The sequence below is a fragment of the Tenrec ecaudatus genome, chromosome 1 (genome assembly GCF_050624435.1).
Source record: "Tenrec ecaudatus isolate mTenEca1 chromosome 1, mTenEca1.hap1, whole genome shotgun sequence".
NCBI lineage: Eukaryota > Metazoa > Chordata > Mammalia > Afrosoricida > Tenrecidae > Tenrec > Tenrec ecaudatus.
The window spans coordinates 20,740,517-20,801,464 of NC_134530.1; the positions used below are offsets into that span (position 1 = coordinate 20,740,517).

The 60,948-nt window shown below is 41.9% G+C and overlaps 2 protein-coding genes across 2 annotated transcripts; both read right to left on the reverse strand.

Annotated features, from left to right (window-relative positions):
* Positions 1–11,685: 11,685 nt before the first annotated feature.
* On the reverse strand, positions 11,686–40,007 carry LOC142446526 (uncharacterized). The gene is given in 7 exon segments (XM_075548278.1): positions 11,686–13,902; positions 13,905–15,225; positions 15,576–15,726; positions 16,440–16,566; positions 19,555–19,708; positions 30,776–31,020; positions 39,747–40,007. Coding segments are annotated over 5 exon segments (1,761 nt in total). The 5' UTR covers positions 19,654–19,708; positions 30,776–31,020; positions 39,747–40,007; the 3' UTR covers positions 11,686–13,839.
* A 12,763-nt stretch (positions 40,008–52,770) lies between these two features.
* On the reverse strand, positions 52,771–53,730 carry LOC142432405 (olfactory receptor 7A10-like). The gene has a single exon (XM_075537588.1). The coding sequence runs from the start codon at positions 53,707–53,709 to the stop codon at positions 52,771–52,773; it is 939 nt and encodes a 312-aa protein (XP_075393703.1). The 5' UTR covers positions 53,710–53,730.
* Positions 53,731–60,948: the final 7,218 nt, after the last annotated feature.

The following is a 60,948-nucleotide window of genomic DNA, read 5'->3' on the forward strand; positions in this document are numbered from 1 at the left end:
CCTGAATTATTTATGTGTGCAGAGTCAGTCTTTTCATGGACAGATGCTATTTACACAAAATAAGGGGTTAACTGTCAAGGAAAACTTAAAATAATAATCACTTAGAATGTCAGTCACAGGTTTGCCGGAATAACACATATCTTAATACAGCATATAGGGCATTCATGTAGCAAGACCATGTTTGTCTGCTTACCAACAGTTCAACAATGTTGGCACAACTGTCTTCCACTTCCTCAGACACCGTGTATTTTCCGTCTTATGTCCTCAGGTTACAGGTGTGTCTGAGGTTAGAGTCCAGTTCACCCAGTGGATTTTCCACATCGGATCTCACGGATGCAGCCTCTGGAGCACGCCTTGCACCTTGAAGATTCAGTGCCCCAGCATTCCCCTGCACCTGGCCTGGGCCCTCAGGATGCTCCCAGAAGCCCAGGCCACTGTGGCCCACTCAGTGTATACCACCAGGGGCAATCCCTCTAGTGTCCCCCAAAGCATTCCAGCTATTGTTCCCCCAACTAGAGATTGGTCCTTTCACATTTGCTACCAACAGTCATGTATTTGTGTTCCCCCAGACGTGTCTGCTCCCTTCCCTTTCTCGTGATTTGACTTTCCCATCAGTATCCTTCATCCCTCTGATAGTCAGGCAGTCTACCTGTCGGGGGGTGAGTCGGGGGTGAGGGTGGGGAGGGCTCATCATTGTATGCTCATTCTTATACTTGAAGTTATTCATACACTTAACAAAAAAGTTAACGTTATTTAACAAAAAAAATGTTATTTTTTAATTTAGAAACAGTAGTATATTTCTGTAATGGTTTTGCAAAGCTAACCAGCTGCTCAGTGGGAGAGAGAAGGAGCTTTCTACTCCCCTAAGCAGTTGTCTTGGAAACCCACAGGGGCTCACTATGAGTCAGCATCCACCCAATGGCAGTGAGTTTGGGTTTGGTTTTGGATTGTCTTATGCTCAGTAGTAAAATGGAAATCCTGCTCTTCCCTCCCAAATGTAGTCACACCTTCTCCGGCCCCTGAAGCCATGGCAACTCTCTCTGGACATATCTTTTTTATTATTCTGATTCCTTTTACTAACTATAATGCACTTGAAATTCACCTATGTTCATGAATGTACCAATAAAGCTACTCTTCACTTATTGACTAGCTCACTATCCAGATATTCACATTTAGGACAATAGTTTAACATTCACCTTAAAGCCAAGGTAGGATGCAGGTGTGTTGAGTGAAAGAGTGCCTCCTTCCTAAGCCTCAAGTCCATCCCATCCCATCCCATCCTTTCCCAATATTGGATGCAAATAAAAGTAAAAGTGTATGTGGGGGCAGGGGGGACGGGTTGCTGGGCCTCAGACCATTAACCTGCACAAGAACTCCTAAGGCTCTCTGAATAGCCAATATCAGTAGGGCCTACAGGTGGGTGGCTGCCCTATTACCCAAGTGGAATTGGGGCTTCAAGCCAAGTCTTCTAGAAGGTGGTAAAGAGGTGCAGACAGGACACATGGTGAGATCCACTATTTTCAAGGAGCAGTGCTGGGTGAGTGGGTGGGCATCTCAGTGGAGAGTAAGAATTCCACATGGCTGCAGGTAAGCGGGGTGCCATTCTGGCTGCAAATCCTGACCCAATCAGCCCTGTGGTTTCACATGGCACATGCTAATCCTCCTCTCAGCAGTACACAAGTTTGCGGGTGAAGAGCAAGCACTGAGTGCAAGGTCGGGAGCAGCCCACCAGCTGCCTTCCAAGTGACTCCTGGATGTGGGGGAGCACTTAATCAGTGAAGACTCAGAATGGCAATTTTTGCAATATTGATGAGGCCTCTAGAAACGTGTGAATAAGTGGAGAGTGGGGATAATGTGCTTCTTTTCATGTTGCTGCTGTATACAGACATTCCACCATCTTGATAATCATCATGTGGAGGACGTGGGGCTTTACGTTATGAATAAAGCTGATAAAAACCCTCACACACCAGTTTTGAAGTGTCCATAGACGTGGATACATTATGGCTCTGGAAATACAGGTCCTTCCATCCAGTAGAAATGCTGCACGAACCCTGGAAGGCAGAACCAGTAGAGGCTAGGGAAGAATTGGGGGCACAGTGGGGAGGAGAGCTGAGTGGGCTATGAATTTGCTTCAGGTCTTGTTTCAGTCCTGAGTGTGTTCTTGCTTGGGGTCTGCTGGGCCCTCCTGTAACTGGGAGTCGCTTCCCCTCTGCTCGGGCTTCACATCTCTCCACCACCATTGAAAGGTGACGATGCCAGGCCCTGATGTACCAAGGAAGAAACTGAAGCCCACCCAATAGGCAGGGACCTGCTGGACTCCAATCAAACCCTGTACCCTCCTCTGGACATTCTCCAAAGGAAAACGTGCCCCTTATTCCTGGCTCCAAACACTGCTTGCCCACATCCCAGTCCTTCTTGAGTCTCAGCTCAGAGGCCAGTCTGGTGTGGACTGAAGACACCCTTCCTCTGAGTCTTGTCTGGGCATGTCCTTAGGAGCACCATGCTTCAGGGGTCACAGGAAGGCTGTGAAGGAGCTGTCTGGAGCATGGTCTCAGCCTCCAGGCTGCTCTGTTCTGATTTGTCTCCCTGCAACTACCAGCCGGGGCCTAAGGTCAATGCCCCCTAGGTTCATTGGCAGTGTCCACATGAAGTTTTCCATAGGAATTATGTGAAAACAGAGTCAGTCCATGCACATGATGGGCCTGCATTAGGTCAGATTCAACAGAGATCAGTCAGGAAGCCTGGTGTCCTATGACTCTGGCCACTGAGTATTGTATCCTGGGAGACTGGGACTTGATGTCACTAAGGCCAAACAGGCCCAGGAAGCCAGCAGGGCAGAACCACTGTCCTGGTAGTGGTGCCTGGTGCACCCTACCCAAGTGACTGGCTCTGTTACCAGGTCCCCATGCTTGAGTGCGGGTGATTCTGGCCCTGAACTTCTTTTCTGAGTTCTACTCCGTCTACATTTTCAGCCTGGTATCTTAGGACCTTCTGTACCCACACTTCCTCCCTAGGTTCCTCTTCTCTCCGAATGCCACCGGTTTTCACTGCCATGCCCTCGCCCATGTCGTTTCCACCACTAGAATGCTCCTTTCTTTCTCTGAGCCTTACTTAGCATGTTACTCTCCTCTGAAGGGCAGAGGGATTAGGTAGGCTCCCCAGAACATGTAACAGTGAACAGCACCAAGTTCCTGAAGGACGGATGCTATTTCTGATATATTTTTGTGTCCCTGTGCCTGGTTCCCAATGCTGCAGGAAGGAGTCAATGGAAAGAACAAATGCAGTTCAGTGGCCTGGGTACCTACCCTCCCCCCCCCACACACACACACACCCGACACCCACATACACATGCTGGTTGAACATGTCTCTAAGTGAGAGGAATGAAACATTCTCAGCCCCCCCCCCCCCCCCGCCTACTTCACTCACTGCTGTACTAAACAGCTTAGAGGAGAAAACCAGAGCTGCAGAGTAGTAAAAGAAGACCTCTTTTCCCAAAGGCAGAGCCATGAGGACAGAGTCACAAGGGGTATGTAGGTGTGTTAGACCGGGTTGGTGGGCTGGAACGGGGGAACCGATTATAAGGATCTACATATAACCTCCTCTCCGGAGGTCAGACAACAGAAAAGGCGGTGAAGGGAGATGTTGGACAGTGTAAGATATGACAAAATAATAATGACTTGTAAATGATCAAGGTTCCTAAGGGAGAGGGGAATGGGGAGGGAAGGGAAAAATGAGGAGCTGATGCCAGGGGCTCAATTGGAAAGCAGATGTTTTGAGAATGATGATGGCAACAAATGTGCAAATGTGCTTGACACACTGGGTAGATGTACGGATTGTGATAAGCATTATACGATCCTCCAATAAAATGATTTTTAAAAGAGCTTTATATAAAAAATTATATATATCAAGAAAGCATCCCGGCCCAGTTCAACTCAAATCCAGTAACTATTCTGTAAGTCCCTCATCAGACTCACTCAGCCACAGGCAACCTTGTAGAATGCAGGAAGATCACAGGCTGGTGGGTGTACAGTCGTGTGGATCCAAAGTCGGTAGAAACATGGCAGGGCAGGGTACCAGAAACTCAGAGTGGGACCAGAGCCCCAGCAAGCAGGAAGGTGGATTATCAGAGAGGAAGGGTTTTCCAGGGTCTTCCTTGTAGAAGGCCACACCCTCAAGGAGACAGCATTCGGGTGACCTGATTGACAGGCTGGATTCTGCCTCTACCCTTTCACAATCTTCAGGTGGACATACAATTATTTAACTACCACAGCAGACAGGCCACAATCCTTCTAGACAAATGACCATGATCTCTGAAAGGCAGTTCCAGAGCTGGGTAATGTCACTACTAATATTCGGGTACACTGAGAGCCCCATGCTCAGTAAATGACAGGCAGTTTGGGAAGCCAAGGTCACAGGGAGGAACCTCAGGGTGACTGCGAAAGAACCCAGGACTAACCGTCCACCCTTTCTTCTTCGCATTCCCTGCATCCTGGCTGTCTCTGCAGTAAGACCGAGCACTCGGGAATTCACTATTTCCTTCCCGGGTGTTGCACAAGCTTGAGGCTACAGAACCTTGGATAAGTCGTGTGACCCCTCTGTTCTCTGTTGCTTTGTGTGAACGGGGGAAGAACAACTCCAAACAGAACACCATCAGCTGCAGGGTTCCAGGATTATTTCGGTGAAATCACAACACCAGAAATCTTACCAATGCTCACTCATTGCTCTACTGGTCCAACAGACTGAGTCTATTGCACCCTTTGACACACTGGAACAAATGGGATCCATTTGGTAGAAATCAATGTGTTAACATAAATTAGAATGAAATGCCCTGAAATGAGTGGATTCTCTGCTCACTGTGGCCACAAGGAAGCCTGCTGTCTTCTCAAGCTGGGTTGGATGCTCCAACCTGCGCTTTTCCTCTCCACCTGCAGGTCCGGAGGCCAGGAGGTGAGGCCAAGTTTGTTCTGTCCCCTCCCTAGTCCTAAACAGAGCGTGCTGAGCTTTTTCTGTCTGGGAAGGAACGAGGCAGGCGTCGAGTGAGAGCACAGGGAGGACCACCGCAATGTGTTCGACCCTGGCAGTGGGCTTAGCACCACGATGCCACCTCCTTCTTGGCTCAGAGGGTTTCTAGGGGGTGTCTGGGTTACCCAACTACACTGGGACTCTTTAGACCTAATGTCTCAAAAGAGGGTGCCTTATTTCTGCTATAGCCTATTTTTTTTTCCTCTCCAAGTAAAAGCAGTGGTTAAAGTGCTTGGCTGCTCAGCACAAGGTCAGCAGTTAAAACTAACCAGTCACTCCATGGGAAAAAGATGTGGCAGTCAGCTTCCATAAACATTACACCCTTGGAAACAATGGGACAGCCCTTCTGCCCTGAAGGATCACTATGAGTTGGGTTGGGCTCTATGGCTTTATTTTTTCCTTTCCTGGAGCCCATGAAGCCCTAGTGCCACAGGGGTTCCAGGGCATGTGCTCAGAGTGCTCAGGGGCAGGATTTTAGCACTCATGGAGGGTCCTACACGTGGACTGAACTCACCTCTGAAAGAAGACTCTCTGTCCCCAGCGGTGGGCTGCAGCTTGGGTAATGTAGTCCATGCCTGCTGCCCCATTGGGTCACACTGCGTCCCTGTCCTGTTGAATGTATGGCCAGCTGTGGCCAGAACTCTGGGAACTACCTCCTCTGTGCATGGCACCTGCCAGAGAGGCCCCTCCATGCTCTCTCCTGACTCTCAAGCACGCAGAGTCTCCAAGATCCCCTGACATGTCTCTTGTCTAGTCCCCTGGAAACACATTATCTCTCTCCAATCCAGGTGTTTCTTCTGATTACAACAGAGCAAGGTTTTCCTCCTCCCAATGCCTTCACTGAAGCAGGAATGTGGGGCCAGTCTCCTTTGAGAACATTCCTAGAAAGAGGGTTACCCAGTCACATGTGTAATTTGAAAATGCAATTGAAGGCAAACTTAATACTTTATTTCATATACCTGTGGTAGTCACGTAATCTAGTGTCAATTTGGAACTTGAGAGGATTGAGTGAAGGGGTGAAATCTAGTCTCTCAATCGGTTCATAGCCAATGAGGCCTGCCTCTCTCTCCCCCTGCCCCACCCCCCACTCCCTGGAGGACATTGCAGCCGACATGACATATGGAATTACGCTAGTGCCCTGAGCTGGAGAAGCCATGGACCTCCCCTGATGCAACCAGACCTTTGAAGCCGGAGAAACCACGTAGAGACGCTTACCACACCACTGGATCCAACGACTTTCTACCCACTGGCCTGTGATCATCTTAGATTCGGCGTCATTGCATGTGTTTTGGGGAGTCTGCAGAGGCCTTTATAAATTAGTATCAGACAGCTGGGCTTATATCAGACTTACGGGCTAAGACTGGACTGGGATGCTTTCTTAATATACAATTACCCTTTATATAAAACTCAAATACACGAGTTTTTATGGATTTCTCTAGTCTACCCAGATTAACACAATACCCAACTGACTGAATTTTTTCAACATGTAATTTTGCTTTTGAATTGTTATGTATTGTTTTTACCTTACAAAGTCTGAAAGCAGCTGAATGAGCTCAGTGTGCAAACCACGAGTGGCAGAGGGAAGGAGACTCAAGTCAGAGTCCAGGCCCTATGACCAGGAGTAGAAAGGCTCTTTAGACACCCTGAGAGTAGCACCCTAGAAGGTCCTTCACCTGCCAGAGAATCCTTCCTCACTTCAGGCTGGGCAGTAGGGAAGTCGCTCCTTAGCTCGACCTGAGTCTGTCTCTACAGTAGGAGAGTGGGGCGAGATGGGCTCTGTGAAGTTGGCCTGACATTCAGATTTGCTGACTCAGAACACCTGTCTTTCTTCGTAGACACTATCTCAAGAAGAACCTGGGCCCTGAGGAGGGAGCGTCACTGGGGCAGAACCAGATGCAACTGTGACTGGGGAACCCAGGACAGGGCTGGAAGGGGGCCCAGGCTCCACACTAGTCTGCTCAGTCCAGCTGGGCATGTAATAAGGACCCCATGCTCTGTGTGGGAGGCTGTGCTGTAGCTGAGGGAGGACTACAGTGCTCAACGAAGCAAGCAGATTCAGACAAGGACACACCAGGAAAGTCCTTAGGGACAGTAACAGGGTATGAAATGAGGTGGCTGGGATGTGGGCAAAAGGGAGAAAGGGGCTACCAAAGCCAGCAACCAGCATGAGTAGAGGAATGAGGGCCAGGGGAGACAGAACTTCAAGGTCATTGTGACCAGTGCACCAAGCCATGGGGGGCTTTTGCATAAGCATGAGTAAGGAGAGAACGGGCTGCCTGGGCACTGGTGATAGGGAGAAGGCAGGCATTCCCATCTGTTTGGGGATGGTCATCCTGATTGTCAAGTGAGTAAAGGAAGTGACTGATGACAAGTAGCATGTGTCCAGCTGGTACACTGGCCCAAACAATGTCCAGTGGGGATCAGAGCAGGTTGTCAATAATTGAGCTGGAGCTGAAAGACTTCGGGGAACTAGTTTTGCTCCAGGGACAAGGGAGGTAGGGCATGGATGAGTCCAGGTGCTGACAAAAGATGAAAGATGAAGTAACATTAAAGGAAGGAGGGGCACTCCATATGGGCTATCAAAAGTTGCCAGGATATATGGAACACAGACATCTGGGGAAGTGGAAGTCGGGAAACTGCTGGCACAATGATAAAGGCCAGGAGCTGCATTTGTTAGACATTCCTTCAATGCCTGTCAAACTGTAGAGAGAGGGTGTGGCCTTGGTTCTAAGCATCAGATGGCCTTCCCAAGGTGATTGTTCACAGTTCTCAGACCCAGGGCCTTTGCCTCACCAGATACTGCTGGGGGGAAAACTCAATTCCCAGAATGGATATAATAGGACTTAGCCACAGCTTGACGTGATGGGTCACCCATTAGCCCCAGGCAGCCAGCATCATTCCTCTTCTATATAGTATTTGTTCTGTATTTGGCTACAGTGGCTTTTATCCTCCCCCGGCACATGGGATTCAAAATCTAAATCTTCTCTTTAACATTTAATTTTTTTCAAAGTACATGTGGTGCTTATCTTTAACATTATTTTCAGTGTCTGTGGTAGCTAGATTTTATGTTAACTTGAATTTGTATGACAGAGGTGGAACCCAACCTGTCAATCATGCCACCTAGTGGGGGTGGGAGTGGCCCTCTTATAAGAAATTGGGGACCTCCCTCTCTGTCACTTTGCTTTCCAACTTGCTCGGACTCTGCCTCCAGGGATGGCCCAATGTGGGCTGTCTAACCCTGAAAGCTGTCAGCATTCTGCCATACTTCTACTGACCTTGGATCAAAAATAACCCTGCACCCACCACCCTGGGATCTTCGTGCATTTTGCGTCACTGTTTTGCATCATGTCGACAGCTACATGAGTCTGAGGCTGGCTTGCATTGGAGTTGTGGGCTTGAGTTGGACTGGCAGGGATTTTTTTATATAAAAGATTACTTGGTGATATAAAGCTTTCATATATAGTCATTGGATTTAAGACAACCTTGCCTAATGGCCTAGAGAATAGAATGTTGAGTGTCGTCTGAAGCTAGCAGTACTGTGAACACACCATGATCACTTAACACAAAGTGGCACTGGAATCAATGAGATCATGTGACCTGGTCATCTGGAGCGAGACAAAGGGCTAGGGCCCTTTTAGAAATAAACACTAAATTCAAAATCTCATGTGATTTTGCACTATCCTATAAAACGATTATCTTCATTCCCATTTTACAGATGAAGAAACTTTGGCTCAGGGACACTGCAGCCTATTCAGTCATGGGATGCTGGGGTGAAAGCCTTAGCTCAAATTTTGTGGGCCTGTCTAGTATGTGCATCATACTCACTTTTAACTTTCCTCAAACAAGGACCCTAGGACACCAGTGTGCACGGAGCATGCTGCCATTTTAAGATGGAGAACACAGAGGCCCTTTGAAAGGCTACCAAGGTCTTGCACTAACTCTGTGCCACCGTGTCGCTTTTCACCAGGAAACCCCTCAGACTGGCTGAACATGTGTTCACAATGGGTGCAGGATCTGCTTGAATGAAGAGATTAAGCACTTTGTTACCCATCATTATATCAACTAATTTACTGTCAAAAAGTCAATTCAGCCTCATTGCAACCCTATCTGACAGGGTTTCAGAGGCTGTAGATATGTATGGGAGTAGGGGAGTTTCATCTCTCTCCTAGTAACTGGTAGACTTTAACTCCCATCCCGGTGGTTAAAATTGCAACACGTACCCAATAGCAATGGCAGGGACTATTAAAAACTAACTATTGCTGTGATAGTTACATTATCTGCTGTCAATTTGAGACTTAAGAGTGAAGGGGTAGAGTTTAGCTTGTCAAAAAGGTTGCAGCTTGATGACCTCATTTGGAGGCATTAAGGAGATAGTTCACTGAAAGGACATACGCTCGCTCCCTGCAAGACATTCCTTCTAAAAAGACACATGGGGCTACCCTAGAGATATGGAGCTGAAGGAACCACGTGAAAGCCCTGCCAACACTGAGATGCCTCTGCCGCCACTGAATCCACAAGATTTTCCACCCACTGGCTTGTAATCTTCCTGTATTCGGCATCCTTGCATATGTTGTGCAAGTATGAAGAGTTTATAGATTGCTATCGGACATGGTGGCTAATATATGACTTATGGACTTGATCTACACTCGGCTGGGATGTTTTCTCAATATTTAATTGCTTTTGTATTAAAGCTCTTTCTTATACAGATGAGTGTCTACAAATTTCTCTAGTTAACCCAGATTAACACATATAAACTGTATTAACTATAAACTATACTTACATAGTTAATTTGTTCAGAATATCCTTTCATCAGTTCAGGCCCATCTTTATTCACAGTTGTCTGAGAACCATGGGGTCATAGAATGATCTTTTGCACTTATACTTTCTATCAGAGTTCTCGGGAAAAAAACAAGGTCAACGTGGAGTATTCGTCTTTCACATCTTCCAGAAGCCCTACTTAAATAAAGGCGACTTGTCCTTACAGCAGTTTGGAAGTTATGAGTGACATTTCCAATAGATGAGTCAGATGGGGCAGGGTGTTCTCGAGGTCTAGTTGGGCACCTGCAGTGATATCAAGTGTCCCCAGTTCCTTCTGGGTGAGGCAAGTCAGAACTGAAGGTGGAGACTGGTCAGCCTAGAGCTGTGTCTGAGAGATCTGGGGTTAGCACAGGGCAGCTAAGAGCCCAACAGGAAAAAATCTAGTATGTGCAGGGGATCTGAGATAGAGGAGTTTGATTTCCTGATCCAATTCCTAAGCAGTCTGTGAGTCCTGGGACTTGGCAGTTCACCTTCTCTGTTCGCATCACACCCTAAGCTTCCCATCTCTGCTGAGCTGTGGAGCACGATGGGTGCAATACTGCAATGTGCATCCTTGATATCCCATTGATTTTGCAGCCCAAGCCACTCATGTCATCCAGCAGTGTGTCTAGGTGAGCCAGGGAGAGGTGGGCTCCTGGGAGGGCAGATCCCAGAGGAGAGTAAGGTGGGTAATGAATTAAATGGTCCAAAGCTCTTGGATCCCTAAAGTATAGACGGGTGGAGGTCATCACAGACTAAGTGAAAACATTTAGTACTGCAGTGACTCTGGTAGGCAGGGCAGAGGCCTGTAGGAAGCAGATGAGGGGGGACTGAAGAGGAGATGGCCTCACCAAGACGCAAAGACAAGTTCTGCAGGTTTAACCTTCTTAGGTGTGAGGCCTTGTAGTGTATTCACTCCCAACCCACGCAACACTGAGTTACCACTGGGTCACACAACAGGTAGTGCTGAACGAATAGTCACAATGCACGTCCAGAGGCATTTAGAATAGGCAGGCTCTCTTGTCCTGTCCTGGATGGGCTTGAGTTCCAAGTGCACACACCAGTGCTTGGGAATACCATGCATTGATGCAGTCAAGTCTGACCCTTGTACAGTTAAGACCATCTTCTACCATGGGAACAATGCAGTTTAAGAATGATCCATAACAAAGTGGGTGAACTTAAACTTGAATATCCATAGTCCAAGCCTCATTGCTTCCCAAACCAGTTTCCTAGACTTCCATTTGTCCCCATCATGCTATGTGTGGTTCTGAACCAAGAGGGCAAGTTAATCAGTTCATTGCCCCTTCCCCTCGGCCATCACTACCACTACTGAGTGCATGTTTTGTATGTAGAATTGATGCCAAGGTCTACTCATAAAGCTCTGACACCTCACACACGCAGCCAGTTGCAATCATTCATCCTTTAGACCCAAGGAAGCTGTGGGTGGTCATAGTGGCACTAAGCCCTGGTGAGAGTTCAGATAGGGAAGCACACTGATGCCTAGCCACCTTCTGCCCCCACTGCTGGCCCCATTCATGGGGTCTCATTACTATATGTCCTCCTTCAGGAGCAAGCCACAATCATCTTCTGGCCAGGAATGCAGGAATCTCCAATGACTGTTTACTGACAATGCATCTGTGAAATCAGAATAACACTTCACAGGCACTTTAGAGGTCTGGAGGCAACCTGAACGCAGTGGGCTTAGGAGAAGCTCTGTATCTCTGGTGCTCTGGAACAAAGGACTACTACCATTCTTGTGAGTGCAGAAGCTTTTCCTTTGAATCTGATCACTGGGAATGTTCCTCTGACCTGATGTTTTTAGCTTTTGTGTTATAGGCTAATTTTATTAAAACATAATTCACATAAGACTAACCCCATTAAAGTGAATTCAGTAACATTTAATACATTAAGAATATTGTGCAGTCATCATCGCTATCTAGTTCCAAAATACTTTCAACATCCCGAAAGGTAACCCTGTATCCAGGAAGCGGGCACTTTCCATTCCTCCTTCCCTCCAGCCCTCCCTCCAGCCCCTGGCAACCACTAATATGCTTCATGTCTCCATGGATTTGCCAACTTTGGGTATTCCATACAAATGGAATCGTATAGCACAAGGCCTTTTGTGCCTGAATTCATTCACTTAGCATAAAAATATTGAGGTTCATACACATTGTGGTCCTTTACCCATTTTTAAATTGGGTAGCTTGTTTTTTAATTGAGTTGTAATATTTCTTTGCATGTTTTAGAAGTTAGAGCCTTATCAGGATCTCTATGATATGCAAATATATTCACCCATTCTGGCAGTTGTTTTTTACTCTCTTGATTATGTTCTTTGAGGCACTTTATCCATTTTTATCTTTGCTGTTTGTCCTTTGGGTGTCCTTTCATTGCCTGGGCCCCAGAATGAACTGTCCTTCCATGCAAGTCTTGCTATTCACATTGCCATTTGAGAGCAGAACCCGTCTGTGATATGATGGAAATTAGTTTCTGTGCAGTGTTCTCATCAGTAACCCAGGATTCATAACAGCAGTTGGAGAATGATATACAAAATGCAAAACATGTCCACAATTCTTTGAAACATACAGTAATTATGTCAATAACATTGCTTTGTCAATAAGAAAGGCTGGGGAAAATAACAACACCCAAAACAACAAGAAGGATAACATTCTATTATTTTTGAAATTTCACAGGCTTTCCAAGTAAATTTTCTACAATAAGAAATACTGTATTATGTACTGATAAAATATTGAAGCTTAACAAATTAAGGTGCCTTCTGCCATTGCTTCTGACTCATAGTGACAGTGCTTCTGAGGCTTTATAAATCTCTACTGAAGCAGCTATTTCTCACTCATGAAATGGTTGGTGGGTTTGAACCTTCAACCTTGCAATTAGCAATCAAACACTTACCCAAGAGCACCAAAAGAGTCCTTGAAAAATTATGACAAAAAACAAAAATACAAACTATACTTATTAAAACTCATCCCACGGAAAGGGACCTACCCCTAACAAAAATATTAATTGGGCAGAGTACATCTTTTGGACCCATGGCCCTCATGCTGCAAAAAAATTACAGTCAGGGCCAAGGTAATGAAAGGACGTTTCCCAGAGGTGACAGAGAGAAATCTCTCCCCTGTACCTGGGGTCCTGAATACAGACTTTTGGCCTCCTACATGGAAAGACAGTGAATTTCTACTTTTTAGACCATGCCAAAAATTTTAAAGCAGATTCCGAGAAATACTTTTCTTCATTTTGGTGTTAACATCAGAAAATACAAAGTGAACATTAATGCTTCTGTGGTTAAGAGAGTAGTAAAATCCACATATGTAACTTTGGTAATATTCCTCCCTATGAATTCCCTTGTGTGAAAAATATGAAATAATGTGATTGATGGCTTCCCCACATGCTTACATGCACACCTGATCTTTCCAGTGTCTGATGTGCATAGGGAAGAGGCACACTGAAGGCTTCCCTTAACTTTATCATTCAGAGGATTGATCTACAACTTAATATTTCACATGTTGTTTAGGATTGGAAAAAGTAGATAGGTGATCCCAAGTATCATACATTACATGATGTCTCTTCACTGCGACACCTTCACATTCACCTGAGTTAGTTAGAAAGGCTTTTCTAATATGTGAATTCTTGATTTTGAAAATATGGGGAGAAGGATGTTACCACATTCCTTAGATTTAGAAGGCTTCTCTGCCAGGTTTGAACAAAGATGGTGGATCAATACTATGCAGTATTAGACATATATTATTCCTCTCCAGTATACTTACTCAAGTGTTACAAAGGATGGTGACCATCTAAAGGCTTTCCCACATTCCTTACATCCAGACTCTTCTCTATTTTGAGCTGGTATGTTTACAGAAAAAGTAATGACAAAATTTTCCTGCATTACTTACATTCATACTGCTTCCTCCACGGTACCTTCGTGTTTTATGAGAGGAGGTAGGAGTAGCAGGTTTCCCACATTCTTTACAACAAAAACTCTCTCCACAGTGAGGTTAATGAGGCTCATTAAGGACAGAGGAGTGAATAAAGGTGTTTCCGTAAGCCCTCTCTCCACTGTGAATTCTTAGATGTCTGGTGAGGGATGAGGAATCGGTGAAGGTTTTCCCACATTCCTTACACTCATAAGGCCTCTCTCCACTGTGTGTTCTTATATGTCTAATGAGGTGTGAAGAACGACTAAATACTTTTCCACATTCCATACACCCATAAGGCCTCTCTCCACTGTGAGTTCTAATATGTTTAGTCAGGTTTGAAAAATGACTAAAGGCCCTTCCACATTCCTCACATTCATAGGGCTTCTCTCCAGTGTGAATTCTTATATGTGTGGTGAGAGCTGAGGAATTACTGAAGACTTTCCCACATTCCTTACATTCATAAGGCCTCTCTCCACTATGAGTTCTTATGTGTGTTATGAGTGATGAGGACTGGCTAAACACTTTCCCACATTCCTTACATTCATAAGGCCTCTCCCCACTATGAGTTCTTATATGTGTTGTGAATGCTGAGGAACCAGTAAAAGCTTTTCCACATTCCTTACACTCATAGGGTCTTTCTCCACTGTGAGTCCTTATATGTGTAGTCAGAGATGAAGAAATAGTAAAGGCTTTCCCACATTCCTTACACTCATAAGGCCTCTCTCCACTATGAATTCTTATATGTGTAGTAAGAGATGAAGAATCACCAAAAGCTTTCCCACATTCCTTACATTCATAAGGTCTCTCTCCACTGTGAGTTCTAGAATGTCTAGTGAGAGCTGAAGAATTAGTAAAGGCTTTCCCACATTCCTTACACTCATAAGGCCTCTCTCCGCTGTGAATTCTTACATGTGTAGTGAGAGATGAAGGATCACTAAAGGCTTTCCCACATTCCTTACATTCATAAGGTTTCTCTCCACTGTGAATTCTTATGTGAGTAATGAGAGCTGAAGAATGACGAAAGGCTTTACCACACTGCTTACATTTGTAAGGTTTATGTCCACTATAACTTTTTTTATGTAAACTAAGTGAAGAGGGACAGGGTTTCCAATATTCTTTATATTCACCCTTATGATTTTTCAAATGTGTCTGAAAGGATGGGTAACTACAGAAATTCCCCCCATATTGATGACATTCATATGGTTTGTCTCCACTAACAGGTTTTACAGGAGTACTTAGGAACGGATAGCTATAGGTTTCTTCATATTCCTTACGTTGATAGATATCGCATCCAGTTTCTGATGTGACACAAGGCCTATACAATGAATGATCTATGAAGGATCGTCCACATGTAAGGTATTCAAAAGGATTTACCCCAGTAGTTCTTTTGATCTCAGTAAACTTTGGAATCTGACTCAAGGTTTTTCCACACTGATTACCTTCCTCATTTGCATGAAGATTCTCTACCATATGTCTTCTGTTAAAAATAGGAAAAACATGCAGTTAGAAATAAATTTGATAGCATTGCACAATTACCAAACATGGTGAACTTGAATGATTTTGGTCTGTTACGTCACATCTCCTAAGTTAAAAAATATAGACAAGATGCTGTCAGTTTGCCCACACGGGATATTCTGAAAATTGTGTTTTAGTCAAGTATGCCACAGATACACATTTATAAATGTAAATAGCATAAAGTATCTTAGAAAACACTTCATTGTAAAAATTCCCTGGACACACAATTTAGTTTGTATATTTGCATGTTAACACTGATACTTTCAGACTTTTTGCTGAGGCACTGCTTTCTCTGACGTGACTGGTACTCACCTCAAATAATTCCTCTGGTTGTTCTGCTGATCTTTATTGCTCCACAATTCACTGGCTTCTCCAAAAATGGAGGACCACGTGTCATTCTTCATAAATTGCACTACTGTATGTTCATTGGGTAACTTTTCTCCATCATTAAGTTTTCGAGAAACTGACCCCATGATTGAAGTTGAGATTTGCAATATGAAACAAAAGGAGAAGAAATGATTAGGAGGGAAAGGGCTACTGTGACCAAGACTTTGAGGAATTTTGTAGTTCTGGGCCTTTGGCAACTGTCAAAAGAAAGACTTCAATGCATACTGAGAGTGCCAGTGACTTGTGTGTAATTAGGACAGCAAAGGAAAAAGAGAATAAATGTAATGCTGGTGTAATTTTGAACTGTACAATGTACATGTTAAAGAAATATGCGAAGGACTTAACTTATCCTACAAACCCAGTTGTGGATTGTGTATGTCAGGAAAATAAGCTCAGGTATTTGAGAATTTCGGGTTCTTCAATCCCAAAGACTTTTTCTAATCTATTTATCCACACCTAACTTCTTCTACATATAAGTAACTGACCTTAAAAGGATTGTTTTCTTTCTGGTTCTCCCTGAATTAATAGTCCTGAATAAATCGTATCTTTACTCTCCTAAGATCATAACCCCTAAAGCAAATGGTCACACACCTATTACACCTAAAAAACTGAGACTAAAAAAGAAATAAAGTCAGTTTAAGTTCAGGTGGAAGACAGGATATTTAAAATCCATAGAGCGTATGAACAAACCTATCCTACTTAACAATTTATTGCAAAATTCTGGAGAAAGGTCAGTGAGTATATATTTAAATACTAATAAAGTTTGTTTTTAAATAATGCCATCCTTACCTACTGAGGCCAGGTTTATGAAGGTTTCCAACATCACATCTATGTAGAGCTTCCTCTGAGCAAGATTCATCAAAGCCCACTCTTCCTGGGTAAAGTTCACAGTCACATCCTCAATGACCACTGAATCCTAAAACATAAACATGTATTCTAGTTTATCAAAGAGATATATATAAGAGCCCCCAATAAAAGTAAGAAGGAATAAAAGTACGGTATCTCCCAATGTGTAATAAAGGTTCAGCTAAACTGTGTAGGTGAAATGAGAATTCAGAGATTAGACACATGATTCTGTTTTCTATTAAAATCTACCCTAGAGCTTAGCCATCAGGATCCCTCACCTTACACTAACTCCAACATCTATTACATGGACCTGTCTCTTATATTCAACAATATTTCAAACACACTGAGTTGTTTATTTCTCTATACATCAACTGTGATCAATTCCATCCTTATTCTCTATCTTTGTAATTAAAACATTCAAAACACATCAGGAATCCAAAAAATGCTCTATCTAAACAAGTCCAATAATCTAACATTCTGTGTTAGGCTGAGTTGTCTAGAGAAACGAGCCTACGACAATCATCCATGTGCAAGAAAGAACTTTCTATCACAAAGCAAATTTTTATCAGGAAAGGAAGGCCCAGCCAAGTTCAAATCAAGTCTGTAGGTCCAAAGCTATAGCTGGGTCCTCTTCACACTCACACAGCTACAGGGCAGTGACACTGAAAAGCACAGTGAGAAGCAGCGAGACCACAGGCCAGTGAGTGCAGAGTCACAGGATCCAAAGTCAGTGATAGCACTGCAGGGCCCTTGTTGCATAAGGTTGCCCACATAAGGTCGGGTTGGGCAGCCCACATAAAGTTGCCCCTGGAGGTAAAGAGAGTCCTATTAAAGTATCGGTGAGGAGGAAATCAAAATGGTAGAGATCATCTGTTTCTTTTTACTATTAATACAAAAGGCCACACCCCCAAGGAGGTGTCATCAAACTACCATTTGATTGACAGGACTGACTACACCTAGGTAGGAATGTCTAGTTGACATAATTTTTCACTGCCACACATTCTTCTGCAGCACAATTCAAATGCATCGATTCTTCTGTAGTCTTCCTTATTCAATGTCCAACTTTCACATGAATATGATGCAACAGAGCACACCTTGGCTTGGGTCAGGTACACCTTAGTCCTCAAAATAACATCCTTGTTCTTTAATACACTAAAGAGGCTTGTACAGCAGATTTACCTAATGCAATACGTTGTTTGTCCCCTACTAATGCTTCCATGAACACTGTAGGACTAAGTAAGGGGAAAAAAACCTTGACAACGTCAACATGTTCTCCGTTTATAATGTTACCTATTGATCCAGTTGTGAGGATTTTCATCTTCCTTATGTTGAATTGTAATCCATACTGAGGACTGCAATCCTAGATCTTCATCGGCAAGTATTTGAATTCCTCCTCACTTTCAGCAAGGTTGTGTCATCTGCATACTGCATACCGTGGTTGTTAATAAGCCTTCCTCCGATCCTGATGCTGCACTCTTCTTCATATCATCCAGCTGGATGATTTGTGCTCAGCATAGATTGAGCAAGTATGGTGAGGAAGGCCGCAAACCTTTTCTGATTTTAAATCATACAGTATTCCCTATTCTGTTTTCATAATTGCCTCTTGATACATATACAAGTTCTGAATGAGCACAATTAAGTGTTAGAAATTCCCATTCTTTTCAAGGTTTATTATTTCTTGCAGTTTATTATGGTCCACACCGTTGAATGTGTTTGCATAGTCAAAGAACCATGGGTAAACATCTTTCTGGTATTCTCTGCTTTCAGCCAAGATCCATCTGACATCAGCAATGATATCCCTTGTTCCACATCCTCTCCTGCGTCCAGCAGTTCCCTGTCAATGTACTCCTACAACCATTGTTGAATGCTCTTAAGTAAAATTTCACTTGTGTGACATCAACGACATCGTTCTATAGTTCGAGCATTCTGTAGGGTCATCTTTCTTAGGAATGGACACAAATATGAATCTCTTCCAGTTATTTGGCCAAGAAGCTGTCTTCCAAATTTCCTGGCATGGGTGAGTGTTTTCAGTACTTCTTCAGCTTTCTGAAACATTTCAACGGGTATTTTGCCAATTCTTGAAGCCTTAGTTTTGGCTAATGCATTCAGTGTAGTTTGAATTTCTCCCTTCAGCACCATTGGTTATATTAATATGCTCCATCCAGAAAGAATGGACTGTCCACTAGTTCTTTTTTGGTACTGGAGAAGAATATTGAAAGTACTATAGCCTGCTAGAAAAACAAACAGATCTGTATTGGAAGAAGTAAGGCCAGAGTGCTCCTCAGAGGCAAAGATGGTAAGACTTCATCTCACATAATTTGAACATAGATCCAGGAGAGATCAGTCCTTGGAGAAAGACATCATGTTTGGTTGAATGGACGTACAGTAAAAAACAGTAAGGCCCTTGACAAGATGGGTTGACACAGTGGCTGCATAAATGGACTAAAGCACAGAACAATTGTGAGGATGGCGCCAGACTGCGTAGTGTTCCATTCTGTTGGGCATAGATAGGGTTGCTAGGGATCGGAGCCAACTTGATCGCACCTAACAACAAATAACAACAACGCCACATATTCACATCACTTCCTTGTTATCCATACATTTTACTTTGTTGTACAAATCTGCCAGAACTCTCAACAAAACATGAATCACAGTGTGAAAGCAGAATGAAATATTAACAGGGAGAGACACTGTAGTGTTTCCTTTTGCACCTCATCAAGCATGGAGAGGCCCCATGCTCACACAAACAAATGGGCAACCCATGCCCTGAGATGGACATACTTTCTTGGGGAAACTTGAGATCACCAAAAGATGATAAGACAGCTTGCCAAAAGTATTCTTTTTGATTCAAAGCAATCCCTATATATAAATGAGTCCTATCTGGTCCTGAGCCATCCTCGCAATTGCAACATTTGAGACCATTGCTGTAGCTACTGTGTAAATCCACCTCACTGCGGGTCGTCCTCTTTTTTGCTGACTTTTTTTTGCAACCAAGAACAATGTCCTTTTCTAGAGCCTAGTCTCTTCTAACCACGTGCAAATCACGAGACAGTCTCACCGTCCTCACGTTTACGGAGCTATAGCTATGCTTCCCAGACAGGTGTGTGTGTTTCTCTGGCAGTCCACAGGTACTTTCAATATTCTTCGTTGGTACCATAATGCAAATGCATCGTTTTTTCTTTAGACATTTGAAATACAACTTTATTCTGGTTCTAAACACAAAAGAATGAGAATTGCAGTTAAAAACAAACAATGTTACCACTGAATACTATGATGTGACTGTAGCAGTCTTGTATTTGAGTTTCAAGAAAACAAATGTTCCAAAACAGATATGTATGCAGGTTTAAAAAAAGAAAGTTTGACTGCCACATTCTCTCCAATTCCCATTCATCTCCTTCAGCATCCCAAAGACTGGCACATTCCGCTTAGCTATGTAATAAAAATGGCAAACATGTTACAACACTGACATCATAAGATTGTTGCCTCTAAAACTAGACTTCTGATGCCCGACTCCAGGTCATCATCCTCATCTGAGAGAGTGGCTGTCTCTAAATCATGCTCATCTGTGCTACCGAACCAGGGTCCATAACAACCTTTGGTGAGCAAAAGCAGGCATGGCAACAAACTCCAAGTTAAGGATCACCAATTAATTGTCTAACAAGCCAAAGGAAGGGCTTTTTACAAAGTTGTAATTACTTTGGGCAGAAAATTAATAGTACTGAAGGTTCTTCTTTCAATGGAAGATGATGGATTTTGCCTTAACCTTCCTGTCCTTAATGTCCACTTTGTTGCCACATAACACGATGAATACGTTTTCACATATTCGAACCAGATTCCTATGTCAGCTAAGGCACAATCTTTTAAGTAACCCTTGAGGATATGTTGAACATCCTAAGGGCACCCTGGGCTTGGATATAATCGCCATCTCTCAGTCCTCCACATTTTTCTTGACCAGCCATATCCCACACGTTGAACCCAAAGCGATGTGCCTCAATGCCTAAGGTGGCGACTCACATCTCAAATTCACCAGTCGGATGGTGTTTCACAAATGTCATTTTTCCAGTACCACCATCACCCACCAGTATGAGTTTGAACTGGACTTGGGTGGCCAAAGCGGTGGTTCTTCCAGAAGCGGCTGGCTACGTCTGACTAAAGGGATGAAAAGATGGTTGAAGCCTCAAATGCATCATTCTTCTCAATTTTTCCTTACTCGTTGTCCAGCTTTCACATGTATATGAAACTATTGAAAACAGCACGGCTAGGGTCAGACATACCTTCGTGCTCAAAGTAACATGTTTAACACTTATTTAATGCTTAAAAAATGCAGAAAGTAATGCAGAACGTAAGGGTTTAGATGTGGATTATCTGGTCAATGAGCACATCCCAAGATGTGCCAGCGCATGTCCAGAGCTCATGGTCGGATCAGTCCATATTCAGCTCCCTGTCATACTGAAATGATGCTGACTGAAAAGGTACAGACTGTTCCTAAACCAGAAGAAGATAGAAGAAAAGATCTACCAGAAGAAATGGAATAAAAACATATGGCTCTAGAGTAAATTAAGCCTAAAATATAACCTAATAAAAGTAAAAACAAACATGAAAGGATATGAAAAGAAAATAACTGAGACATATAACAATCAAACCTCAAAAACAAAAACAAATAATTATGAAAACAAAAACAAATAATTATGAAAGCAACTCAGGAAAAACATATATGTACCTACAAAGAAAAATAAAAGACCAAAGTCTGATTTCTCATTATTTTCTCACTTTTCAGGTTGTCCAAGGAATACTTAATATCTTCTGCCAATGTCATAATTCAAAAACATCACATCTTCTTCAATCTTCTTTATACATTTTCCAATTTTTGCCTATGGATGAGGCCACTTAAAATACCACGACTGAGCTGAGACAGTTTAGTCTTTAGAGTCACATCTTTGCCTTTTAAGATGTTAAAGCGATCTACTGCAGCAGATTTACCCAATGCAATATGTTGCTTGGTTTTCCAATTGCCGGTTTCATGACTACTGACTATGGATCCCAGTAAAATAAAAATCTATCACAACTTCAATCTTTTCTTTGTTTATCATTTTACTTATTGGTCCATATGAGGCTCTTTTTTTCTTTTACAATGATGTATAGTCCATGCTGATGGTTATAGTTATTGACCTTCACCAGTAGGTGCTTCAAGTTCTCTTCATGTTCAGGAAGATGCGCTGTCACCAGTACATCACACATTGTTAATGTCTTCCTGCAAGCCTCAATTATTATCCTGTTCATAAAAAAATCTCTGAGAAACCCTAAAAAAAAGAAAAGGGGGAAAAAACAAAAACCATGGAACTTGTAGAAACATTTAGTAAAGTGTTAAGATGCACTTAATAGATGTCTGGGAAAGCTCCCTCACAAAGTAGAGCCAACTTTACAGATGAGAACAGAGTGAAGATTTCTGGACCTTCTTTTGTTGATGGGGCAGTTCAAAATCAGACGAAACAGCTGCAAACACCCATTAATAATTGAAATGTGGAATCATGATGCATGAATCTAGAAAAATTGAAAATTATCAAAAATTAAATAGAACACATAAATATCGACATCCTAAGAATTAGTGAGCTGAAGTGGACTGACGGTGGCTATTTTTAATTCAAGCAATCATAGTTTACGCAACCACTACAGCAGCAGAGATCCAGATTGCAGATACATTTAAAATTTAAGCTATTATTTGTTTATCCTTTGACCCATTTTCAGTTTGTTCTAGTTTCTGGTGCTGGAAGTACTATGGGGGTTAGGGTTAGTGTTAGGGTTAAGGCTAGGATTAGGTAAAAAAAAAAGTACTATGAACTGCTAAAAGGATACATCAATCTGTCTTGGAAGAAGTATAGCCAGAGTATTCCTGATAGGCAAAGATGGCAAGACTCCATCATACATATTTTGGACATGCTGTCAGGAGTGACCAGTCCCTGAAGAAGGACATCGGGACATCATGTTTGCTAAAGCGGAGGGACAGTGAGAAAGAGGAAGGCCCTCAAGGAGATGGAGTGAAAGAGTACCTACAACAATGGGCTCAAGCACAGCAATGGCTGTGAGATTGGGGTAGGACCGGATAGGGTTTTGCTCTGTTCTGCATAAGGTTGCCAAGGGTCAGAACTGACTCAATGGCACCTAATAACAATTGATAGGATTATTAATTTAGTCAATGGTAAACAATTTAAAACACTGTTGAGAAAGGGAAATTGTAACGAGTATAGACCAGCTGTGAACTGCAGTACATGAATTGTTGACTTAAGCAACTGGACAGAATAAAATTGCCCCATTGGGTTTTCAATGCAGTAAATCTTTATGGAAGCAGAATGCAACTTCTTTCTCCTACAGAACAGCTAGTGGATCTGAACCACTGATCGTTTGGCTGGTAGCTGAGTACTCTGACATCATCATGCTACTACTTATGGAACAGATAATCCAAAATAAGCAGAATATACATTCTTCCTAGCTCACAACTAAGCTCATTTACCAACACTGATCACATTCTTGATCATAAAACATACTATAACAAATTTCAAGATTACAAATCATCCAAAATATGAACTCTGATTGTAATGTGTCTAAACTAGAAATCAACAACATAGTGTGCCTAAAGTAGAAATCAATTAACATAAAGGTAATTGAGGGGAAAAACAAAATTAAAATAAACTTAAAAATAATATGTAAGACTAAGAAACAGGCCCCAAAATTTGGAAGGTAATTTAAAGTAAATCAAAATGCTGCTTTATCAAAATTTGACCTGCAGAGAAAGCTGTCTTTAAAGGGACATTTATAGCACTGAAAGTATCCATCAGAAAAGAAAGGCAAATTGAATCTTAAGTGAACAGAATATGGAAATAATATGAATTAGAGAGCAAATTAACAAAAACTGAAAACAGGAAATCAATAAAATCAGCAAAACCTTTGGTTTTCAAAAGATCAATAAAATTGATCAGTCAAGCTAAGGAAAAAGATAAATGATTAATATCCAAAAAGAGAAGAGACATGACTATTGATCTAACAGACATTAAAAGGATAATGAAAGATAATTATAAACAACTCTGCACACAATAACCTAGATAAAACAGACAAATTCCTTGGAAAACATACTCTCCCAAGATGTACAGAAGCAAAGCCAAATCATCTGAAAAGCCTCTATCTGTTCAATAGTTAAATAAAATAATTAAAAACTACACAAAACAGAACACTAAGTTCAAATGGATTCAGTGCTAAAATCTGATTTCAAACTAAAAAGAATAATCTCCTCTACGTCTACTAAAAACAGAAGCGAAAGGAATACATCCAAACTACTTATAAGACCAGTATTACCCAAAACACAAAAAATAACACACATAACTACAAAAACAAAAAATGACAAAATGATAGTTTTCATGAAAATAGATACACAAAAGTTTTGCACCACAACCAAGTGGCATTTATCTTAGGTACGCAAGACCGGCTGTACATTAAAAAAATTAATTAATGTATCACATCAACAGACTTAGGAAACAAAGTCATAAATATTAAAAGTCATAGCCCAACACCCATTCATATCAGATTTCATCGTGGGGAATGTCTACATCATAACTCCCAAACCACTTAGGCTTGTGTCCCAGCCAAGTTGACAACAACGATAACCACCACATCAGTACTCATTATTTCTACTCAATACTCAGCATTATACTAGATCCTACCTACTGCGATTGAGTAGATGTCAATTTACAGTGTCTCTATAAGCCTCATAGTTTCAGAGGCTGTAGATCTTTACAGAAATAGACTGCCTCAGCCCTCCAGTGGAGCAGCTGATGGGTTTGAGCTGCTCGCCTTTTGGTTGGCATTCCAACAAGAAAATGAAAGAACATCATGCTTGTCGAGCAGTGGAGACCTTTGGCACGATGGATCAACACAGTGGCTGCAACAATGGGCTCAAACAGAAGAACAATTGCGAGGATGGTGCAGCACCGGCAGTGCTTCCTTCAGTTGAACATAGATAGGGTCCCTACGCGTTAGGGCAGACTCCCCAACGATGTGGAAAAGCGTGGTAGTTCCTCAAAAACTGAAAACAGAACTACCACATGACTCTGCAGTTTTACTCCTACAGCTATACACGCAAAAGACATGAAAGCAGAGACTTGTACACACATTCACTGTAGATTTACAGTAACCAAAATGTAAAAACCTTGATGCCCAACAACAAATGAATGGGCAAACAGTATGGGGTACATTCATGTAGTGAAATACTACTCAGACAGTAGAAAAAGCAAAGGCATAATGCATGCTACAATATTGATGGAGACTGGAAATGTTGAGAGCCATAAGTCAGCGACAAAAGACAAAAAAACGTATGCTGTTGTTTATGTAAAAAAAAAAAAAAACAAGAAAAAGACACCAGAGATTACTAAGAACAGAAGGAAATGGGGAAAGAAGAATAATGGGATAGAAAAATCGCATTCAGTAAGGGCAGAGCTGCACAGTGCATGCCTGGCATTGCCGTCAGTAGGCTGTACATTAGTAAAGAGTAGCACTGTCAAAGGCTGTGCCAGCTATGAGGGTAAGGAAAGGGTATTCCTATCACATCAGAAATCTTTATTAAGCAAGCATTTCAAAAAGTAAAAGTTTCGCAAAATATACCACATCTAGGTCTATACACCCCTATAAGTGTTATTTCCATCTTTTTAACCATTGTCCCCACCCCTAAAGAATTCTGCACTCAATTTACACCTTGTCAAAACTGCAGTTCTAGTTCTCAGGGAACTCAAACATATTCCTATTAATGTTTTAGGACTTTGTGGAACAAAAGGAAACCAAAGGGACAAAGTCAGGGCTGGAGGGGAGATGGGATAAGGTTTCACAACGAAATTCTCCAGCACAGCACTTGCTACCCTTGAAGAGTGAACAGGTGCATTTTCATGATGGGAAAAAAATTACATGGCACAAGTGCTGGACTTTTTCTCGCCAAGGCGGTTTTTATATTTCCTAAAACTTCTTCCTAATGAGTGCCCATGCTCGTCTGTGTCCTATGAGAAATTCTACCAAACTGACTCTTTTGGAATTGCAAAAATCATTTACCAAAGCCTTCTGAACTGACCGCTGCATCTTGAAATTAAATGGCCCAGCGCAACCCTTGGAAGTCACAGTTTTGATTGGCTCGTGCTCCTTAGATCTATTGGTAAATTCAAGTCTCATCCCTGAGTTACAATGAATGCCATAAATCCATCTTCATTTGCTTCAATGTTGCTTAAAGAGGGATGGAAAGATCAGCCCTTAGAGCTAGCTCATGTCCAGGAAAACCTTTTGCACCCATCCTCTTTTTTGAAGGTGCCCTCCTGAGACTAAGCAGTGTATTACTGAGAGAGTTTGTCTGTAGCCATCCACTGATCACAGAGACACAGTTAAGCATTTTGTCTGAGAAAAGCCCATGTATGTACTAGAACTCTAGGAGCATTATTCTTTCAATTACCCTCAGATGCATAATTACAAAAAAGAAAGAAAAGAAAAAGCAATTGTTGAGGCTGCATATGTAAACATCTCATGGGATTTAATCTCTTAGTTTGGAGGGTAGACTGATTACAAGTTTAGTGTTTCTGTCATACCTCACAGTTCCTAGTTCACAGTGCTTGGGTCTTAAAAACTTACAAGTGCCCAAAGGCCAACAATTGTTCTCTATTCGCCTGGTGCGACATAGGAAGAAGGGTTAGGAATAGCAAGACAATATTGAATGTATGACTAATTCCCTTTGTGCCAAGATACCAGATCTAGGTAGTAACATGCTACCATTACTGAACATTTGGATCAAAGATTCTATGATGGTTAAGTCTCTGTCGACTTGGCTCAGCCAGGATTCTCGGTAGCTTGGCAGTTAAGATCCAGTAATCCCCCATATTACCTAACACACACATTGTAATAAATCCATAATGGGATCTGCAGTGGCAGCCAATCAGTTGTGAGAAGGTGAGGGTGGTATGCAAGCTCCCTTCTGAGGTCACAGCCCTGAAGATATTTCCTTGGGGGTGTGGCCTACTTCCCATATACGTAAACATAGGGAGTTTCTTGCTGGATCTGGATCCTGCACCTGGCTCAATGACCTTCAGTTCTTTGGACTTCAGCCAACAGCCTGTCATTCTGCCACTGACCAACCCTGTGAGCCATCTATAGCCTGCTGTCTGACCTGCCATCCTTGGATTCGATGGACTTTGCCTGACCTGCTGACCTTCGAATCATCTGCTTCTGCATCCACTAGCCTGTGATCTTCTTGGTTTGTCTGCCTGCTTCTTGCAGCTACATGAGCCTAGAAGCAATGTCCAGCTTAAGACTTGACCCATGGACTTGAACAGGACTGCATGTAATTGCTTCTACAGTTGTGAGAGTCATTTTCTTCCTTTTACTTTTTGTGCCTCTTTTAGAACATTTCTTCATTTTTGTACTCATTATTACTAGCTCTGTGTTTCTCCCTAACCTCTCCTGTCATAACCCTAGGAAATGATTCATTCACTGTCTATAGATTTACCTAGTCTGGATTTCATATCAGGAAAAATCATACAATGCCTTCCATAACAACAAACCAGATAAACCAATCCAAAAGCATAAAATAATAAAACTAGAACAAGTTTAAAATGGGTCAAAAGGTAAACAAATGACAAAATGTTAAAATGTATAAGAGTTGTATGAGCCCCAATAAATTGTTAATAAACAAAAAAAAGAAACGTAGAAGACATAAATATGACCAGATTTTAAAAAAATGTAACCTAACTATATTCATGATTTCATTTTCTGATGTACTCTAAGGGCAAAGGACTCCTGTTCTTTATGTAACTCACTCTCTTTATGTAGAAGTGTCACTACTTTTGCTTCTCTAGAGAACTCAGCCTAACATAGATTCCAAACAAGAATCCTGAACAAAAGGAGAAAAATGTAGAACAGAATTTTAAATTTTTGAGACTTCTGAAGCCAGAGAGTGGCCGAACCTCTGAGACTAATTGAGATAATCTTTAAACCTTAAATTAAAATAGTCCCTGAAGTCTTCTTAAAACTAAATAATTTAGTATAACTGATTAAAAAGAAAGCCTGCTTTTCTCATTTTACTCTTTTAACAACTCTCTAAATAGGATGCAATTAAAAACAGCGACTTGAAAGATTCGATAGTGACCTCAGGGGGATAATGAGTTTACGTTGATGAAGGAGGGCCAACTCACACCAGGAGGGTGGAAATGGGTGTGCAACTCAAAGAAAGTAAGCAATGCAGTCAGTGCCGCTACATTTTCCATGGAGGAGCTGATCGACTGGCAGATACTTTGCTCTGTATATTCTCAAGAACAAAATAAAATTTAAAAGAAAAAATTCTCACAAGTAGCGCAATTAAGTAACATCATAATTCACGGAGAAAAGATTAGAGCTGTCAAATGTTGGTTCATTTTACAACCAATGCCCTTAGGGCACCATTAACGAAATCAAATGGCATGCTGCAGTGGACACATCTGCTGCAAAAAACCTCTTTAAAGAGTTCAAAAGCCAAAATGTCCCTTGAAGACTAAGGGGCAACTGTTCTAGGCCAGGAAAAATGAAGAGAAACAGATGCCTCTGAACTCCGGTCTTGGAGAGGAAGGCTGGAGCTGCTGTGGATGGCCAGAAGCATGACCGATGCGGCTTGCACGGAGCGCAATCCGAGCACGAGCACTCCTGAGAAGGAAGACTGGTAAGACTCACCTCAGGTAGCTTGGAGATACTGGGCGTGTTATCGGGTTGCTGGAGTAAAACATTATACTTAATAAAGTATGCGCATCATGGTAAAGAAGGACCAGTGCTTGGTAAAAGCCTAAGAGAAGACCCTCAATGAGATGAACACACAGTTGCTGCCAGCAACGGGTTCAAACCCATTGTGAAGACTAGGCAGGACTAACCAATGTTACGTTCTCTTGCACCCAGGATCCCTAGGCATCGGAACTGGCTCATCAGCGTCTAGCAACAGGAGCAATAACAACAGGTAATTTTAGGTCTCTGCGTGGTATAAATGGTTTGCTTTAGACTATTCACCAAAAGGATGACTGTGGGAACCTACCCAGTGGTACTGTAGAAGAAAAGTCCTGCATTTCTAAGGCTTACACTACAAAACCATCCAGCACTTAGTTCTGCTCTGTAACACGTGGGCCACCATGACTTGAAATGGCCTCCACTGCTTCAGTTTCGGTTTGATGAAGTTGCGTTCAGCACTGCTATTGCTATCAAAGAAACCCTTGGTGGCACAAACAGTTACAAGTTGGACTACTCATCAAAGTTAGCAATTAGAACTCATCCATGGACACCCTCAAAGTAAAGCCTGGCTATGTACATACCAAAGGTCAGACCTTGACAACTGTAGGATGACAGCCCTATTGTTGCCATTTGGGGTCGCAATGAGTAGGAATCCACTCAGCAGAAACCAACAAAAATATTGTTACGAAAAAGATCTCCAGGATAATTTGGTGAAGAACATATGCAAAGGCCATGCGATGTTTTGTGTAACCAATGAGAGGCAACAGGTTTCTGTTTACATTCACTTGTTTTTACACAAGCTTTGGCAAATGCTTCCAAAAATAGTTAACAGTCTAACTGAAGAGGAATGGGCTGGATGAGAGAACTAGAGTGGAAGCAAATCTTCATACAGCATACCATATGTGTCCATAATGAATTTACAACTTTAAAATACCATTTACTGTAAAACCATAGTGTAAGAAAACGACCTTATACTTTTTAACATGCATAAAGCAAATAAACCTTTATACTCTTAACCAAGGATTTTCATTTGTAATTATAAAACTATTTAAAATTTAGTCATTTGGGTATATTATTAAATCAGCTAACACTTTTCACTTGTAATTATAAAACTATTTAAACTTTAATCATTTGGGTGTATTATTAAATCAGCTAACACTCAACTCCAAAAACTCACTGCCATCGAGTTGATGCCGACTCATAGCAACCACACAGCACAGTGTAGAACGGTCCCTGTGAGTTTCCAAGAGTGTAACTGTTTTTGGCGTAGAAAGCCTGTCTTTCTCCTGTGGATCTGCTGACCTGGTGGATTACAGCCCAACGATAACCACTCGGCCACCATGGTGGGCTCCTGTACATCAGCTAATACATTTGTGCTGAAAACATAAACCTAAAATAGAGCTATCTTTCTAGTGACCAAGGATACAAAAGTCCAGATGTACAGTTTATGTTTCTAAAATGACTAAACTATTCAACACATTACAAGTTCTGGCATGATTTCTTACATGTAATAGAAGCATTTCAAGATTTAAGTAAACATTAAGGTAAATTTTACATCAGTTAAAATGGGTATGGATTGGTCTTCTATTCACATACTTAAAAAATTCTCAGCAGAAAACCACAAGCTAATCTTTCAATTTTATTCCAGTGGAAATAAGCCCCAAATTTAAATACACTCATCCAATGTGTTAACATCTATAGTAACAGAGAGAACACTTTAATTTCAGGTTCTAATTCAAGACTGCGGAGAGCAGTTGAAATGATAAGAAGTTAATGTCAGCTCTGGCGAAGGTATGTGGGAGGACAAGGACCGAAACTAAACTAAAAAAAGAAAAACATGCATCTCATCCGTCCGGGAGCCTTTAGGCAAAACATTCCCCAATAACAAAAAGGTGGGGTTTGGAGACTCCTGCCCATGATCCAGCTGGACCCACTGTCCCTGTTTCATTCTGTTAGTGATGTCATCAGCCCATCATGCCCTAGCCAGTAACCCATAAAAGGAGTCAAGGGTTCCCCACATTAACTGTCTCCATTCTCTCTAACCTAATCACCCCATGTGAGAGCTAGTGCTATAGTTTTAGAACTACATAGAAAAGACTTCATGGGGAACCCAATGAAACAGTTTGTAGTGATGGGACAAGAATGGCTCACTCTCTTCAGCCAGATCTAGTGTCTGCAGGATGTGGACAGGGGGTCCTGTCACTAGCACAGATCACCAAGGCATAGGATAGGGATGTTAAGATCACACGGTGGCAGTTCTTCAAGTAGCACTCAAGATGACCTCAGGCATGCAGAACTTGACAAACGTGTGGATAGAAAGAAAGGGTGCGGGAACAGTAGAGCAGGGTCTACATAGGATGCCTCTGAGGTCCCAGACCCTTGGTCTCCTCTGCCAACTTTTTAAATCTCTTTAGGGAACCAAAAGGTCTAGAAAACACAGTTGGTCCTCCATCAATTTATAATGAGCCTTTCCCAGTTACATTAAGAATAACCCACTTCTCTGTGGTACTCACCATTTCCTTGCTCCAGCTTCTGGACGTCTACACAAACGTCCTAAGTCCCGGAAGCTACTTCAGTAAGAGGTATGGGAACAGAAGCGGGGCCAGTAGGCACTTTTGGAGGCAGATGAACGTGCGGTCTAGACAGGCAATCAGAGCAGATGAAATCTTTACTTGCAATTGCAGGTATGTACGAGTTGGTCACTCAAGGTCCCCAGCAGCCTGGACTGGACTGGTTTTCCCTGTACCACACTTGGGACCTACAATGGAAGAAGGATGGGGAGACTGTTGAATAAGGATCCAGTGAGAAGTTCTTTCCCTGGGTAGGGATTCCTTCCAGGCGTATGGCAGTGTTTACAGTATTTGCATTTAAAGCAGTACAGGCTCCAGTCTTCCAGAGCACATGCTTGCATCCCTACCACTGTGCCCCTTAATAGATCAACAAATGCTGTTATCAACATGGGTGAATTCCCAGGGACAACATGGCAACGTTGTCTTGTTTTTTTAAAACTACCTCATTTACAGCATTATTATATGTTACAGTTCAATGAATTGCTTTTATATGGCCATTTCAGCCATGGTCATGTGACTCCACAAAATGAGTGACTGGAACTATAAAAATAGATGTATAAAAAAACCTCTCACCGGGATATTGGGCTGCTAACCGCAAGATCAGTAGTTTGAAACCAACAGCCTACACTCACGAAAAAGATGAGAATTACAATGTGAGAAAACTACAAGAACAGTCTACTCTGTCCTAAAGCTCTCTGTGAGTTAGAATTGATTCTATGGCAGTAAGTATGTGAATAAGCTGTGGCCTACCATTTGTTTTACCAGCCTACTATGTTTAAAAGAACCAATCCCACAGAGGTTAAGGGAGTCTTTCTCACTGCCGCTGAGTAAATTACAACTCTGAACAAGCCCGCAGAGCAGAGCAGAACTGCCCCTGTGGGTTTTTGAGACTAAATCTTTACAGAAATGGAAAGCCTCATCTTTCTCCCAAAATGGAGACCTTCCTAGCACAAAAAAAGAGAGCTAAGAGTAGAACACATCCTTTGGCCCAAGAGTCTCAGTGCTGAAAACCTTCTAGACCCAAGACCGAGAGATATGAACTGAAGACCATCCCATGTCAAGCCAGATAAAAGCAGCCAAATGCGAGGGCGGAAACCAGGAAACCCACACAGAAGGTGTGCGGATTGATAAACTGTATTCTCATTTATGTACTGTTACTTCCAAGCTGATTCAGATTCTCAACAGTAACCTGTTACTTCCCAAATAAATCCCAATCACCAGTTTGGCAGATGGATTCCACGTGGTCACTGCAACAGAGTATCAAGCCCAGCAGACCAACAAAAGTCAAAACAAAATTCACTGCCCCCGCGGAGTCCATTCCAACTCACAGTGACCTTCTTGGAGAAGGTATAACTGAGTGTCAGAGACTGTAACTCTTTATGGGCTGCTAGCCACCAGCCACTCCTTGGGAGAAAGACAAGGCTTTCTACTTCCATCAAGAGTCACAGTCTTGAAAGCCCACAGGGGCAGTTCTACCCTGTCCCCAGTCACTGTGAGTCTACACGGACTTGATGGCAGTGAGTTGGGTTTTTCATTTAGATGCATGTGTGACAGCTCTCCTTGACCTCCCAGGTCCTTTGTAAAGTTCTGTACATCAGCAAATCCTTGGGAACCGCTGCGACAGTGCCAATGGTCTCTCTAATCTGGAGAGTATGCTTTTTGTCTTCCCCTTATCCTATGTGGGACTGTAAAAAATGTTCTCTTAAAAATAAAAACATAAACATTACAATAAGGTACCATTCAGTTCAATTTAGATGTATTTATATGATTGAGCCTAATGTCAACTTAAATTGAACTTACCTCCCTCTGAAAACTGCAATCAAATTTAAAGGCAGAAAGGAAAGGGAGTATCTGATGGGATATTGTTGTGGTTGTCTGTTGCCATCAATCAGTTACAGCTCAAAGAAACCCTAAATGCAGCAGTGCGAAACGCTACCCGGTCCTGCACCCTTCTCGCAACTGTTCTTATGTCTGAGCCTACGGCTGCAGCCATTGTGTCAGTCCATCTCCTTAAAGGCCTGTCTCATTTTTGCTGCCCCTCCACTTTACCAAGCATGGTATCCTTCTCCATGGACCAGTCTCTCCTGACAACATGTCCACTCTCCTGACAACATGTCCAAAGTAGATAGGGAAGATGAAGTCTTGCCTTCCTTGCCTCTAAGAGCATTCTGGTTTTACTTCCTAGACAGAATTTGTCCTTCTGACAGTCCATGGCACTTTCCATATTCTTCTGCAACACCACAATTCAAATGCATCGATTCTTCACTAGTCTTCCTTACTCAGTGACCAACTTTCAATGCATATGAGCCAATTGAAAATGTCATGGCATTAGGTCAGGCACACCTTAGTCCTTAAAGAAAGCTCCCTGCTTTTCAACACTTTAAAGAAGTCTGATGCAGATTTAACCAATGCAATATATTGGTTGATCTCTTGACTGCTGCTTCCATGATAATTGATTGTCAATACAAACAAGAAGAAATCCTTGACAATTTCAATCTTTTTGCATTTATCATGATGCTTACCTATTAGTTTCATTGTGAGGATTTGGGTTTTCCTTACACTGAGTTGTTAATTCATACAAAATGCTACAATCCTTGATCTTCATTAGCAAATGCTTCATGTCCTTATCACTTTCAGCAAGCAAGGTTGTGTCACCTGCATACCACAAGTTGTTCAAAGAAAGCCTTTCTCCAATCCTGATGCCTCATTCATCTTCATATAATGCAGCTTTCCTGATTACTTGTTCAGCATACAGATTAAATGTGGTGAGAGGATACAACTCTGACTCACACCTTTTCTGATCTCAAGCCACACAGTACTCCCTTGGTTTGTTTGGACAACCCACATATAAACATCTTTCTTTTTAAAAATAATTTTATGTGGGGCTCGTACAACTCTTACCACAATCCATACATATATCCATTGTGTCAAGCACATTTGTACATGTGTTGCCATCATCATTTTCAAACATTTTCTTTCTACTTGAGCCCTTCGTATCAGCTCCTCATTTTTCCCCACCCTCCCTCCCTCGTGAACCCTTGATAATTTATAAATTATCATCATTTTTTCATGTCTTACACTGTACGATGTCTCCCTTCACCCACTTTCTGTTGTCCATCCCCCAGGGAGGGAATTGTATATAGATCATTATGATTGGTTCCCCTTTCTACCCCACCTTCTCTTTTCCCTCCTGGTATTGTTACTCTCACTATTGGTCCTGAGAGGTTTATCTGTCCTGGATTCCCTGTGTTTCCAGCTTTTATCTGTACCAATGTACACCCTCTAGTCTAGCCGAATTTGTAAGGTAGAATTGGTATCATGATAGTGGGGGGGGTTGGGTAGCATTAAAGAACTAGAGGAAAGTTGTATATTTTATCAGTGTTATACTGCACCCTGACTGGCTCGTCTCCTCCCGGAGACACTTCTGTTAAGGAGATGTCCAGCTGCCTACAGATGGGCTTTGGGTCTCCAGTCTACTCTCCCCTCATTCACAATGATAGGATTTTTTGTTCTTTGATGCCTGATACCGGATCCCATCAACACCTCATGATGACACAAGCTGGCGTGCTTCTTCCATGTGGACTTTGTTGCTTCTGAGCAAAATGGTCCTTTGTTTATCTTCAAGTTTTTAAGACACCAGACGCTAGGTCTTTTGATAGCCCAGCACCATAAGCTTTCTTCATCACATTTGCTTATGCACCCGCTTTGTCTTCAGTAGTGATCGTGTGGAGAAGGCGAGCATCATGGAGTGTGGTTTAATTGAACAAAGTGTTCTTGCATTGAGGGAGTACTTGAGTCACGGACCAATGTCCATCTGCTACCTTAATACTAAACCTATAAATATATGCAAAGAAAGAACTAGGAGGCAAAGGGCATTTATAGAGGTCTACAGACAGACATGTACATATGTACATATATCTATATGACAATGGGGAAATAGATCTATGTGCATATAAACATCTTTCAGAAAGAAAAATCAAAACACAAATACCTTTCTGGTATTTTCTGCTTTCAACCAAGATCCATCTGACATCAGCAATGATATTCCTTATTCCATGTCTTCTTCTGAATCCAGCCTGAACCTCCAGCAGCTCCCCTGTCAATGTATTTTTTGCAACTGCTGTTGGATGAGCATAAGCAAAATTTTGCTTGCTAGTGATATCATTGATATTGTTCTATAAATTTTGCATTGCTTGGTCACTTTTCTTTGGAATGAGTACAAATATGGATCGATTCCAGTCAGCTGGTCAAGCTGGTCTTCTAAATGCCCTGGCTTCCAGTGCTTCATCAGTTTGTTGAAACGTTTCAGTTGGTGTTCCATCAATTCCTGAAGCCTTGTCTTTGGTTAATGCCTTCAGTGTAGCTTGGACTTCTTCCTTCCTACTATAGGTTCTTGCTCATATGCCAACTCTTGAAATGGTAGAATATATATCAACAAGCTCTTTTTGGTAGTGTTTATTCTTTCCATCTTCTGACCATTCAATCATTCAATATTTTGCCCAAAGAATCATTCAAGACTGCAACTCAACTTTTTATTTAGTTCTTTTAGTGTAAGGTATGCTGAGAGTATTCTTCATTTTTTGGTTTTCTAACTCTAGGTCTTTGCACTGAAAGTATATAAGAGGCCATCTCTATGGAGGTGGCATTTGAAGTGAGACCTGAATTTTGAGAAAACCAGATGCCTGTTGTAAAAAATAAAGGATGCCTGGTGATCCAGTGGATTACGCTTTGGGTTGCTGATTGCAAGGCCAGAAGTTTGAACCTACCAGGTGCTCCATAGGAGAAAGAGGAGGCTTTCTCCCCCCATAAAGATTTTGACTTCAAAACCCACAGGGCAATTCTACTCTGCCCTATAGAATTACTATGAACCAGGATTGACTCTATGGCAGCAGAAAAAGAAATTTTCCTCTAAACAGAAGAAATACCTGGCACAAAGGCCAAAAGCAGCAAATACCTTGACATCTTAAAAAAAAAATTTTTTTTAATGTCAAGAGCTTTCTCATCTAACATAAAGGTGAGTGTTACAAGAGCTCAACATCTTTGAAAAAGTCTAGTCCTTGATGCCACTAGGACTCCTTAGGGAAACGTGCATTAAAATCACAGTGAGAAATCGACTACTACTAAGACAGCTCCTTTAAGAAAACAAGAATGTGGAAAAACTGTTAAATGGTACCGTTTCAATGGAAAATTGCTGGTGGTTCTTCAAAAAGTTAAACATTCAATTACTATATGACCCAGAAATGTCCACTTGTAGGTATACACCCAAAAGATTTGAAAGCAAGGATGTAAGCAGGTACTTTTACACCATTGCTCACTGCAGCACTGTTCATTAACAGCCAGAACATGGAAACAACCCAAATGTTCAACAATTGCAAGCACTGGGCCTAAACATATCATCAAACATAAGAAACACATACAAAGTAGAAGACAAAACAGAGAACTAGGCCCCACTAAAAAAGACACTTAAATGCATCAAAAATCCTCCTCAAGCGTTTGAAAAGGGAACCCATGGATGGGAGGTGGGGGAGGGGGCTAGCAATAACACGCTGGACAAGGGCCTGATCTCTAAAATCTATAGAGAACTAAAAAAAATAATCCAATTTTAAAATGGGCAAAGGGCACGAACAGTTTATCTAAGCCATCCACATGACCACCCAAGCAAAGATGAAATGCTCACAAACACCAGCCATCCAAGAGATGCAAACCGATTTTATAGCAGTATTGACAGCAAAGTTCAGACATATAATGCTGGAGAGGGCGCAGGGAAACTGGAACCAGCACACACTGCTGTGGGTCTGTAAAAATGTGCTCCCACAGTGGAATGTGATATGGCACTACCACAAACAACCAGGCACCAAAACGCAATACAGCACAGAAATCCCTTGGTTAGGTAAATACCCTAAAGTAGTAAGAACCACAACAGAAACAGATATATGCACACCATGTTCATCTGTTCATCGCCGCACTAGTTACAGTAGCAAAAAGATGAAGACCATCTAAATAGTCATCGGTTGAAGAATGGATAAACTGGGGTGCATGCATACAATGGAATACTAGGCATTGCTAAAGAAACTACAATAGGCCTCATGGTGTGGCTGCACCTGGAGAACATTAGGCTAAGTGAAAATCAGTCAATCACAAAAGGAAAAATATTGTATGAGGCCACTGTTAAAAAGGGACAAAGGTTTTCACACCAAAGGAAACATTTACTTGTTAACATGGTGGGGAGGACAAAGGAGGAAGGTGGCACACTAGGCTGGTGGGTAGAGATGAGAGCTTGGGTAAAGAGGAAGAAGGTGCCACAGGAGAGAGAAATAAAAGGGAGGTAGGGTAGGGCAAGCTATTGAGGGGTTTAATAAGTAGCTTAAGTCATTTAAGCAAAACTGATGATTTGAAATATAAACCCCCATCTAATTCACACACAAATGTGTGTGTGTGCGCGCGTGGATAATCAAATCAAACCAAAACCATGCTCATTGCCATCAAGTGGATTTGAAACCATAGTGACCCTATAGGGCAGAATAAACCTCTATAGTTTCCAAGGATATAATCTCCAGAGATGCAAACTCTCGCATCTTTCTCCCACGCTAGTGGGTTCACATCACTGCCATCAGGGATCCGAGTATTCAGTCATAAAAAGAAATTAAGTTCTCATAAATGCTAGTACATAGATGAACCTTGAAAACACTATGCTAGCCAGAATGAAGGCATAGTAAGTGTATCCAGTGTCACTGGACAATTTATTAGGAATTGTTGATTGGGAACCTCTTTTGCTATGTAAACTTTCACTGAAAGCACAATATTTTTTTAAAGAAGCAATCCCACTTATATGTAATATCTAGAATAAACAATGAAACTTTACTACTGATAACCAAGGGCAGATGAAGTGATGGGAGGGGGGAATTATTGCTTAAGAGGTGCTGCATTTCTGCTAAGGGTGATGGAAAATCTGAAAGCTAATCACTGTGATATTCATACAACATGGTGAAAGTAATTTATTGAATTGTGCATATAAATATGGTTGAACTTGGGACTTTGTTACATACGTATGTGTGTAGATACATAGACATAACCACACAAACCAAAAAAAAAAGACAGCATGAATTGCACAGTTACAAAAAAAAGAAACATTCTTAGGCCAGGTGTGTAACTGAAAGGAGGAAACTTAGACACTATAGGTATGTCATTATACAGGCTGTGCATTATAACACGGAGACACTGTGCATTATAACACGGAGACATAAATCACATTTGAGGAAAAAACAACAGTTTTTTCCTACTTACTAAAGTGAAGGAACAGAAAAGTAACGGGACTACATCCATAAAAGGCAATTGAAAATTAAATTACAATCAATTATTTGCTAATGAAACTGGCATTAACAATGATTTGACAGACACATTTACACATTTTAGATTTTCATAATGATACATACAGCTGTTAAATTCCAGTGTCTGTTTTTTCCTGTCTTTTATTCTCTGCAAAATACCCATTGGTTGCTCTTATATTCCATAAATTTGATACACCCACCACTTTTATTCTGCATTACCTCTGGTTTGAAAAGAAACACAGTCTCTAGTCCTATTCAAGATGCCAGGCACCTTATGCAATTTAAGCTTCTTCAGGGTCAAAGGGTTGACTCTAAATGACGGATTCCTAACAGTCCCACGTTCTACTTTTAAGCAAGAGTACCTTGTATGGAAAACGAATTTACTCTATGCTCCACTTTCATCCCAACTACCATCAAATGCTCACACACACAAAGGATGAAGCGCGGGCTCTGCAGAACAATTCCTACAAGAGAGAAGCGCTTCCTGCTACACCATAGCCTGGCTGAGCCCCTAGGAGCGGTATTTGGATAATTTCGTTAACCATGCCTCCCACATTGTTCTCCTTGCCAGCGTTGGGGAAGCGGGTTTTGCCCCAGGAAGCCTTCAACCTAGTAAGTGCCCCTGGCCTTGGTAGCTGAAATTGTGAATGAATCACACCAGGAACCACTGCCACACACCTAAGGCCTCCGCCAAACCTTCAAGATCTCAGAGGCACACCGCGCGCGTGCGCGGTATCTCGGAGGCATAGTGTGTGACTGTGTGTGTGTGCGTGCGGTGTGTGTGATATCTCTGAGGCACACCGTGTGTGTGTGCAGTATGTTGTGTGATCTCGGAGACACAGTGTGCGTGTGTGTGTGATATCTCGGCGGCACACAGTGTGTGACTGTGTGTATGTGTGTGTGCCTTCAAGATCTCGGAGGCACACCACGTGTGTGCGTGTGTGTGTGTGTGTGTGATCTCGGAGGCACACTGTGTGTGACTGTGTGTGTGCAGTGTGTTGTGTGATCTCGGAAGCAGTGTGTGTGTGTGTGTGTGTATGTGTGTGCCTTCAAGATCTCGGAGGCACTGTGTGTGTGTGCAGTGTGTGTGTTCTCGGAGGCACTGTGTGTGTGTGCATGTGTGCTCTCTAAAAATCACTCGTCGCGTCAGTAAGCCCGTTCGGCCACATTACATTTGACTGTGGATGCACGCGCGATGGCCACGTTCCCAGGCCATCAGGACGAACATGTCTGCCCTGCAACCCAAAGGAACGCCTCCAGACGTGCCTCTGACCTTTACAAGTTTCCCCTGGAACTGGGATAAAAGACGCTCTCCGACGCACGCACCAGTTCCAGCGCCCACAGGCGAGGAAGGAGAGGGAGTGCGTCCCGTGCTCCCCGCCCCACCCCCATCCCCAGGCTGACTTTGGACCTGCTCGGCCGGACGACCCGCCGAAAACAAAGGGGCGCCGCCCGAGGCGGTGAGCGGGGTGCTTAGCCCCCGCGCGTCCACGCTGCCGTGACCGCGCGCGGCTCACCAGCTCCCGGCGCGGCGGGCGGTGGGCCGGGGACCACCCTGCACTCGGCGGGCAGGTGCCCGATTTTACCTGGGAAAGCGCCGAGGGAGCCACGTCCCGTCCACCCACTCGCAGCCGCGGGGCGGCCGGCCGGCCGGGCCCTCGGGGGCGGCGGGGACGGCGACGCCCGCCAGCGGAGGCGGAGGGCGGCGGCTGCGGGGCACGCGCCCGGGGCACAGAGGAAGTCAGGACGCCGCCTGGCCCCGCGGCCACCCGGGCGACTGGGTGCGACACCGCCCCACGGGCGCCGAATCCACCTCACAGCCCGGCAGGCGCGGGAGCGAACATGGCTACCGGAGCGGCCGCGCACTTCCACTTCCGCTTCCGGTTTCGAGCCCCCCACGCGCCCAAGGGGAAGGTTCCCTGTGCTGGCCCAGAGGCGCCACCCAGTGGCTGTGGAGGTTCAGAGGCTTTCTCTGTCCAGGCTGAAAAGTAACTGGGGGGTTCGAACCGCCTACCTGTCGGTTAGCAGCCCGGCGCTCAGCCCACTGTGCCACCAAAACTTCCTTGGAAAAGAAAAGCCTGAATTTTCCTCATTGTGGGTGGTGGTGGTTTTAAGCCCCAGGTTGAGTAGGTCGCAACGATGTGCAACAGAAGGGAGCTGCTGGGTTCTACAGTGATTACTGTGTGTGACCCCATTGTTGCAGCCATCCTGTCAAACCATGCCGTAGAGGTTTTCCTCCTTTTTGACCCTCTACCAAGCATAATCTTCTCCATGGCCCCTGGTTAGATGCCCAAAATGAGTAGTCTTCCCATCTTCACTTCCAAGGAGCATTGTGGCTATGCTTCTGCCCAGATAGGTTTGCCAGTCTATGGCATATTCAATAGTCTTCACCAACCCCACAATTCAAATGCATCCATTCTTCCTCCATCGTCCTTACCCATTGTTTTCACACACATGAGGCTATTGAAAATACTGTGCCTTGGCTCACACTCGTCTGAGCCCATCATTGTTTTTTAACACTGAAGACGTCTTTTGCAGCAGATTTACCCAAAGCAATACGTTGTTTGGCTTCCCAACTGCTGTTTCCACCGGTATTGATTGTGGCTCTCAGTAAAGTGAAATCCTAGACAGTTTCAATGTTTTCTCTGTTTATCATGATGTTACTTATTGGTTCAGTTGTGAGGGAATTTTTTTCCCCCTCCAAAGTTCTTCAGGTCAGCTGCTTTTTTCCTAACCACTGCCGAGGAGATTCAAAGGTCACTGTGAGTCATAGTTGACTGATTGGCAGTGGGTTTTGTTCAAGGCAATTAAGTCAGTAAGCCATACAGTTGGAATAGAGTCAAATGAACTGCATTGCTTCCCGTTTAGATCTGGCTATTTTAACATACAAAAATACATTTCAGATTATTCACCTTCCAGTGAGACGATAGTGAATTCTATTTATGGCTGAGTAATAAAAATTTGCAAAAGTGTTCACCTGTTGAAAATCCTCTTGACTCTTTCTAGGTTTGGGTGATGATGAATATGGCTGTGATTAAAAAATTCCATCCATGTTTTCGCATGAACTTAAATTTTCATTTCACCTGAGTATGCACCTAGAAGTGGGATCACTGTGTTGTCAAGTGTATCTTTAAATTTACAGGTAATGTCCAAAGAATTTCGCAAGTAGCTATGCTGTTTTGCGTTGAATTAATTGCGTAGGAGTTTCTGTTGCTCTGACACCATCAACATTCAGAAGTCTCGGTTCTTTTTATTTAGTTATGTGAATGGGTGATAGTAACTCAGGCACTCTGGCTGCACAGTGCCTACCATTGGACTGCAGTCTGCAAGGTCGCCAGTTGGAAACCACCAGCCACTCGTTAAGAGAAAGACAGGACTTTCTACTCCGGTAAAGAGTAACAGTCTCAGAAACTCAAAAGGGCAGCTCTATCCTGTCCTGTAGAGCCACTATGAGACGGCATCAACTATACGGCAATGAGTTTTGAGTAGTATCTTGGTGTGGTTTTTAATTTGCATTTCCAAATAACTAATAACGTTGAGCATATGTCTATTACTTTTTGAGCTTCCATATATTTTCTTTAATACAATATACAGTTCTGAAATAGAAAGCTCTTGCTCTTTTTAATTCTCTGAATAACAATATTCTTCTTCTATGGTCTTTATGTTTTCTGCTCCCATAAGTATTTACATTCTCTGAAACTCACAGGGGCAATTCTACTCTGTCCTACAGGATCACTAAGAGTCAGAACCAACTTGATGGCAGTGAGTTCCTGCTCCCAACCCTCACAGTCTTTACGCTAGATTTTATTTCCCTAAGAATCCCATGACTCACCCTTATGTCCAGCACCTCACAGTTTATATGAACTATAGCTTTTGTTAACTGTGTATTGAAGTGGAAATTCGTGAGTCTACAATCTTTGTTCTTTTTGCAAAAATAGTTTTAGCTATTTAGATCTCCTTGAAATTCCATATGGATGTCTGAATAAGCTTTTCATTCCTGCAATAACACACTTTGGGATTTTTATAGAGTATGTTCAATCTGTAGATCACTTTGTGAATGTTGATATTTTAACAATATTAAATGTTCTGATCCATGATCCTGGCATGTCTTTTCATATATTTAGATATTTAATTTTTTTCAGTATTTTAAATTGCTCTTTTGATGTACAGGTCTTTCATGTATAGAAGGCTAAACTTAGTCCTATTTTATTCTTCTGAATGTTTTTTCAATTAAATGGCTTCCTTTCAGCTGTGAATAATATTTGGTTTAGGGCTTGGCTTGGTGCCCACAGTGCTAAAACTCAGAGTTTTAATAACATCTTATAGGATTCAGGGACCCAAGCATTTTATGAAATGTTTGTGTTACTTTAGAATGCTGAAAGGGACTGTGGGAAATAGAGATGTAGATCCTGGTTACTATATTAAAAAATTTTACTATAAAAATATTTGGTTTTGATATTGTTATAGTTATTCAAGTGCTACATGTTCATTGTAAAAATACAGAAGAATATCAAGAATGAACAAGTACTGCTTGATAATAGCCCTTCTCAAACAAATATTTGACACATGAATAAACTTAGGACAAAGGTCCATCTAGCTGTGGAAACCCCATGTATGGGACAAACAGTTAATATTTTTAGTTGCTAACTGAAAGACTGGAGTTTGTAGTCCACCCAAAGGTGTCTTAAAAAGGCGGCCTGAGAATCTGTCTCCAAAACCCCCTCCAGTGGAAACCCAGTGGAATACAATTCTATTCTGATGCATATTGGGTTGCTATGAATCAAAGCTGATGTGACATCAACTGATAGAAGTAGTGGTGCTGGCAGCAAAATCTATGCTCTGAACCACTTTGCTGTATTACTTCTAAAACTTAGCTTTTTCACAGGAATTCCACTGCCATTTCCTTATAAATTTTCCCACATGTGGAATCTTTGACATGATGTATTTTATAATCTCCTTCTGGGAAGAAATCAGCCATTCCTGCTAAAATGCATAAGTGATGTTTACATTTCATTAATTTAACTTTAATGGAACACAGTCACTCTAGAATCTGGTGCTTTTGAACATTCTTTTCTGCTCATATTTTCCTAGAAGGGTGCATCTTTGGCTTGGCAGGGACTTTTGTTCTTGAAGAAAAGCTGCATGTGACTGACAATTTCATGTGCTTAATTTTCTGCAGGACTTTCATTATCACTGTAAGTTTGCATCTCAGCTATGGAATAGAACTATATTATTAATCCATTTAATACAGATGCCCTCGCCTGCTGTGTTAGGTTGGGTTGACTAGAAAAATAAATCCAGTACATTCATATATGTGTAAGAAAGGGCTTTATATCAATAGTTATACACATATCAGGAAAGCATCTCAGCCCAGTCCAACTCAAGTCCATAAATCTGATACTAGTCCATAAGTCCCTCTTCAGACTCACACAGTCACATGTAATGATGCAGAATGCAGGGAAATCACAGGCTGATGGATGCAAAGTCCTGTGGATCCAATGGTGGTGGATGCATCTTCAGGGCTTTGGCAGCAACTAGGGTCAGGCAGCTCAGGAAGGTAAAGGCAGAGAGAGGGAGGGGGAGGTTCCCAGGGCCCTCCTTATAAGAAGGCCATGCCCATAATGAGGTACCATCAGATTGTGAGCTGATTGACAGGCTAGACTCCACCCCTGCATTTTTATATATGTTCAAATTGACATGAAATTATGTAATTACCACACCTGCCTTCTGCTTACCAGCCACATCCCACCTTTTCCTCCATCCCCTCCACTCTTGAAAATGTCTGTTTCTAATTGATCTAGGCTAAGGAGCCCTGGTGATGTATGAGGTTACACATTAGGCCGCTAATGGCAATTACTGCTAACTCAAATACTATAGTACTTTATTGGTAATGGCAAGGTCAGAAGTTTGAAACCACCAGTCTGTTCTGAATGAAAAAGATGAATCTAAAGGGTCACTGTGAGTCAGAATTGACCCGATGGCCATGAGATTTTAAGTGAGAGACACTGAAGTGATCTAGTCCATTCCCCTTACTCTTCCCATCTTGTAGTATTCTCCCCCCACCCCCCACAATGATTGTGAGACTCAGCTAAATCATCAAGTGCAATTGTTCAAGAAAGATGTGTAGGGAGGGATAACTTATGAGGATAAGCTTAACTTCCCAGCAAAGATGAGAGGTGCAGTAGGAAGGAAATTCCAGGTAGTCTTTAAGGTCTTCGCTAATCCAAACTGAACAAGTAGAGACAGTTTAGCTAACACTTCCAACACAAGAGAAAGTACCGTATATACTCGAATATAAGCCGACCTGAGTATAAGCCGACGTACCTAATTATTACATGGGAAACCAGAAAAACTGATTGACTCGAGTACAAGCCTAGGGTGGGAAATGTAGGATGTGAATTAACAGAGACCAGAGGGGAGAGACGGAGCACAGCCACAGACACATCCTTACCAGTTCAGCTGCTGGCGTAAGTGAATCACTATGGGTGCTTCTGCGAATTGGAGCCATCCATGTCATTGGATGGCTCTGATTGGTTAGATGTGAGTAAACAAACATTCAAGATGTTACACCTCACTGGGGTACCACTGACCCGTGTATAAGCCAAACCCCAGTTTTTTAGCACATGTTTTGTGCTGAAAAACTCGGCTTATACACGAGTATATACGGTAGTCTTCTTACAGCCTGAGGGAGTAATTCAGCAAATAAAAGGAAATACTACTTCCCGTAGTAGAAAAATATGAGAAATATAGTGAGATCCAGAATATTCTCATGTGTTCATGGATCAAAGAGTCACTATTGAAGCTACTCCTGGAGGTCTGCTTTCCGCCAGAAATTATCTCTTTAAAGTGATTAATTGGCCAAGACTTGGCCAAAACCAAGAATAAGAAGACAAAGAGGGGCAAGGAAACAGGAAGACAGAGAGTACATGGGAGAGTACTGACACACTGCTGGCAGAGAAAGAATTGTCACAAAATAAATTGTGCACATTCCTAAGACCACCAGAACTATGTGTTTTCCAATGGTCTTAGGCGACCCCTGTGAAAAGGTCTTTTGACCCCCCAAAGGTGTCGCCACCCACAGGTTGAGAACCGCTGGTCTAAAGGAAAAGCAAATAGTAAGATGTTAAATTTTAAGCTGACTATATCTGTAGTTATCCATTTTCCAATGCACTCTGTCTGAAGATATGTCTGTTGACATATCTCGTCAATGATATGAGGGAATGCAGTGCATGGAGACCCGGTGTGGGGACTCTACAAGTGGATTTGGGGATGTCTTTGAAATCCATAGCCTTCTGAAAAATGCGTCCACAGAGAGCTTGAATATAATTCCTTCCTCTGATGTTGGATTTTATTATTTCCAGTCCTTGGATCACACAGGGTAGTGTGCTTCTTCTGTGTGGATTTAGCTAACATCTCTCTCTTAGACAGCTGCTTGTTTGGAGACCTACCTTTTAAGACTCAAAGTATATTCTTTCTGACAGCCGGTTTCTTCACCACACTGCTATAGCACCCATTTATTCAATGATCACTTCATGACAGCAAGCATTGAGCAGGGCCAAATCATGTTAATTAATTGTTTTTTATGAGGGCTTAGCTTGTGATTAGGTATAAGTTCAAAATCCATTCATATATGTATATTCCTTGTACATTTCAGAGGCAGGATTATCAGCTTCTTGAGAAATAATATAGGTAACCTGAAGAGACATTTGTTATTTATAATAACACTATCATTAATCTAGCCAATGATATAGAATTTTAAAATACTAGTATAAAAGGAAAATATGCATATGTAGGAAAGCTTATTAGAATAAAATACATGGGTGCTCATTTATACAGATTAAAAAGTTAAGTGACTAAACACTCCAACTTTATTTCAATCACCAAAGTCATATGTTCCAACTACTCTTTCTTAATCTTTGTTTCCAACTTTTTTTTTGAGGCATGTGCAAACTTATTAGAATTTTCAAGGAATCTATTAAGGCTTTTTGTTTATGTTTTCAATCACCGAAGCCCTCGTGTTGTAGTAGGTTACATATTAAGCTACTAACCACAAGGTTAGCGCTTCAAAACCACCACTGCTCCCCAGAAGAAAGTTGAGCCTTCTATTCCTATAAATATTTATAGTCTCAAAAACCCACAGGGACAGTTTTTGCCTATAGGGTTGTTATGACTCAATTTGATGGCAGTGAGTTTGTTTTTTTTCTTCTATCACTGATTCATGTACTTATACAAGGGTAAATCAAAAGCTATTGCTATTAGAGTCCCAGTTAATATATGCACATTTAAAAAAACGTATTTAAACATTTCTACAGTGGATATCTGCCAACAAATTCTCTCAGTTGACACACTTATCTTAGTCTTATTAAGGAACCTTAAAAGAAAAAAAGAAAGTTCAACTCAGTGACTTTCTAAGGAATTTGCTGAGAGAGTTATTCAAATCAGAATGGCCCATTTCCTACATAAGGGCTTGTTTTCTGCTGGTCCTGGATTGTGGATCCGGCCATCTGACCTGCTGATCTTGAATTTATCCACCTTTGCAGCCTATGGAGTCCTGCAGATCCTGAGTTCAACTCCCCAAGTTACACAAGTCAAGAGAAACCTCCAAAATAACATCTGACCCACAGACTTGAAACCAGATTGGATAACCCTTATTAAAATTTATGTATGACTGTGTATCTTTCTCTCTCTGGCTCTCTCTCTCTCTCTCCATATATATACATAACAAAAACTTCATTGCCAACCACTGATTCTGACTCATCGAAAACCCTATAGAAGGGAGTAGGACTACACCTGTGGGTTTCTACAGTACATCTTTATGAGACTAGAAAGCCTCATCTTTCTCCCATGGAGCATCTAGTGGTTTTGAACTACTAAACTTGAAGCTGCACATACACACACACACCAGAGACTTATCACTCATTTAGCTTCTTTAGAAAACGCAGCCTCATACGCATTGAAAGAAAAAGGCCAGGAAATTGCATCTAGAAATTGTTTTCCACGTGGTATAATATGATACTTTATCAGGTGACCTCGCTCTTGACCTGAATTTGGTCTAGGTTCAAATATTTCTTGATTGTTCCATGACAAAAATTCCTTCTCGGACTTTTTAAATATTGTTGGTGGTATGTTTATCTTCATACTATTACTATTGTTTTTTCTTCTGTTTTGTTTTTTATTGTTTCTGTTAGGTTTCCCATTTTATGAAGCCCCAAAAGAGTGGATGCTTAGAGACAATAACTGATGCAATGGTTTATTAGAATGGGATGGGGGGGTTGGGGAGATGCTGAGGGGAATTAGGGAGCAATCAATGAATGCAGAAGGGATAAGGGAGCATTAAAACCAATTGTGATGATGTATATAAAATATTTTCCAAAGCTATTTAACTATGAAAGTGTATGATATATGAAGATTTAGGAAGCTACGGAAAAAAAAAAACCTTGACCTACCATAGGTGAAGGAGGATGCATTTTTGTTTAGAGGGGCATTGTGTTTATTTTAATGCTGGTGGAGTAATTTGGAGAGGAACATCAGTAATGGTTGTACAACACGAAGAGTATAATTAATTGCACTAAATTATAAATGTAAAGATTGATTAATTAAAAAATGTTTTGTTGTATACATTTTTGCAACAATTAGGGGAAAAATTACATGAATGACAATGAGTATAAGGAAGAGAAGAAAATGTCCTAAAGTTAATTGTGGTTAAGATTGTACAACTAAAAAAAAAAGATTGTACAACTAAACTCATATGATTGAACTGGATGATAGTTGGATGAAGTGCCAATAAAATGGCTAATAAAAAGGAAAAAGGAAATTGTTTTCCAGCAGAACATTGAGTCGGATTTGAGGGTAGCAAGGGCTGCCTTCAACAAGTTCGTTTCGAAACCCTATCCCATACACCCTTGAGGCCTTATCTTGCCCAATTTGAGTTCGTTTTGTTCCCAAAACTTATTGAGCATTTAAAAGGAACACAATTTGAGTAGCTTGAGCTACTCAAAGTGACCAAACTTGCATTTTGACATGGTGTAAAAGAAAATATACTGAATTATTTGAGAGAATGGATGCAGAGAAAGAAAACACGGCTTTTGGAAGGGTATAGACTTAGTTGCAGGTGTCAAAAACAATTGTAATATTTTGCTTAATGAAGATTTCTTTAATTTTGGACAATATTTTTTATTTACCCTTGTAGTTATTATTCCCTCTCCTGAACGAATTCTTTAACTGCATTCCACAAACTCTTCTGTTGCTTTTAAATAACACTTAATTTTAAATAATGTAAGCTATTAATTGCTATGATAGGCACCAATTCATAAGAGAATAAAACTCTCTGTGAGGGGACTAAAATGATTCAGACCACTTACACAATAAGCAAGCCTACTGCAGTCAGAGCTACAAACACCGGCACAAAGAGAGGGGCACAGAAAGCAAAAGTCCAATGAAAGAGACTCCAGCATTCTAATAAACAATGAAACCATGAACAAAAATTTAAACTCCAAGTCTTTACTATCTCAATGAAGTTTTTATATATCATCAAAATTGGTCATTGTTGTGGATCTAATTGTGTCGGTGATTCTTACTAGTTTGGCAATTGAGTAATAATGTAATTAGCAGTTATGTGCTGATGACGTCGTTGTTATCATTAGATGTCATTGGGTCCGATCTGATGCCTAGTAACCCTGTGTACAGCAGAACTAAACACTGCCCAGGCCTGTGCCCTCCTTACTCTTGTTACGCGCGAGTCCACTGTTGCAGCCACTGTGTCAATCCATCTTGCTGAGGGTCTTCCTCTTTTTTACTGACCTACTTTACCAAACATGATATCCTTATCCAGGCACCAGTCTCTCATGATAACATGCTTCAACTGTGTGAGATGAAGTCTCACCATCTTGGGTCCTAAAGAGAATTCTGGCTGTAGTTCTTCCAACAGAGATTTGTTTATCTATTTGGGAGTCCATAGTACTTTCAATAATCTTGTCAGCACCACAATTCAAACACATTAACTCTTCCTCAGTCTTTCTTATTCAATGCCCAGCTTTCACAGGCACATGAGACAATTGAAAATACCAAGTCTCCCACTGAAGATAAATGTGTACATAAGCAAATGTGGCAAAGAAAGCTTATGGTGCCCGGCTATCAAAAAATATAGCATCTGGAGTCTTAAAGGCTTGAAAGTAAACAAGCGGCCATCTAGCTCAGAAGCAACAAAGCCCACATGGAAGAAGCACACCAGCCTGTGGGATCACGAGGTGTCGAAGGGATCAGGTATCAGGCATAGTCAGAACAAAAAATCCTAGCATAGTGAATGAGGTGGGGAGTGCAGAGTGGAGACCCAAAGCCCCTTTGTAGGCCACTGGACATTCCCTTACCGTAGGTCCTCCAGGAGGAGAAGAGCCAAACTGGGTGCAATGTATCAACGATGAAACATACAACTTTCCTCTAGTTCCTAAATGCTTCCTCCTCCCCCATTGTAATGATGCCAATTCTACCTTACAAATCTGGCTAGATCAGAAGATGTACACTGGTACAGATAGGAACTAGAAACACAGGCAATCCAGGACAGATAAACCCCTCAGGACCAGTGGTGTGAGTGGCGATACTGGGAGGGTGGGCTGGAAAGGGGGAACCGATTATAAAGATCTACATGTGACCTCCTCCCTGGGGGGATGGACAAAGAAAAGTGGGGAAAGGGAGACGTCGGATAGGGCAAGATATGACAAAATGATAATTTTTAAATTATGAAGGGTTCATGAGGGATGGGGAAATGGGGAGGGAGGGGAAAAATGAGGAACTGATGCCAGGGGCTTAGATGGAGAGCAATGTTTTGAGAAAATGAGGGCAATAAATGTGCAAATGCTCTTTACACAATAGATGTATGTATAGATTGTGGTAAGAGTTGTATGAGCCCCTAATAAAATGATTTTTAAAAAAGAAAAAACTATTAGAAATCAACATAAATAAATCTGGAAAATTAAAAAAGAAAAGAAAATGCCAAACCTTCTTACCTCATTAATCATGTTAGATTTGTGTATGTTCATTTGTATATTTAACATCATTCGTTACATGAAAGTCAAGATAGATGATCAGAAACAGTAACAGAAGTAATGGGTCCCTGAGAGTATGGGGAGGGGGTGGGGAGGGGGACTGGGGAGCTGACAGCAGTGATGACTGTATAATCCCCACTCCATGGGATTGGGATCCAACAACAGAATTGCATGTGAATGAATATATTGGATTGTGTAAGCTATGGAACCAAAAAAAAAAATGGGGAGGGGGGATAAGGTTTCCTCATGGATGTGGTGAGGGAGAAAAGGGGTAAATGGAAGCTGATACCAAGGAGATCAAAAAGAAAGAAAATGATTACAAACTGATTATGGTAGCAATAGCACAACACTACTTGATGTGACTGAACAACGGAATGTTATGATATTAGAAAGATCTCTCAATTAGATCATTTTTAAAAAGAAAAGAAAATGCCATAGCAATGATCACCCACCCCTCAGTCCTCAAGGTAACATCCTTGCTTTCCAACACTTTAAAGAAGTCTTGTGCAGCAGATTGACTCAATGTGAGAAAGCACTTATATGGAAGGTGTGAGGGCAATTGAGAGTGTTGAACATGTAAGACTTCATAGCAATTTTCATAAAGATTTTGAAGAACTAAGTTTTTCTTCTTCAAATTATGTAGAACACATTTTAATCTATAAAAGTCAGTGGGCATGGATTGTGATAAGAGTTGTATGAGTCACTAATAATATGTTTAAAAAAATTAAAATAAAAAAATAAAAGTCAATGGGAAATGTATGTTAAATGTTTCAGAGCTGAGGTTGACTCCAAGCTTTTTAATAAGAAATGCCTAACATTTCTTTTAAGAATTTCTGTGCACTAATGGAGAAGTTGCACCATTTTATAACACCACAGGAACTTATAGTTTTAATAAAGGAACTCGAACTCTGACTGACACATTTTGGGTTTCAGAACATTTGAAATGCTATTTATTGTCCTAAACTCACTACAGACCAGTGCATTAGGACTCATAGCAACCCTCAAGGACAGAGTGGGACCTTTCCTGTGGGTTTCTGAGACTGTAAATCTTTTTTTTTTTCACTCTTAATGAGAACTGCAGTTCTGATACATGCCGCAACATGAATGAACCTTGATAACACTGTGTTGAGTGAAGTCAGTCAGAACAAAGAGACAAATATTATTGAGTCCCAAATAAAATGATTTATTACACATATATCTATAACATGATTTCACTTATATGAAACATTCAGAATAGGCAAATGCACAGAGACAAAGTGGATGAGACGTGCCTAGGGCTTGGGGAAGGGGAAGTGGGCATTGTTGTTTAAGAGGGAGACTGTCAATCTTTACGGGAACAGAAAGTCTCAGCTTTCTCTTGCTGGTGGCTGGTGGGCTCCAATAGCTGGCCTTGTGGCAGTCGAACCTATAACCCACTGCACCACCAGGGCTCCTCATCTATTTTACCGTAACTCTCTTTATTTCTTGCCCGCCTTTTAAGATAACAAATTGCAACTGCCTGCTATTCAGTTCCTAATAAAGGTAAAGTGATACTTGGGAAAATTTCCAAGTTCAGATCATTTGCGCCACTCAGATGTATCCTTGGATCAAAGGACACCATGCGAAGTATAACTTGACCTAAATAATTAATACAACACAAACTACTTTTAGTAAAGACAGCATGTACTCCCTCTTTCGCAGGCTAGCTAACCTTAAAATTAAAATATCCTGATTGTCCTGGGTGAGCAGAGTGAAGAGTCGTCATTGGCACGTCTTCTGTATCTCAAAAAGTAGAGCTGATAGGGGGAAACTGTTGCCAGTTTTTGAATCAGCAGGTCAAATATACCCAGAAACAAGCTTAGCACTGGAGGCACCAAACTATGTGTTGGCCTTGGTGTTGGTGTTAGGTGCCACCCAGTTGGTTATAGCCATCCTCATTTTGCTGTCATTACTTCCAGGATGAGAACTAAGAAAATGCCAAGATCTGATAAGATCTGCTGTAAACAACCCATCCCTTCAAAGGAAGCTCCCTTGGGGACTTGGCCTACAGCACCTTTTCTCTAAGGAGAGAACAGGCAGCCGAGTAGCAGGACTGGACTACCACCTAGCAAAAAGAGCAGGTAGCAGAATGCACTCTTGGACCCAGGGTCCCTCCCAGAATCTGGAGAAGACTGATGTCAAGACACATGGAAAATGCCAAGGAATGTTGGCCCGTAGATGTTGAAAGAGGACAGAGAACTTCCTCCTAAAGCGGAAGTCGACAGAAGAAAAAAAATTTCCCCTAGAAGCAGCATCCTGAATTTCAGTATCTCGCACCCACAGTTAGAAAATCAACTTTTTCATTAACGCCATCTACTTGTGGTATTTCTGTTACTGCAGCACTAGATAACTAAGTCGTGAATAAAAAAAGACATTTGAAGGCAGTATATTTTTAAATACTGATCATAGGTTTAGGAAAGAAAAAGCATAAGACATCAGAAATGTCTGGAGATTCAGAAACATTTTTATATACAAAAATCATGATGTCTGCCTGCCAGTCTGGTTCCCAACTACCCATGGACTCTTATCCACCCCAAGACAAATATCTTTGTCACTCACGTACAGTGGCAATGCCAAGAAGACTTTTCAGTGCTCCTTTTATGTCCTGGTTCCTCAGGCTGTAGATAAAGGGATTCAGCATGGGTGTGACTATGGTGTACATCACCGAAGCTATTGCACCAGTTCTGGGATTTTGGGTACTGGCAGAACTGAGGTAGACCCCAAGTCCCGTCCCATAAAACAGGGAAACAACAGAAAGGTGAGACCCACACGTGGAAAATGCTTTATACTTCCCCCTGGCTGATGTAATTTTCAGAATGGAAGAAACAATTCGAGAATAAGAAAATAGAATGCCAGTGAGGGGAAGAATGCCCATCACGCCAGTTGCAAAATACATCTCTATGACATTGAGGAGGGTGTCTGAACAGGCAAGTTGAATAACCTGGTTGATCTCACAGAAGAAGTGAGGAATCTCTAAGTTGGTACAAAAGGACAGTCGCAACACCAGTAGGCCACGGAGCAGAGAGTCCAGGACACTCAATACCCAGGACGCCAACAGCAACAAGCCACAGAGTCTGGGATTCATGATGACCATGTAGTGCAGGGGATGACAGATGGCCACAAACCGGTCATAGGCCATTATAGAAAGAAGAAAAATATCCAGTTCTCCAAATAGGATGAAAAAATACATTTGGGTGAGACAACCTTGATAGGTAATGGCTTTGTTCTGGGTGTGGATGTTCAGCAGCATCTTGGGAACTGTGGTGGAGGTGAAGCAGAGGTCTATAAAGGACAGATTGGAGAGGAAGAAGTACATGGGGGTGTGGAGATGGGAGTCGGTGACAGTGGCCAAAATGATGAGCATGTTCCCAATGAAAGTGATGAGGTACATGGACAGGAACAGCAGCAGAAGAAAAGACTGTAGCTCCTCTTCATCAGAGAGTCCTAGGAGAATAAATTCTGAAATCTGCGTGTGATTTTCTGGGTCCATGTAGCTGGTGTGACTGTCAAGAAAGCAAATAAGAAAAACTATATTTTACAAATAGGCGTCTTCCACCAGCAGCACTGCTACAAATTAGAGTTCTCACCTAATATACATAAATACACGTATTGTATTTTACACATAAAAGCCTGTATTTTGTCAAAGGATCAGGCTCAGCTTACTATTCAGAGGACTAAAGAGGAAGCTATTCTTTCCACCGCTGCACCCCCTTCCACATTATCAAACTTAAACTTATCCCCATTCATAACCTGACTCACCAAACCAATATTTTTATGCATGCATATATCTAAAGTAGAATCATCTAACTCCTTGCTCCACAGACTAACCAGCATCAGCCAAACCCAGAAGATTGTCAGGCATTTTTATTATGTTTAGCTCAAGAGCTATAATAAAGTTTATCCTAAAAATACGATATGTGTTCCTAACTTTAGTGGACATGCTTCTAAATGTTTTTGAAGTTCAGAAAATATACTTTCCTATTAAATCAAATAATTTTGAAATTTTTACTGAATTTCAAATGTTTTATGGTCCTACAGATGTTGGTTGGAACTAGACTTCCATGCTTATTAACATAAGGTTGAGAAAAATAAAAGATACTATATGCACACAAAAGAGCCCCAGTGGTGCTGTCAGGTACGTTTTGGACTACTACCATAAGGTGTATAGTTCGAACCCCCTCGTTGCTCCACAGGGAGCGTGGCGGGGGGGCGGAAACCAAGACTTTCTGCCACTCTGAAATTTACAGCCCCAGGAAATGTACAGCCTTGGAAATGCTGGTCAGAATCGACTCCATGACAGTGGGTTGGGTTATATGTGTACACAGATTTGCTTACAATGTTGCTACAGCCCCTATGAATAAAATATTTTCCAATGTTGATCTTAGATATGACTCTTAATGTGATGTATTTCCACAGTTTCCTAATGTTTGATGGTAAGTGTTTATAATGAAGAAATCAATTTCAAAAATAGGATTAAAATGTTTTTTTGAAACTATGAGACTTTTTTTTTACTCTGCCAAACAAATCCCAGGTGGCTTAATTCATTAATACCATCACTTGCTCACAAAATTCAATTACTGTATTTCATGAAGTGATAACATAGTAAAGAAAATTGTCAACCGGTAGAGAAAGGTGATGATGGGTGTGGGAAGAGAGAGAATACAGAGAGGAGAGATAACAAAAGCATGTGGGTGAATTACTCCCAATGTGCGCGACTTCATGCCTGATGACTCACACCTTCTTGTCCTTGCTTTACTATTAGAAATGAGAAGTCAAATAAACTCAAGATATCTTCTTGTGTTCCATTTTGGAAAGCTTTCTTTCTTTCAATCTTTGTATTGGGGGGTCTGATAGCTCTGATCACAATCCATACATCTATCCATTGTGTCAAGAGCATTTGTTCATATGTTGCCATCATCATTTTCAAAACATTTTCATTCTACTTGACCTCTTGGTATCAGTTCATCCCCCCTTCTTTACCCTCCCTCCCTCCCTCATGAACCCTTAATAATTTATCTTTTTTTTTCCTGACTTACACTGACTGCTATCTCCCTTCCCCCATTATTTTGTTGTCCATCCCCCTGGGAGGGGGCTATATGTCAAAGAGGGTTATATGTGGATTGTTGTGATAGGTTCCCCCCTCTATCCACCTTTCCCTTACCTTCCTGGTATCACTACTCTTATAATTGGTCCTGAGGGGTTTATCTGTCCTGGATCCCCTGTGTTTCAAACTCTTTTCTGTGCCAGTGTGCACGCTCTGGTTCTAAAAGCTTTTCTTTGCCATGAGTCTAGTACTAGTACCAGGGAATGGTGACAAGCAAGCCTCGGAAGCAGTGGTTGAAGAGAAGCTATTAGAAAGTGGGGATAAAGCCAGAGGCTGTAGCAAATGCTACTGTGAGGATCTGGAATTGTACAATTCTCCGGCGATTGGCAAGCCAGGCAAATGTCTCTTGGAAGGGGGTTGAATGGGAAGTGTAATTCCTAGAACTGCAGTTACTTTTCCAGACCCAGTGAGCATAAAACAACCACCACCACCACCACCACCACCACAACAACAAACTATCTCCAAGATTTCGGTCAAGGGAGGCCCTTTAGCCAGCCTTGTCAAGAGGCATACGTTTTCAGGTGAGATGTGAGATAGCTGAGGGAAGCAATCAGACGTAGGATGGTAGAACAATTAGGGAGCGAATGTGACAGCTTTAGATGGTGTCAGATTTGAGTTGGGACAGTGCACTGCAGAGCTCACTTGATGCAATGCTTCCGATCTTCAAGAAACCCAACAATTACCTGACTTTACAAAATTAAGAACTTGACAAAAATCATTAGAATCATTTTTCTTAATTTCCCACTGTCGTTAGGGCGGAGGAGGTTGACACGAGTCATAAGTGAGTGCACAACAGCGGGTTTGTTGCATTTTGCAGGAAAACCTGATCTCCAGAGTCCTGTTTTCTTTGAGCTGATGACAGATAAAATCTTCACCCTTAGAAAAATGGCCTATCATTTCTTTGAAGTCAATGAAACAGTTGACATATAAAATCAATTAATATAATATTGAAAAAGCCTTATACTCTGAGGTAGATTAACCAATAAGCAAGATGAGCCCATGCTTACCTTGTTTCCTGGATCCTCTGTCCCAGTCAGGGATTGTGATTTGAAAAGAGGCTTTGATTTTGTAGAAAGGTGCTGTCCGGTTGGTAGGCAGGCAGTTGCCAGCCATACCTAGAAGCAGAGTCTTTGTTGTGGTGAAAAAATATGTTAAATTATTCACTGCAGAGTGGTAAGCATAGGTAATCCCATGCTTGCCTTCATTATTGTCTAATACAACCTTGCCTAAATTCCTCTGAATAAGAATACACAAAGATTGGAACACTTCAGAGGAGCAATAAAATAAGATACAAGAGGATGGGTGGAGAGGGTAAAACAAAGCCCAGAGGGAGTTTGGGGAGATGAATTATCATTGGGGGGACTTTTGAGACACTTGAGAGAAATCCTTTCCTCTATCTCCTTGAGTAAATCATTAGCAAACTGCATTTCGTAGGAATGTGTGTATGCGTGAGAGCTTCTTATAATGAATACATTGTAAAAGCTGTGTTTTGCATTAAGGATTTAATGAGATGAGCCCTTAATAAATTATAAAATGTTCATCTTACACTGTCTACTGTCTCCCTTTACTCACGTTTCTGTTGTTCGTCCCCCTGAGGGGGGGAGAGGGTTATACGTTGCTTATTGGGATCAGTTCCCCCTTTCTCCCCCTTCTCCCCCCACCTTTCCCCTACCCTCATGGTATCACTACTCCCATTACTGTTCCTGAAGGGTTTATCTGTCCTGGATTCCGTGTGTCGAGAGCTCTATCTGCACCAATGTATAGAGAAGCTGTGGTGATGTGCAGCTTTCCAATTAGCAGCACCCTAAAGAGGTTTCTAGGTTCTAAGGTAGCATAAGTGGTTCATGGTTGGCTATTAACCAAAAGGTTGATAGTTCAAATCCACCCAGCAGCACCACAGGTCTTTGTTCTGAACTCTACACCCATCAGGTTACCACGGTGAAATAACTATGGAATGTAATTCAGGCTCCATGAGGCCCATGGAGTCACTTTGGATTGATACCAACTCAACTGCAGTGAGTCTGAGTTTGGGGAAGGAATGAACTCTCCAGCACTTGTGGACAATGACGAGCAAGCGATGGAATCCAAGCAGACAAGAATTAGGAAATTATTCTCCCCGAAGAGTTTGTATGTGATATATACACACCTAGTGAAGGATTCTAAGAAAGGTTATAAACTCCTTGAAAGGAATAGCTGGGGTCAGTTTGTCTGATGTAGATGCTAGACATACTACCGTGGGGGTTAAAAGCACATTGGATTAACAGATAGGAAAAAAAGGGTTGGAAAAAAAAATGAAGGCATCTCTTTGCCTACTGGGTACTTAGAGCTGAAAGTATCTGAGAAGCCTGCCTAGAAATAAGGTTCTGTTAACAAGCTTTACTACTAAGAGAGAGGGGTCCCTATATAATCACACTACCCGAAACCATCAAATGTCTTTGAGCATAAGTTGAGATGAGTAGCTTGAATTATCCAGGTAGGACCAAGGCAATCATCAGGTTCCATGTCAGAGGGAAGCAGGAGATGCAACAAAGGAGGCGAAGGCCAGGTGATGGCAGAATGAAGAGAGTAAGGGCTCAGGCCCTGAGCAAGGCAGGCAGCCTCCAAAACATCCCAACACAAAAAGCCTCTACCAACAAATCCATTCTGACTCATAGTGGCCCTGTAGGACAGAGCAGAACTGCTCCTTAGACTTTCTGAGACTAAATCTTTATAAGACTAAATAGCCTCATCTGCCTCCCAAGAAGCACCTGGTGGGTATGACCCTCCCCTCGCAGTTAGCAAGCAGTCAACACACTGCACCACCACACAGCCTCCAAAACCAAAGCCATTGAGTTCATTCTAATGGGGACCCTAACGGGGTTTGTTGAGAAGGTAAATCTGTGGAAGCAGGCAGCCTTATCTTTCTTGCCTGAAACGGAGCTGTTAGTGGGGTTTGAACCACTGACCTTGCTGTTAGGAGCCCAGTGTTCAAGCTACAATGCCACCAGGGGTCCTTTTAGTTCTTTTCAGTAATTAGAAAATCAACAGAGCAGATTCTCTCTTAGAGCCTCCGGAAGAAATTAACCCTTAGAAATCAACACTTAGTCTTTTAGCCCAGGAAAACTGACCTCGGACTCTGGCCTTCAGAATGGTAAGACGATGAATTTATGACGCATAGGTCAATGAATCTCATCATTTGTTATGAAGCAGTAGAAAAGTAACCTAGCCTTCGAGCCATGCAACTGTAGATGGATGCAGTGGGGGTGGGGGGGCGTAACTCAGTTCTACTGAGTGGCCAAAGCTGTTCCCTGCTTCTCAATGCTATTAATGGCCCAAAACCAATGTTCATAGTCACTCTCCAATATGCATGACGAGAACTGTAACACAATAGCAAAGGATGCTTCTGAAATCCTAGGCAGAAGCTGCTCCAAAACCTTCCATCTTCTGATTGGTGTGAGGAGGTAGAAGCAGGGTACCACTCGAAAGCAAACTCGGAGCCTCTGGATGGCGAAGCAGCTGCTCTTTTGTTACTCGGGAAACTCACAGTTGCAGCATCCTCAGCATGTATCACGACTTCAGAGGAATTGAAAGTGAGTAGGAAATGTCTGAAGGTCATTTGCAGCACTGATTTTCAAGCACTGCCCTTCAGAAGAAACTTATCAATACTCAGAGACATAATTGGTTGCCCGGACAAGGTCAAGGGCAGCCCAGGGGAGTCGAGATCAGAGATGCTGCTCAACATCCTACAGGGTATTGCACACTCTCCAATTATCCCACAGCAACACCGAATTACCCACTTCCAATGTCAACACTGCCGTGGCTGAAAATCACCCTGATTACATCTATTTCTTGACTTTGCATGCTAAATATTGAAGTCCGTAGAGGTGAGGTTACCTGCTAGGGTCTTCTAAGAAACAATCGCCTATTTCACCAAGTAGCTGAGGGGATGATGCTCTGGTTCCCGCCTGAGAGCAGGGAAACTAGAGGTCGAGAAGAGGACAAAACCAAGAGGACAGAATCCAAGCATTCGACGCTGTGTTCATGATCCTTGGGTGTGTTGGCTTTGTAAAGAAAAATGATCTGAGGACCTGCCGAAGGCATCCTTACTCGCGTGTGAGTACACAGCCAGCATTTGCAGATCCCCAGCACAGACAACAGACTCCTAAACTTGACCAACATCCCTGGTTTTGAATCCTCGTTCCCCACTTCTGAGCAAGGATTTCATAAATGCTGGGTCTTCCTTCATGCATCCTGTCTCTCAGCTATTGCCATTCATGTACCACAACTCCACTCCCACTCTCTGTATAAGCAAGCACTAGCCTGCCTCCAGCAGAGTCAACCCATTGGCCCCAGGGATATTTTTTTCTCCCACAAGGCAAGCAGGCTCATAGAATTCCCTTCCTTGAAACACTGGACTGGCATTCATTAATTCAGAAACTAGTCATAATTCTGTAGTTTCAAATATAGTACAATAATGATTTGTTCTCTACAGATCAAGCCAATTTCCTCGTTCACTATACGCTCCTATACATTGTCTTCCACCCATTTAGAACTCGTTTTGGTATCCTAATATGTCATGAATTGTTATGTGTGGGGGGGTGTGTACATGTGTGTGTGTGTGTCTGTGTGTGTGTGTGTGTGTGTGTGAGAGAGAGAGAGAGAGAGAGAGAGAGAGAGAGAGAGAGAAGATGGGTGAGGTAAAATTTACATAACATAAAATTCACCATTTTGTAGAATCAATTTACTATTGGCATTTAGAACATTCACAATACTGTTTAAATATCATAACTGTTTCAAGACAATTTCATTATCCAAAAAAGAAACCCCATAGTCATTAAAAATTCCTCTTCCCCTTGGCTCTAGCAATGACTAATCTATTTCCTTTGCCTATGGATGGATTCCCCTACTCCAGACATTGTACATCAATAGAATCACACAATAGATGGCCTTTTGCATCTAGAGTCCTTTTACTTATTACTCTACGTTTCTCTGCCCCCTTTCCTTCTGCACGGAACACTCTTACCCTAATTTTCAACTCCTGCTTCAATATTGACTATTTTCTCCTGTCTATACTTTCTTTACCCGGCTGAAACCGAGCAGAACAATCGTTGTGGTACTGAGTCAGCATTGTGTGGTCTATTGTGGGAATACACCATTTATTTAATGACTTGTCTTCATTCCTACCTGTGGTTGATAGAAGGAGCAATATCTGATTGCTTCCTCTGTTAGAAGACATACTTAAAAGCTCAAAATGAAGAGATTTCTGGCAATTGCTACGCAAAGGAATAAATAAATAATGAGATTAAATAACTATAAACAGACATTACCAATCATACAAGAGAAGAAAAACAGTTACTAAGAGACATGCTAAACTGGGTGCATCAGAGAGGAAGAATATGAAGAAAGAAAGAAATCAGCCACTATGAATTAATTAGGAGCCAAAGTACAGTGATCCTTTTGAGAAATGCGGCTGTGGCTCATGTGAAAGGTAGGGAATGAAAACTGGACAGACTTGGTGCTGTGGAACTCATGTCTTCATCTCTGCAAGGTATCTCAGAAGACAGGACTATTTTAAATACCATGAAATCCCTTCATATAACATTCTCCCTGCACTTACAATGATGCTTTGGCTGTGATCACGGAAGT

Bases quoted from the DNA above. Each gene is read 5' to 3' on its own strand.
- LOC142432405 (XM_075537588.1), bottom strand. From the start codon at position 53,709: ATGGACCCAGAAAATCACACGCAGATTTCAGAATTTATTCTCCTAGGA.